A 72,089-nucleotide genomic window follows, 5' to 3' on the forward strand; every position below is an offset into this window, starting at 1 on the left:
GACAGACAACCGCCACCGAGGCATCCGCCTCTGCTATCGCCAGTGGAACAAGCCCAACCAACTGTGGGTCAGCATATGGAGTCCACTCAACCTGTTCACAGAACACAGATGCACGACGAAATTCAGATAATCATATGCAATAGGTACAACAGTTAACTAAACATTAATTTCTTAAAATTAAACATTAAACAGTTACATTCAGCATCCCAACTCCGTTCAGCATAGGCTTGTACTACCTCAGCCTGCTCTCACCTGTGGCATTGTCTGGCCAGTACTGAACCCACCTACACAACCAACAACTATAATATTTTAGCCTTTATTATTAATAAACAACTTAATAATGAGTTAACTAACTTTGGTAAGTGTTTATAATACCTCTCGACCAGGGAAAAGCGACGAGCATCAAACCTATCGGGCCTTACTAACGAAATACGGTGGTAGGCCCAAGAAAGCATCAAGCTGACGCATCCTCCCAAGTTGCACTAACCATGCTCCGTGGCCCAGCACATCTGGCGGTACAGCCATGCCAGCACAGCCGAACCCCATGTCAACCGGCCACATGCATCAAGGTCTTCCAGTAGGGGAAGCCACCTGATATACACCCGAGAGTCAGATGCATCGGGGAAGAGGATATCGCCTATCAACTGCATGATGTATCATCTTGTATATCTCATTAGCCGCTCCTCTGTGGCATCCTGCTCTAGCTCTCCACAAACCGTGTTGTGGAACAAAGTGAGCTTGACAGTCCACTTCGTCTATGACTGTCTGTCCATTGGGCTAGGAACAACACCTAGTGTCTACTCACATAACTCCTCAATGGTCCGTTCCTGGTGGTGCTGCTCCCACCCACCTATGCATCCGTTCACAGGATCACCATCAATCCTGAGTCCCAACTGATATGTCACGTCCTGCAGGGTGATAGTCATCTCCCCGCATGGTAAATGAAAAGTATGAGACTCAGGACGCCACCTCTCTATCAACGCCGAGGCAAGCGACCAATCATGCTCGAACTCGACCATGTATGCGACGTACTCAAACCCGACTCGTCTCAGATATGGCCTAATCTGCTCCGACGGCCGTGTCATCAAATTCCATCTGGTGCGCAAGATCTGAGGCGCCTACCAAACGAAAAAAATTTTAATGAAAAAGGTTACCGTGAATAAATACAATAGCAACTTCACTTTTTCTTCAATACAATAAAATAAAAAAAGGTTAATAATCATACCACTCGATCAAGCCTCCCAGCGAGGTGCTCAACCTGATCCAATCTATACATCTCATGCTCATACCTCAATAACTGCTGCTCCATCGAAACACAATCTAATAAAATAAAATCACATACTAGATTATTAAAAAATAAACTAAATGAAAAATGGCTTATAAAGCTACTAATTATAACCTTACCTTATTTAGCTGACCTCGTCATGTAAGTAATTAATTTATAACTAACTCAACCCTAAATTTTATTGCTCACGTAATTACCTTCTAATTCACAACACAATGTTATACCTATAACTAAATTATCTAATAATATACTTTCTTATATTCTTTAATTTGTTGATAGGCAGCCACTATACTAAAAAACAGTGACATAAAATAATATACCTAACATAACAATACTAAAAAGTACGTCTAACTAACTAACACGTAAACAATAAATCTGTTATTCTAACTAATAAACGATCTATACCGAACAATTTTATCTAACATGTAAACAGTAAACCAAGTTAACATAAAAAAATAGACTATTATTTACTAACTTGGAACTGAGACAATCGTTGACACTAAACTTCATAGATGTCGAAAAGGCAGAAAAAAGTAACAAAAAATTTGGAAGAGATAATAAAAGAAGAAAGCGACAAACTAAAATGGTCCCCCACTATATATAGTGTGTTGAATTTATCATAGAATTCGCCGAAGGACGGTGAACGACAAACTCTATAATTTATATAGAGTTCACTGGAAGCGCAACAAACTTACTGTTTATAAAAAAAATTCGTATTTTCAAAGATAAACCTAAAAGTTAATTTTTAAAAAATATTTATTTATTTTATTTTATAAATGAAAAAAATCCTCATTTATTCTATTTTTTTAAAAAGAACTTAGGCTGTTTATCCAAAGTGACTGAACAAACAAAAGGTGTATAACCAAGAACCATCATTTCAAGTTTTGTGGGCGTTTTTGAAAACAAGTCCTTAAGTTCTTACCCCATTTCCCTTTCGCTCTTCCTCAGACCCAACAACTCAAACAACCACAACAACCACAAACTCGTCCTTTTTCAGATCCTTCACTGCATCATCGTGATCTTCACTCCCCAAATCACTAGATTCAACCTAAGTAAGTAATAGATTAATCAATCCAAACAAAAATTCCCACTAATTTGGTCTCTTCTATTCCCGATTTTCTTATTCTTTTCCACTTTCCCCCAATTTTATTGAAAGGTGATTTTTCTATTTGCGGTCTTGTCTCAACAACAAGACAGCATAAAGATGAGCGAGGTTTTTGAAGGGTACGAGCGCCAGTACTGCGAGCTCTCTGCAAATCTCTCTCGCAAATGCAGTTCAACCTCTCATCTTTCGGATCAAGGTTCTCTCTACTAACTCTCGTCAAATTAAAAATCTCAACTTTGTTGTCATTTACCACCTATTTTCTTTTCGTTTGTTCTGATGTCTTTAGTATGCATGTATCTTCGGTGTGTTGAGGATCTTTAGATTAGCTTAATTTGGGGCTTAAAATACAGATTTTTAATTTCTATGCAGTATGCACTGCACTGGCATCCAATCAAGTGCTATAGTGCATATGGAGGTTAACTATTTTTATCTATATGGCTGCATCTGAGTGGATTTTAGTCTATAGAGATTAAACTCTTGAAAGATATAAGAGATCGTTTCGCCCGAAGTTAATTATTTGTTATTACTAAAATACCGAAGTTGGATGCAGATTGCAGAGCTGCTTAATGTGATTTATATTTGCATGCGATCTTCCAAATTATCTAGTAGATTGGTTATGAGGAATGTTAGAATTGGTTATAACTGAGAAAATCGGGGAATTGAACAGAGTTTTGCAATACTGAATGAAAAATGGTGTCCTAAGCAAGTACAGTGCATACAATCTACTGTTGAGTGGAATGGAAAAATGTGTCCTTGAGATTGCTTCTGTGACATGAGCATGTCTTTTTTTTCTTTTGTTTTTTTATATCATTACTCTGTAAACCTGAGGATGTCTACAACTCATGTCTAAGTTGATATTAAGTTCTAGTAACTGATTTTTTTCTTTGTTCCGTAATCATCACTAATTTCAGATCAGAAGCAGCAAAGCCTTTCTGAGATTAAAGTTGGACTAGATGATGCCGATGTGCTGGTATAAAATTTTACATTCTCCTGGGTTTAGGGCCTTTTGCTAAGTATTATCTTCTATTTGTTTCTTTATTTCTCTTGTCAATCTAACTTTGTCTCCAGATACGGAAAATGGACCTTGAGGCTAGAAGTTTGCAGCCAAGTGTAAAAGCAAATCTGCTTGCAAAGTTGAGGGAATATAAATCTGATCTGACGAAGTTAAAAAAAGAATTTAAGAGGTTAACATCACCTACTGCTGATCAGGCTGCCCGTGAAGATTTGTTGGAGGCTGGAATGGCTGATGCACATGCAGTATGTCTTTAATTCTAGACTGTATTACTTAATTGTAGATTTATGTTTCAAGTGAAAAACCAAAGCTCGCAATTTTAAACTTGCATGGTTAGAGAATCCAAGTTGATAGAAAAAAGGTTTCTGTTTTAATTATGCTCACTTTACCCTATAATAGTTTATTATAATATTAGATATTTGTTTTTCCTTCTTTTCTATATCTCCTTAAGTTGGATCTTCTCTTCAATAAACCTTGATCGTCTGCCAAAGTAACTACCATAATGGATCTTCAGCTTTCAAAACGAGATCAGAGTTCTATTACTATTTTGTAAAATATTCTCTCAGCAGCAAAAAGAATGAGCTAAATATTATACAGATAAGGTTGTTGTGATAGATGAATCACACAACAAAACTTGGAATGAGTTCACTAGGGAATGATAGGATTCAGGTTGTAACAAAATCGGTAGGCTTTATTGATGAACTAGGGATTGTAAATCACAATCCCTTATTGGAATACACTGTTAGAACTACCAACTATGGAGGGAGTTCTTCCTCTCCTATATTAATAGATCTAATAGAAATTTCACAAAAAAACTAAAACTAACTAATTGACTAGTATTTATAGGCAGCAACTAGGACTAAGACTATTGCCCTTATGCCTGCCAGTGCAGCTGAAAGGGAACAAACAACAATTAGGAACTAAAACCCGCAAGTAGACTACTTACTTTTCTCTTGTAAACTAAACCAAACTGGTTTCTATCATTACTCCCCCCTTGGACAACTACCTTGTCCTCAAGGTGGATCTCTGGAAAGGAGCTCCAATTGCTCCACTGCCTCCGGGACTGCTTCGTGCTCCAACCAATCCCCCTCTTAAGCCTCAGGTTCCATAATCAGCAATTTGAATTCCTTGTTTTTGCACCCATGCTTTGCTGAGTATGGTTTGTCGTAGAAAAGGCATTCACCTTGTGCACGTTTAGAAACTAAACAGATAGCCAATTAACAGCAATTAGGAACTAAAACAAACTAAAACCAGCAAGTAGACTACTTACCACTCCTCTTGTAAACTAAACCAGACCTGTTTCTATCAGAGAAAGTTGAGGTAATGCCTATTGGGGCTTTGGTGGTAAAGTCCTGTCGTAACTAGCTTAGTCATGTGATGAGAAGACTTGTAGGAATTTCAGTTTGAATAATAGATCAAACGGAGGCTATCAATGGGGCAGAGGAAGACCCCACAAAAAAGAACATGGGAGAAAAAGGGGGGGGGGGGGGGACTTTAGACAAAGTCACTAAAAAATATTTTAACTTTAATGGCTGCCTATATTTTATAGATGTGGTTTATGATGGGATGCAATAGCATAATTTCGTCCATGTAGTTGACTGCACCTAATGGGAAAATGATCAATTGTTGTTGTATAACTGTTCATCTAATAAGTAATAATATTAAGGTACTTAGTGTTTGATATATTTAGCCTTTCTTTGTCTTCAATTCTGGAATACCTGTTTATAGCTCCTGGACATTACTGAAATTCAAGGAAATATCTCAACTGTGATTGAATGTGGGTTTACTCATAATAATGCCTAATTTGTATAATGATATAGATATGATGCTGTTAGCCTATCTGGGATGCATTAAATGTATAGTGACTACATTTTCCATTCTTTATGTAGCTTTTGATCTATGACCTTTTCTCGTGGCATGCATATTTGATCACTTATGTTAGAGATCATTATGCCTGTGATGAGAAGTGGACTGATTCAAATAGCATTGATGATGTTTGCGCATGCATATTGGCCTCATTTCTGTCTTATCATAGTACTTTGTGTTTAAAAATTTGAAATTAATAGGTTTTGAAGTTGATTGCATTTATTAAGAAAGTTTAGTTGCAAATGCATATCCGGAATTCTCTTCAGCCTGTGCCATATTTTATTTTTATGAATTTTAAAATTATCACTTGGATTTGGTTGAAATTGAACACAAGTAGTGCAGCATGTTGTTACTATTTGGTGGAATTTTCTTATTTATTTATTTATTTATTTTCATATATGGATTATATTTCAGGTATCTGCTGATCAGAGAGAAAGATTAACTATGTCAGTGGAGAGATTACATGACTCGAGTGATAGAATCAGGGAAAGCCGAAGAACCATGCTTGAGACGGAAGAACTTGGTGTGTCAATCCTCCAAGATCTACACCAGCAGCGGGAGACTCTCTTGAGCTCCCATAAAAAAGTAGGTTGTTATGATAATGCTATTCTTTTGAGATTATTTCAATATACCTTAAAGTTAAGTTTTTGTCGTGGTATGTTAAATGCTTTTAGTGATGTGCTTATACATGATTGAATAATCTACACTGTCGAGGCATGACAGGCATCAATTTATTATACTTTTTTAACGGTGTTCTCTTTAGGTTCTACTTTGATTTATTAGGAAAAATATAATGAGATGCTCATAGTTTTCTAAGGAGAATGATCCTTGAAAAGTTGATTCAAAGCCCTGAATATGATTTAGAAGTTTAGTAAAAATTGTTGATTAATGGTCACTTATTTTCTTATGCCTTGCAGCTTCATGGGGTAGATGATGCCATTGACAAGAGTAAGAAGGTCTTAACTACCATGTCAAGAAGAATAACTAGAAACAAATGGGTTGTTGCATCTCTGATTGGAGCTCTTGTTTTAGCCATAGTAATTATTCTACTTTACAAATTATCTCATTAGCTATTAATATGCTCAAGTTACGTCTGGAGGGAAGTGATTCTTCTCTGCTTTCTGTTCTTGGTTGTAAATAGGAACCCCTACCCTATTATCTTTACATTTATTTCTGCATTGTGACTTCATGCTATGCTATGTTTTCAATGATAATTTGCTTTTATGCTCTAAATAGGAACCACCATCATACCTTCATGAAAGTAATATTGTTTCATTAAGAAACTTTCGTGTTTCTTGAAGTAATATATTTCTCCTACTAATGTATGTGACTATTTTTGATATCAAGTTATATCGAATAGTGATCGATTATGAATTCAATAACATAAATGACTTTTTCATTATTATATGTAAATATTTTTCTATCCGGCTCGCGACATATGACGGTAATCTTTCTCTATCTGTTAACTGTTTACGTTCAGCACGACAGGTTCATATTACACAGATACTATATAAATATTTACTGAGTCCCATAAGTTGATCGATTGGAAACTCCTGATGATTAGTACTATTATGGCTGTAGCATGACCTACTTAGAGTTGAGATGTTACAATATTAATAATGAACTCTTGGAAAATTTCCATTATACTAAACCTCTAATTTTTTTTTTCACATGATATATAATCTGGAAAGTAAAAATAATTAAAAAGCAATTGGAAAGGCTAGTTTGCTAATTAAATGAGAATAACAAAAAAGAATGAAATAGTTAAAATAATAACAGCAACTTTACCTTTTCACAAAGTAATGGACAAATTTGGGTGATAAGAAAAAAAAAAACCCATGAGCAAAAGACACTGCTTAGGTAACTTTGGTCTCTAGAAAGATAGTTGGATAGATAGTTTTTTAATACATCTCTAAAAAATTTGTTCTCGATAACTTAGGTCATCGAAATAATCTTTTTTATTAGACCTTTAAAGAATCTGTTCTTGACAAACTAGATCATAGGGATGAAATTAAAATAACAAACACTAGAAGTTAGTTTAGGCTGAATCTTTTAATTTATTAATGATATAAGTAAAACAAATCACTCAATTCACTTGAATACACATAGAAATTAGTGCATTATATGCACAATAAATTTTATTCATAAAAAACTCCATAAAATATTTTACAAATGTGCTTAAATAGAACTAATTGATTAGCCTAAAGTGGGTCAGATTTTCTTAGAATAAAGCTATAAAATTTGAAATTTAACTAAAAATATAACTCCAAAAATAATCCTAACTAATTTAAATTATATTCGATCTGATTAGATTTGATCAGATTTGATTTAAATATTAAACACCTAAAGATATGATAATTAATTTAAATTTAAATACATAAAAGTACTACTCAACGGATTAAAATTAAATTAAATCTTTTGATAAATCCTGACAATAAATCAGATTTAAATTTAAGCTATCCTATTTAAAATTTGAACTAGTAAAGACAATAAGTCCAAAACTGCTGGCACCTTATGTAATTTCTGAATCTGAATTAAATTCAACTTAGTTAGATGTGGTCTAAATTTAGTAAACTCCTCATGGTTACTTGCATTCCACGTAACTTGAGTAAACTCATATTCTTTGTGCCCTAAGTCAATACATTTGTTCTTGAGATGAATTCTTGGTCTACTTGATCTCCAAGGCTCGTATTGTAATGATTCGTAATCTTTTTTTTTTTTTTTGAAAATTTAAGGGTTAAGTTCGATTTTAGTCCCCAACGTAGAGGTCAAAAATTGATTTCGTCCCCTACTTTTTTTTTGCTACAAATTGGTACCCAAAGTTTCAGTTTGTTTTAAAATCGTCCTTTTTACCAATTTTATTTTTTTATTACCAAACTACCCCTCATTAAAAAAATTATAAAATAAAATAAATATAAAAAAATAAAAAAGAAAGCAAAGAAAGGGATACAGATTACAGAGAAAGAAGGGGAGTTGGGGCGCGAGAAAGGGGGGTGGGGGTGGGGGAGGGGGAGGGGGCAGGGAAGGGAAGCCGCACCGCTGCACCGCCGCACCGCTGCACCGCCGCACCACCGCACCGTCGCACCGCTGCCCTGCCGCCTATGATCCGCCGCTGCTCCTCCTCCTCACCCTCACCGGCCGCTTCTTATTCTTCTTCTTCTTCTTCTCCGCCACTGCTCTTCCTCCTCGCCCTCACCGCCACCGCTTCTTCTTCTTCTTTTGTGAACTGAATTTTTTTGTAGAATTTCTGAATCTTTTGTGAAATATTGTTGTTACTGAATTTGGCTTGAATTTGGAATATTGTTGGATCGGGGGAGAGAAAGAAGGGTGCAGGGGTTATGCGAAGAGAAACGGGGGAGGGGGGAGGAAAGGGAAGAAGGGGGAGGGAGGGGTGTTGAGGAAGAAGAGGGGAAGGGTTTTATGCGTAAAGTAAAGGGAAAAGGGAGAAGGGGTTATGCGAAGGGAGAAGGGAGAAGGGGGGAGGGGGAGGGGGGTTCGGGAAGAAGAGGGGAAGGGTCTTCGCCGTCGCCACCGCCGTTCTTCGCCGCCGCCACCACTGCTCTTCTTTACTCGATGGCCGTTGCTCGTCGTCGTTCGGGTGGCTCATCGGATTCTGCTTCTGCTTCCATCATTCTTCTTCTTATTCTTTCATTCTGCTTCTATTATATTTGTTGATTTTTTATTGTTGTTGTTTCTGGTTGATTCTGATTCTGATTGATTATATTGTTTCATTATTATTGTTATTGTTGTTCTGTTTCTGTTTCTGCTCCTGCTTCTTCTATTTCTACTTGATTCCATTGTTGATTCATTGGTGATTTATTGTTGTTGTTGTTGTTGTCCTACTACTGCTTCTGTTTGATTAATTGATGTTGTTGCTTTTGGTTCTGCTTGTGCGTGCTTCTGCATAATTTTGGGGAAGAAGGGGAAGAAGAGGGGAGGGAGGGAGGGAAGGATATTTTCATCCGAAGGACGATTTTAAAACAAACTAAAACCTTGGGGACCATTTTGTAGCAAAAAAAAAGTTGGGGACGAAATCGATTTTTGATCTCTACGTTGGGGACCAAAATCGAACTTAACCCAAAATTTAAATATAGATAAGTTAGGGTTTATTTTAAGTTTGAGCTTTTTATTTTTAAAAAAATTTATTTTAAATAATTAAATTGATTATATAACAAGTTGATTCTAAATCAATTAAGATTCTTATATAATTTTATTGTAATTGTATATCTTGTATAATTAAAATATGGGTATTTGATAAATGATAAAAATGGCATAATTTAATTTGAGTAATTAATATTTTAGGTTTAAATTGTATTTATAGAAGATGATTTATTTGTTTATTTTATAATTTAAATTAAGAATAATGATTTAAATTTATTGGTATGTTGATAAATAAAATTTTATATGTTTTTAAAGTAATTTTACTGTAATATATTTTAATATTAAATTATTATATTATCTCAAAAATTTTGTAAAATTCATATATTACTCATATATATTTTACTCTAACTCTAATCCTGAATTTCTTAAATTTACCACACTATATGCTTCTGATATCACTCTTTTACTCACACGTATTCTCACAATCGTCAACTTCACCAGCTTAACAAAAAATATGCGTATATTTAAGAGTGCTTAAATTTAAATCAATATAAATTAAACTGCTCATTCAATTCAATCCAAACTGAAAACGATTAAAATTGTAACATGTTGCATAAAATACGGAAGCACTTATCCTCGTGGAAAGGAAGATTGTTTTTAATAGAGCGGGGTGACTTTATCGAAAAAAGTGTACAAAATGCAAGTAAGTCTTTTTCCTCCTTCCACTTGCAATGATATTGATAAATTTGTGAGGCAATTTGTTTGGAGTGCTAACACTAGCAAAAGGGGGTTCCATTTAACCTCTTGGTCGATTTTATTAAGTCCTAAGAAGTATGGAGGCCTGGCTTTAAGATATTCACGCTTAACTAATTTAACTCTTCTTGGCAAGCTGGTCTGGCAAATCCTACACTGTCCAAAGAAGACATGAGTTCATGCCATGAGAAATAAATATCTAAAGGTAAGGACATTTTCAACTTTTAAAGCATCTAGTCATTCTTCGGTGCTTTGAAAATCTATTGTCAAAGTTGCAGCTATTCTTAGGGATGGTTATGAATGGAAAATTGGCTCTATGACTGATACTTTTTTTTTATTTTATCCATGGATAAAAATTGGTACTGTCGGGGAGAGGATGAACATTATTGAGATTGATGAAACTAATTTCTGCACTGAAGATGTCCTAATGCATAACAATTGGCAACTTAATCGTATTTACTCACGTATTCCAGATGAGCTTGCAATAGAAATTATGAGTTACACCAGAAACCAAGGTACAGATTCTGAAGCGGGTTGGCTATGAAAAGACAAGGAATACTTTGCAAAATTAGGGTACCACTGGCTACTAGAGTGAACTGTATCATGGGATAATGGATCAAATTGGATGTGGCTTTGGAAGCTTAAAATTCCAAAGAAAGTTAAGATCTTGATTTGGTTGAATATGCACAATACTCCACCAACTGCTTCTATGCGACATCGTCTTCATATGTCAATATATGATATTTGTTAACATTCACTACAAGAAAAAAATCTATGGCTACGTTTTTTTTTGATACGCTTTAAAAGCATGGCCAAAAGTGATTAATGACCACACTTTTATGAGGGGTGGCGACTCAATAGAGATTTGATCACATTTTTTCTTTTTATGCTTCAAAAGCGTGGCAAAAATAGTCAATGACCACGCTTTTTTGAGGGTGACAATTGATTCGAGATATGAACATGCTTTTTTTTTTGCCACGTTTAAACAGTGTTGTCATAGAGAGAAACAGGCACGCTTTTAAAGTCTAGCAACAGAATTTTGTTATAGGGTCATTTTAAAAGTGTGGTCGTTTCCTATAACTCTTTTGCCACGCTTTAAAAGCGTGGCCAAAAGGTTCCAACAAAAATTTCAGAGAACCCCTTCGAAATTACGAAGATACAATTGCAATACACCATCTACTCTTCCAAACTTTAGCCTTTTCCTTCTTACAATTGCCCTAACTCGTTCACATAATCCTAAGCCCACCATGAAGCGATGATTGCTCCTAACCCCAACATTGTGCCTTATCCTAACCCTCTCTTCATTGTGCCTCACGAAGAACCCCTAACCGTGACGAAGAACATCATATCGAAAAACCCCTAACACTCTCTTCATTATGCACTCCACGAAGTAACAACAGTCTGTGAAGAACATCGCCAGCGTGCGCAATGCCACTCTCTCCCTCAAGCTCACTGTGTCTCACCTCTCTCACGGCTGGTCTCACTGTCGACCTCTCTCTCCAGTTTCTCGCTTCTCTCGTGGTCGTTTCGGAGTCAAGCTCATCGCGCTCTATCACCATCGCAAGCTCTATCATGCTCTGTCACCATTGCAAGCTCGTCTTCTTGCTTCGGTCGTCAATACTTCCTTTGCCGTGAGTTGCTCTCTGGGCATGTGAGTTTCAGCTTCCTTTGGCCCTGTTATTTCTTTTTCAATTTCATTGCTGTAAGTCATTAGTATATGTTTAAAAGCGTGACAATAGAGCTATTTTCTTGTAGTGATTGTTCGTCTCACCAAGAGAGCATTCTTGACTACCTCAGAGATTGTCTTACAGTTGAGAAAGTCTAGTAGAGATTGGGTTTTATTGACGTACCCTTCTATATTATTGAGCAGAATTTTCTTGCTTGGATCAAGAAAAATTTAAAAGTGACAGGTCCATGACTTCCGCAGCCAGGTTGTGGTATGTGTGGGTAGATAAAAATGACAACCTCATGCATGTCTCTAACAATTCGGCACTACCTATTGCCTTTAAAGCTCGATCCACGGTGGAATTGTTTAAGAATGAAGCCATCAAAGCATGTCATAGCTGGTTCCAATTGCCATCGAGTTCATGGTATCGCCCTGAACCTGGTTTCTTGAAAGTTCATTGTGATGGAAATGTATATCATGATCAAGACCTCTTTGGATTTGGATGCGTGCTTCATAACGAGGTGGGTGAGTGAATGGGTTCATGGGTTTGCTGTTAAGGTTCTTGGAGCAAGGTTCTTGGAGCAAGTATCTTGAGAGTTGATCTGGGCAATTTGGCGTGGTTTTCTCATGGCGAGGGAATTAGAAGTGAGACTCTTGATCTATGAGACGTATTCTATTGAAGCTTTCTCACTTGTGAACAATTGGAGGGTTCCAGATGAGCCTCAAGAGAAGGAGCGTCCTCAAAGGATCTTCCAACTCAAGCAAAACATGACTTCGGAAGTGAGATTTATTTTGAATCAGAGAGAATCCAACTCTATCACAGATTGGATGGCGAAGTATGGAGCACATGGAAACATGGATGCAGTTGACTAGATCGTCCCTCCGACATCTCTACAACATCTTCTTCAAGAGGATATATCTATGATTTTCTGAGTCTTTTGTCATTTCTTCTATTTGTTTTCTTTTATTTGTTATGTATACCAAAACACAAAAAAAAAAAAAAAAACAAGATGAATTTAATTATAATTTAACAAAAGAGTTAACTACCAATTCAATCCTTGAAAGATTTAACCGTTGACAAAAAGGCCTCTAAAAGATATTATTGACAAAACAACTCCTAAATAAGTTGAAAATACGACAAAAGAATCATTTAATATTATTTTTTTCTAAATAATAAAAAAATCATATTTAGCAAACAAATTATCTATTTCATCTTTGTGGCAACACTTGAATAAATATTTAGAAGATGCACAAAAAAAAATTCGAAGCAAAATTTGAACTCTAATTTTTTTTATTTTCCAAAAAAGTGGCCATTCACAACAAATTCTTTTCTAAAAAAATATTCACTTGACAAAAAATTACTAAATTTTAAAGATGAAAAAGTTTATTTTTATAATAATAATTATAAAAGTTTGCATTAAAATTTGATCTCTAAAGTCGTCTTTTAATATATATATATATATATATTGTACTGTATCCCTAATACATCGAATGAACCGAGTTATATCTCGGCATGTTTTCCTACACTAAAAAGTTAACGGCTTTATCCTAATGAACCTCTCCCCATAATTTTGCCCGAAAGTCGGTCACGAAGATCTTGACTCAAGCCGATGACTCATTCAGTTCCAACCAGTCTATAAATTACGAACAAGGCCGACGATGGGCATTAGAAGCATTCAACACCATTTCACTGATTATATACTCATTTTCTTTAGTGATTCTTCACTGATTTGAGTTTCGGAGTCCTTTTTGCAGGTACCACGCTTGGGTCCGAGTTCACGAGGATACTCCGAGTCCAGATTGAGCTGTCAAACTCTTTGGATTAACGCAAGACCAACATATAGCTCAGAAAGAGTATCATTCCAAAATATTTGGCGCCCACCGTGGGCCCCGTCTCGCTTTTTAGTTTTAACCTAACACTATTAGATTCGACCTGTATCTTCTTTTCTTTGTAAAAGCCGAACTATGACGAATCATTCAATAATTCCTCAAGCCAACCCAACTAATGCCGAATTCTCGGCTGCCAATGCTGCTTTACAAGCGGACAACCAACGAATGGCCGAACTGTTAGTAACAATGCAGAACAATGGGGAGGAAAAGAACAATAATAAGAAGGTTAATAACAACCTCCATAAGGAACCCCAGTCAGTGTCAAACGTGAAGACAGGAGAAACACCTCCCAAGACAAAAAGACGACAGACTGGCCCTTTTCTCGAAGAAATAATGAATTTCAAAATGCCTAAAAATTTTACACTCCGAATGACTTTGATGCCATACAAGGGGATCAGAGATCCAAAAGTTCATGTCACAAAATTTGAATCTATGATGTTTCTCAATAGTGACTCCGATCCCATCTTGTGTGGATCTTTTCCAACTTTCCTAGATGGAGCTGCTTTATTATGGTTTTCTAACTTACCTGCAGGTTTAATATCTTACTTCGATGAATTTTCCAAGTTGTTCATAAACGACTTTGCGGCATCCAAAATTATGTACGAGATTCAGACTATATCAGTACGATTAAGCAAGGACAACACGAGAGTTTAAAAGACTACATAATGCGTTTCACAACAACAGCCATGGAAATCTCAGACCTCAATCTAGAGGTACAACTACATGCAATAAAAAGTGGCCTCCAACCTGGGAAATTCCAGGAAGCAATAGTAGTTGCAAAGGCGAAGACATTGGAAGAATTTAGGGACAAAGAAACTGTACAAATTGAAATCGAAGAATTATGTGAAGCTTAGAGAAATAAAAGAACATCATCTCAAAAGGAAGAGGAGAAACCTCCCAGGTCTCAAAGCAAAGATGCCAAAAAATCTTTCAAATTAACACCGAAGTTTAATTCGTACACCAAGTTCAATACGAAAAGAGAGGACATCATCAAAGAAATACTACACAACAAACTAATAAAACCGCCGAGCAAAGCAGACACATATCTGGATCAGAAGTATGTAGATAGAAGTAAACATTACGCATTTCACCAGAAGTATGACCATACCACTGACGAATGCATAGTAACCAAAGACTTATTGGAGAGGATAGCAAGACAAGGCTTACTGGACAAATATGTCACTTCCAGAAACCAGAAAGAAGCAACCAGGGACACTGACAAACCGAGCTATAGCTCTGACCACAAAGAAAAAGGAACTTGGTATGGATCAGTCAAAACTCCTGCCTCTAAAAGAGTAATAAACTATATTTCAGGTGGCTTCATAGGAGGAGGAGCAACTAATACAGCTAGGAAAAGAAGTTATAGAGTCATGATGACAATGGAAAGATCTCGGCAAAGAACACAAACCTCAGCCTCAACTGCCCAAATCACTTTCGGTGCGTCTGACTTCAAGTCATAGTGTTCGAACTTAGATGATCTAGTGGTGATCTCGATCAACATGGGAGAGCTAACAGTAAAAAAGGTTTTACTTGATCCCGGGAGTAACACCGACGTATAATTCTACTCGACATTTAAGAAGATGCAAGTCAGCGACAAAGGATTGCAACCATCACCCAGAGAATTGGTAGGGTTCTCCGGAGAAAGAGTCCCTGTATCAAGTTCTGTATGGTTGAGAATGAAGCTAGGGGAGTTTCCAAACTCAAAAACCCAAAATATTCAATTTTTAGTAGTTGATTGTGCAAGCCCTTATAATGTTATTTTGGAGTCTTAACTCTTTTGGAGCCATTATCTCTATAGTTCACCTTTGTATCAAGTTTCCTGTGCAGGAGAATATAGTGGCAACAGTGCATGCCAACCACAAAGAGGCTAGACAATGCTACAATGCAGGTTTAAAAGACACCCTAAAGGAGACTATCACAAGAGTCCATTCTGTCTACAACTCAGTGAACATTCCAACCTTGACTGAGCTTGATCCAAGGAGCAACAACAGTCATCCCACCCCAACAGACGACCTAGAAAAGATACAACTTGGAAAAGCAGACCAGTTTACTAACATCAGTTTTATTTTCTCTGCAGGAACAAACAAAATCTGATTGAAACATTAAAGTCCAATTCTGACTTATTTGCATGGACACCTGCTGACATGCCAGGAATTGATCCGAACTTTATATACAACAAGTTAGCAGTCAACCCTAATGCCCGACCTGTAAGGCAAAAGAAACGAAACTTGGGTACAGAAAGAAGACATGCAGCAACCACAGAAACACAGAAATTGCTTGATGCATATTTCATTTGGAAACTTCATTTCTCATCATGGCTAGCAAATGTGGGATGGTTAAGAAGACCTCGGGAAAATGGTGCATATGCGTGGACTTTACAGGTTTGAACAAAGCCTGTTCAAAGGACCGTTACCCACTGCCGAATATTGATAGACTGGTGGACGACACCTCAGGGTATCAAGTGATAAGTTCCATGGATGCCTATTCCAGTTATAATCAAATACAAATGCACTCTGATGACGAAGATAAAACAACATTGTAACTGACCAAGGTAATTTTTGTTATAAAGTCATGCCTTTCGGACTAAAAAATACAAGAGCAACTTATCAGAGACTAATGGACAAGGTTTTCAAAGATCAAATTGGCCGAAACTTTGAAATATATGTCGACGACATGGTGGCCAAGTCAAGCTCGAAACAAAAACATGAGGCCGATCTTAATGAAATTTTTCAGCAACTCTGAAAGTAAAATATGAGACTAAACCCAAAGAAATGTGCATTTGGAGTACATGGAGGTAAATTCCTCGGATTCCTACTAACAAATAGGGGATAGAAGCCAACCCTAATAAGTGTCAGGCCTTGATAAACATGCAATCACCTCAGTCAATCAAAGAAGTGCAGTAACTCACAGGTCGCCTAGCAGCCCTATCCCGATTCTTGCCTGCAGCAGCTGCTGAGTCATATCACTTCTTCAATACCCTGAAAAAGGCCAAGAAGTTCGTTTGGATAGACAAATGCGAAAAAGCCTTTGTCGAATTTAAAAACCTCCTAGGTTCACCACCTATACTCAAGAAGCCACAATAAGGTAAACCCCTTTTTCTATTTCTTTCAATTTCAACTAACACGGTTAGCTCCGTGCTTGTAACAGAAACAGGAAAAGAGCAACACCTAGTATATTTTGTGAGCAAAGTACTACAAAATGCCAAAATAAGGTACTCGACAATAGAAAAATTAGCAATTGGCTTAGTCATCACAGCACGGCGTCTGCAACATTATTTTCAGACACATCAGATAATAGTTTGAATTGGCCAACCCCTACGTCAAATATTATCAAAACCAGACCTAGCAAGTTGACCTACGAAATGGGCAATAGAGCTCTCGGAATTCGATATCTCTTATCAATCACGAGGATCTCCTAAAGCCCAAGCACTGGCCGACTTTATTTCAGAATTCACCAATACAGAAGAAACGGTCAAGACATGGGAACTATATATAGATGGTGCATCAAATGAGAGCGGATGTGGAGCAGGGATCCTACTAAAAGATGACACTGGAGTGCAAGCCGAACAGTCAATCAAATTCCTTTTTCAAGCCACGAATAACCAAGCTGAATATGAGGCACTCTTAGCAAGCCTAAGGTTAGCAAAGGAAATAGAAGTAAAAAACCTAAAGGTATGTTATGACTTTCTCATCGTAGTGCAACAGGTAACCGGTCACTTTCAGGTATGAGATCCGCTCTTGGAAAAGTACTTAGCTTCGGCAAAAAACATGATACAACATTTTCAAAATTTTGAAATATCACATGTACCTAGAGAACAAAACTGTATGGCCGATATTTTATAAAAATTAGCCACATATAGGGTAACGATTCATCAGACAAATTATATCATCTTACACTAACAGAACCAAGTTTAGATATCAAATCTATTATAAGTGTGTCACAGGAAGAAGATTGGTGGAGCCCATTCATTCTCTATTTGAGAACTGGAGCAATACCAGAGAACGAAAACCTAAGGTCATTGAGACATAAAGCGAGCCATTACACCATGATGGGAGCCGATCTATACAAACGGGGTATCTCTAGACCATTACTAAAATGCATCGGCCGCGAAGTTGCAGCAAACGCCATTGCCGAAGTCCATGATGGTATCTGTGGACACTACACTGGAAGCAGAAGCTTAGCCAAGAGTATTTTACGAGCTGGATACTACTAACCAACATTACAAGAAGACTGTAGAAACAAAGTACAGAGGTGCGACGCATGCCAAATGTAAGCACCACTCATCCATAGCCCGGCCGAGCAGCTGAATGACGACAAGTCATCTTAGGCTAGTTTCACAAGCATTTTTCACTTATTTTCATTAGGTTTCATGCACTTTCTTGAGCAATAAGTGAGTAATTGGATTGGAATTTCATGCATCCCCTGATTCAATTAAACATGGTTGTTTATGTGCTTTTTCATAAGATTTTACGCAAATTTTACTTCATGATATGAATGATGTAAAAACCTTGTGATTATAGCAAACTTTGATGCAATTGTTTAATTGATATTAGGTGGAAAAGAAGCAGGGGAGAAGAGCACCTTAGCGCTACGCTTGTTTAAAGAACGTTACGTTCCCCTGCAGCACAACCCTTGGCGACGCGTACGTGTAGAAATGGCATTTTTGAAAGGCCACGCGTACGCGTGGATGACGCATACGAGTGGGAGGGATCTACGCTCTACACCCAAGAGCGCTGCGTTCTTCACCAAAGAGCGCCTGCGAAGACCTTCAAAGTTGGATTTTAAATTTGGCTAGCGACGCGTGCGCATCACCGCATCAGTGATGCGTACGCGTGGAAGTGGCATTTGTGAAGGGTCATGCAAACGCGTGGATGGAGCAGCAGCGTGGAAGTGACATTTTGAAATCTACACGTACGCGTGAATGACGCGTACGCGTGGGAAAGCGCTCTTGGCGTGACTGCTACGCTCTCATGGAGAGCGCTGCAAAGGATGCGTAGGCGTATGTGACGCGTACGCGTGACAAGTACTATAGATAGAGAGGATGCATACGCGTGGATGCACCAACGCAACGCTCTCCTCAAGAACGCTACGTTCTCCTGGGGGTATCCACACGGCACCAACTAAGATCCATTCTAGCTTGCTTCAACAGAGGCCAAAAAGCCCAATCCAAGGACTTGAAGACTGAATTGGAAAGTGTATAAATAGAGGAGAATTTGATTTAGAAAAGGGGATCTAGAAGGCTAGGGATTCAGAGACCCTAATTGGAAAACTCTGCACTCATTTTCACTTGTATTTCCTTTTCTACATTTTTCTACACTTTCTCTGCTTTCTGTTTTTACTTGAGCAATGATGAACTAAACCCCAAATTCATTATGGGAAGGAGCTCTATTGTAATCATAATGGATCAATGAAATTCTTCTTCTTCTCAATTCATTTGTGTAGCTATAGGATATCTTCTGTTTTGATTGTGAATTATTCACTCCGAAAGGGAGTTTAATTCAGCTGAATGCTTGTCTGAGCCTCAGAAAGGGAATTACTTGCATTAGAATTGGAGCTCTATCATTCACAGTTCTCCTAATTAACACCATTCGGGAGGAATTGAGGTTTTGAGAATTTGTGTGGCTTATGGATAAGAGAATGTGCTCTAACTCTTCTCATGACAATTAGATCAAGGAATTGGCAAGATTGATTGTGATTAGAGAGATTGGATTGCCAAGGAATTGGGATCCAATCAATTTCAATCCGCCATAGATCTACTCATATGATTGAGAAAGGAGTTGAGACCCATTTGATTCATGATGGATTATGATATCTCCAATCCCTGATGAATTATTTTCTTTGAATTTCCTCAATTTAGATCTCTCTGATTTCACTTCAATTTAAATTTTTTATTGCTGTTTTGATTCTCTGCACCCATTTCCCTTTATAATTCATGCAATTTAAGTTGCACTGCAATTTATATTCTGCAATTTTACTTTCTTGCACTCTAAGATTCAGGGCCCGTTTGGGAAGCTTTAAAAGTAACTTTTTTTTAACTTTTGACTTATGAAAAGTAGTAGTATTAATGTCTGGTGCAATTTTAAAAACCAAATAACAACTTTCTAAGAAGCTATTTAGGAGCTTATAGAGAAGTTAAAAAATGACTTCTCTCATAATACTTCTACTTTTCATCACATTTCTATAAAATAAGCATTTTTAGAGTTAAAAATCCAAACACAAAATAACTTATTTATAAGTTACTTTTAACAGAGTCATTTATTGTTTAAGTTATTTTATCAAAAGGAGCTTAATTAAGTTGGTTAACCAAACTGGGCCTCAGTCATTTATATTTCTTGCAATTTAAGATTCAGCTCTTTTAGTTTCTTGCTCTTTATGTTTCTGTCATTTAAGTTTCTTGCCATTTAAGTTTCTGCCAATTTACTTTCAGCAATCTATATTCTCTGTAATTTACATTCTGTCAAGTTAATTTCACCAAAAATCTCTCAATATTTCACTTAACTAGATTAATCCTCTAACTAAAGTTGCTTGATCCATCAATCACTATGGGATTGACCTCACTTTTGTGAGTTTTACTACTTGATGTGACCTGGTACACTTGCTAGTTAGTTTGTGCAGAATCAATTTTTTGCCATCACTGCACGCATCAGACGTTAGTTGGCTTTTTCATAAATGGGGGATGGATATACTCGGCCCATTCCCGGTAGCACTAGGACAGGTAAAATTCCTATTAGTAACAATTGATTACTTCACAAGGTGGATAAAAGCACAACAAGTTGCGAAAATAACCTCAGACAAGGTAGAGGGAGAAGAGGTGCATCCACCTCCTTTGATTCTGAACTAGAGAGAACCTTCTTGATATTAAGAAGTGAAGCAAGAGGGAATGGAGTGTTTGGAAAAGAAGAGTCAGAAGAGGGAGATCAAGAGATGGATGATAACCTCCCTAATCCTCTAGAGGATGTGGCCAACAATGGCCAGCCTTTAAGGAGAGTTCTAGCCTCTTACACCATCCCCAACCTGATGAATTGTGGGAGCAGTATCTTAACCCCTAATGTCCATGCTAATAATTTTGAACTCAATCCCCAACTAATCACTCTAGTTCAAAATAATTGCCAATATAGAGGAAGTCCTGCTGAAGATCCAAACCAACATCTCTCTGTTTTCTTGAGAATTTGTGATACTGTCAAAACTAATGGAGTCCACCCTGACATCTATAAGCTATTGTTGTTCCCATTTTCACTAAGGGACAAGGCCACTCATTGGCTAGAAACCTTACCAAAGGAAAGTATCACCAATTGGGATGATTTGGTTAACAAGTTCCTAGCCAAATTCTACCCTCCTCAAAGAGTCATTAAGCTGAAAACTGATGTGAAAATCTTCAGACAGCTAGAGGGAGAGTCATTATATGAAGCTTGGGAGAGGTATAAAGCATTGATTAGAAGATGTCTAGAAAGAATGTTCAGTGAGTGGGTTGAGCTCCAAAATTTCTATGAGGGTCTATCCATGAGTTCAAGGAAAGCTTTAGATTACTCTTTAGGAGGATCATTGCAAATGATGAAGACTGCATAAAAAGCACACGACCTCATAGACATGGTTGCCAACAATGAGTATTTCTACTCATCTAAAAGACAAGCAACTCCCAAGAAAGGCGTATTCGAGCTTGAAGGTGTTGATACAATATTAGCTCAAAACAAGATTATGCATCAGCAACTTCAACAGCAAATAGAGATGATGTCAAAAAGGATGGATGGACTGCAACTTGTAGCAGTGAGCACAACTAACCAACGACCAGTTGTGTGGGGAAAAAATGAAGTGAGTTATGAAGAACAGCAGCTTGAACAAGTTCAGTATATGCACAACCAAGGTTCTGGACCAAATGACTTCTATGGGGACATTTACAACTCCTCTTGAAGGAACCACCCCAATCAAAAGTGAGGAGAGAACAAGAACTCATGGCAAAGAAATTCCAACCCAAGCAATTCACGTAACACAAACCATCAAAACTATCAAGCTACTAACCAAAATTCATACAGAAAACCACAAAATAATCATCCCACTTTCACTCACTATCCACCAAATAACCCCTCAGCTAACCATAATAACTTTCATCCACCATCAACATCCCACACTCAATCACAATTACCACAAGAATCCCAAAGAATCTCCAATTTGGAGATGATGATGGAGAAAATAATAAAGCATCAAGAATTGACCAACAAGAATCATGAAGCCTCATTGAGGAATCTGGAAAGACAAATTGGGCAATTGTCCAAGCAGCCAGCTGAAAGACCAACCAATGCATTTCCAAGTGACACCATTCCCAACCCCAAGGAAAAATGCAAGGCAATTCAACTAAGGAGTGGAAGGACATTAGAAAATGACAAGGTTGACAGCAAGAAAGAAGTAATAGCTGAAGAGAAGGACCAGGAGAAACCCAAGAAGAAGGAGGAGGAACCACAAGCTTCAAGGAAGGGAAAGCAAGTTGATAGGAAATGACTATTGCCGGTTTGGAATCAATCAAAAACAAGCATCAATCCGTCGGTAGAATAGTCTAAACCAACAACAACTCTCACAATCAAATGTGAACTCAAAACAATGTCACAATTCAAAACCAATTCAAAATCGAGAGTATTTGACTCTCAGATCGTCTCCCAAGGACACTTGAGATCAATGAGTACACAATTCCGGTTGTAGTGATCAAGGGGTTTTCAATAAAGAAATAAACACATAAAGCAATAAAAGAACATGTAAAATTGTAATGATTAAACTAATGAAGAAATTAAAGAACCGACTATGAACTATAAACAAGTAAAGTATAAAAGAGATCAACATATATATGTATGAAGGATTGAAAACATAAAAAGAGTCTTGGCTTAGGGTGAGCTAAGCGTCCTTTCCTTGTTAGAACCACAACTATGACAATTATAATAGATTAATCTCACTTGATCAACCCTCACATCGGAAAGTAAGTTAAATGAGCATCAGTGTTCTTAACCCACAATTCCTAAATTGCTTGCTAATTGCCTTAGCAACAAATTAGCGTTAGTGGGAACAAGAACAATTAACAATCCAAGAATTGACACTAAATGTTGGACATTCCAACTCTAGGAACCCAATTTCTCACTTTTCCCAAGCCAAGAGCAAAAAATTTAGCCTAAAACCATGGTTGACATTTTGTCAAACACTTGGTGGGCAAAAGCATTAAACATGGAAAAAATGAGAAAAAGCATGAAACTAAAAGCAACAAATGATCTCAATCAACAAGAATAACATAAGAAAGAATGAAACAAACATTAAACATCAAATTCATCAACAAGAAATTGAAATTGCAAAAAAAAAGAGAAATAAATTTGAACTATAACTTGAATTATAAGAAAGAGTAAGAACAATGTAACTATAAAAAGTAATAACAAAGAGATACTTACAATGGAAGCTAGCAAAATCCAGGATCAAAAATGAAATGGCACTTGAATGTAAAACGCTAATATAAACCCTAATAGAGAAGATGAAAAACTTAGAGAAAAACTAAACTAAAAGCTTCCTACTCTACTCCTAAGCTATACTAATGATATGATATGATCTTCATTTCCCCTTCAATATGAGCTAAATGGCTTCAGAAATGGGCCTCCAAAACTCCAAAATCGTGAGTCACGTGCCATTTTAATAAAGGCATGTGTGGACAGCTGTGTGTACGCACAGACTTGTGCGTTCGCACGCTATGTGAAAATCTCTTCCTATGCGTACGCACAAGTAGCTGTGCGCACGCACACTAGGCGATACTCTGATTGACCGTGCGACGCACTTGAAACAATCCACACACTCTGATTGGGCGGCTGTGCGTACGCACGCATGTCTGTGCATACGCACACGTCTCGGTGCTCATCTCCTTTGATTCTTCATGCTTCCTCTACTTGCACGCTCTTCTTCCATTTTCTCCAAGCCATTCCTACCTTTTACACCTGAAATCACTCACAAACAATATCAAGGCATCGAATAGATGGCAAATGGAATAAAATAGATTAAATTAGGTGCAAAAGAGCATATTTTCATAATTAAGCACAAATTGGGAGGAAAGTTCAAAAGCATGCTATTCAAGGGAATAAGTGCAAGTTTATATGATAAAATCCATTCAATTCCAACCAAAAATCATCATCAAATATGGATTCATCACAAGTCATGGAAGAGCATCCGCAAGAACAGAGGAAGGAGGTGAAGCCTTACATCCCTCCTCTGCCACACCCTCAAAGGCTGCAAAGAGAGCTCGAAGATCAACAATTCCCCAAGTTCCTAGAGATTTTTAAGAAGCTGGAAATTAACCTCCCCCTTGCTAAAGCATTGGAATAAATGCCATTATATGCAAAATTCCTCAAGGAACTCATCAACAAAAAGAAAAACTGGAATGAAAAGGAGATTGTGATCTTAACCCAAGAGTGTAGTGCAGTAATTCGAAGAGGCATTCTACCAAAACTCAAGGACCCAGGGAGCTTTATCATATCATGCACCATAGGCAACATGACATTGGAAAGAGCTCTCTGTGATTTAGGTGCCAGCATCAACCTGATGCCTCTCTCAATGATGAAAAAGCTTGTAATAGAGGAAGTTAAACCAACTAGAACGTCACTTCAAATGGCTGATAGATCACTCAAGATACCTAATGGAATTGTAGAGAACTTGCTGGGAAAGGTTAGAGAATTCATCTTCCCTGCTTATTTTGTCATTTTAGACATGGAAGAAGAGGGACACAACTCAATAATCTCGGGGTGACCTTTCTTAGCCACGGCAAGAGCTATCATTGATGTAGAGAAAGGTGAAATGATCCTCAGGGTGGATGATGACCAAATGATCATCAATGTCTTTAAAGCAATGCAATATCCCATTTAGAAAGAAAAGCATATGAGAGTGGAAATGATAGAAGACTTGGTAGAAGAAGTGCTTGAAACCAATGGTCAGGAGGAACAAGAAAAAGAAACAGAAGCAGATCAAGATGTCATAGAAGGACAAGTATCTGAAATCTCTTTTGAAGGCAAGGCAGAGGAAGTGCCAAAGCAAAAGTTGAAGCCCATCCCTCCTCATCTCAAGTATGCATTCCTTGGAGGAAAAGAGACGGTGCCAGTAATCATCAATTCCTCCTTAAGCATGAAAGATGAAGTGAAACTGATTGAAGTGTTGAAAATTCACAAAATAGCTTTAGGATGGACAATTGATGACATCAAGGGTATAAGCCCTGCTATTTTCATGCATAAGATTCTGCTAGAGGAGGACTCAAGACCTGTGGTGCAACCTCAAAGAAGGCTTAACCCAACCATGAAGGAAGTGGTTCAAAAGGAGATGATGAAGCTGTGGAATGCTGTAATCATATACCCAATTTCTGACAGCCCTTGGGTGAGTCAAGTCCAAGTGGTGCCAAAGAAGGGAGGCATGACTGTCATCTTCAATGAGAAGAATGAATTAATCCCTACAAGGACAGTGACGGGGTGGAGAATGTGTATTGATTATAGAAGATTGAATGAGGCTACAAGGAAAGATCACTTCCTTTTCCCTTTCATTGATCAAATGTTAGAAAGACTGGCTGGCCATGCCTACTATTGCTTCTTGGATGGATACTCTGGATACAATCAGATAGTGGTAGATCCCAAAGACCAAGAAAAGACCTCCTTCACCTGTCTATTCGAAGTCTTTGCTAACAGGAGGATGCCCTTTGGGCTATGCAATGCTCCAGCAACCTTTTAAAGGTATATGCTTTCCATATTCTCTGACATGGTAGAAATATTTTTAGAGGTCTTTATGGATGATTTTTCTATCTTTGGTAACTCTTTTGATACTTGTCTGCATCATCTAACCTTTGTCTTGAAAAGATGCCAAGAAAAAAATTTAGTTTTAAATTGGAAAAAATGTCATTTTATGGTACCAGAGGGTATTGTTCTTTGGCATAAGGTTTCAAGCAAGGGTATAGAAGTTGACAGAGCTAAGATAGAGATCATAGAAAAGCTTCCTATACCAGTCAATGTGAAAGCAGTGAGAAGTTTTCGCTAGTGGCTGACAATCTTTTTGTCTTTGATGATAATTGCAAGCATGCCTTTGAAACCTTGAAAAATAAACTTACTACAGCACCAATCATCACACCCACAGAATGGGGACTTCCCTTTGAACTCATGTGTGATGCAAGTGATGTTGCAATTGGTGCTGTATTGGGACAAAAGAAAGATAAGCTACATCATGTTATATACTATGCAAGTAAAGTGTTAAATGGGGCACAAAAAAATTACACCACCACAGGAAAAGAACTCTTGGCAATTGTATATGCATTTGACAAATTTAGACAAAACTTGATTGGTTCAAAAGTTATAGTATGTACTGACCATATTTCTCTCAAGTATCTCACGTTTAAATAGGATGCCAAGCCAAGAGTTATCAGATGGCTGTTGTTACTACAAGATTTTGACATTAAAGTGAGGGATAGGAAAGGAAGTGAGAATCAAGTTGCAGACCATCTGTCAAGACTGCCACAGGAAATCAACCAAGATGCACCACAACCAGTGAATGAGAAGTTTCCAGATGAACATCTTCTTCAAGTCCAACAAGCACCTTGGTTTGCTGATATTGCAAACTACAAGGTGGGAAGAAGGATTCCCCAAGAGTTCACAAGGCAACAAGTGAAGAAGTTGCTCAATGAAGCCAAGAAATTCTTGTGGGACGAGCCCTTCTTGTTCAAGAGATGTCCAGATGGAATGATCAGAAGGTGTATTCCTGAAAATGAGATGAGAGACATACTGTGGCACTATCATAATTTAGCTTATGGTGGACACTTTGGGCCAGAAAGAATAGCTGCTAAAGTGCTTCAAAGTGGATTTTATTGCCCAACCATATTCAAAGATGCTAGAAAATTTGTGCACCAATGCAATGAATGCCAAAGAGCTAGAGGATTAACAAGGAGAAATAAAATGCCTCAAAACTTCATTCTGGAAGTGGAACTATTTGATCTATGGGGCATAGACTTCATGGGACCATTTCCCTCATTCTATTCCTTCAAATACATATTGGTAGCAGTGGAATATGTCTCTAAATGGGTAGAGGCCATAGCAACAACTACATGTGATGCACCAATTGTACTTCAATTTCTTAAGAGACACATCTTTACCAGATATGGGGTGCCAAAAGGCTTTATTAGTGATGGTGGCAGCCACTTTTGTAATAGACAAATAGAAAAACTGCTCCACAAATATGGAGTAATTCACAAATTGGCCATACCATACCAACCTCAAACTAATGGCCAGGCTGAATTAGCAAACAGGGAGCTGAAAAGAATCTTAGAAAGGACAGTTGGAGTCACAAGAAAAGACTGGGCGAGAAAATTGGATGACGCTATATGGGCATATAGAACCACATTCAAATCCCCAACTGTGAAGTCACCTTTTCAGCTAATTTATGGCAAATTCTGTCACCTTCCTATGGAACTCGAACATAAAGCCTTCTTGGCCACTAAGGTCCTCAATCTTGACTCTCAAGCAGTAGGAGAGAAAAGGCTATTCCAACTCAATGAGTTGGATGAATTCAGATTGGAAGCCTATGAGAATGCTAAGATATATAAGGAGAAAGCTAAAAGATGACATGACAAGAAAATTTCAAGAAGAAAGTTTAAGCCAGGGCAACAAGTGCTGTTATACAACTCTAGGCTCAAGATTTTTCCTGGAAAACTCAAGTCTAAATGGACAGGCCCTTATCTGGTGACTAAGGTTTTCCCATATGAAAGCCTTGAAATTCTGAATAAAGCTACAAAGGACACATTCACAGCAAATGGTCACAGAGCTAAGCATTACCTGGGAGGGCCTTGGAACAAGGAAGAGAGCATTCATGAACTGAGATAAACAAGAATGGAGGACGTCAAGCTAATGACGATAAAGAAGCACTTGTTGAGAGGCAACATAACCAGAGGTAACTCTCTTTTCATAGTTGTTTCAATAAAAAGTCAAGATTTTCCTGTATTGCTAGGAGTTAAGTTTGGTGTTGCACACCAAAATGAATATAACAAGGGTGAATGTGTGATTTTAAGTTTAGTGTTCTACCTTAGATCTCATGAAACACACAATAACCCTCCAAAGAGCATCATGAGTTATAAAGTCTAAAACAATCAGGAAAATTTCTTGATAGTTGCTTAATTTTTAGTTATAGCCAATTTACTTAATAAAAGCACAAGGTTTCATGTGTGTAATCAATTTATTGTATAATAGACAGTGGCAATGAACTAAGTTTGGTGTTCACACACCAAAGTAAGTTCAAAAGCCTAGAACCAATCATGCATGCTAACCATCTTTCAAGTGCTTGGAGAACAAGCAACTTCCACTATCATTGCAGAAAGTCATTCAATTTCTTGGAAGGACTATGCATCATCACTAAGAAGAATACAAAAGCAAAAGGGGATGATGAAAGACTAAGCAAGAAAAACACCAAGAGGTTGTATTGTTATTCAATTGTTTCTGCTTTAAAGTACTCTAAATTGGAAGTCTAAATGAACCCCTGCTGATTAGTTTAAATTGTTTACATTTTGACTGTCTTTAATTGCCATTGCCAATTAAGTGTTCTAGTCTGAGTGTCTGCTTCATTTTCATCTGCTTGAATGTATGTCTTGTTCCCCTTTGCATGAATAAAAGAAAAGGTTGAAACAAAAAGTGAAATTGTCTAATTTGGTAGGAATTAGAATAAGGATCAGTGGTGGTATATGTTTGATTGTTTAGCAAGCTCACTAATAAAGATGAAGGGTAGAATGTCTCTTGAGTATGAACTTAGCTACTGTCTGTGAAACCTTTAGTGAATAAATCTCCCTGAAAGAGAGAAAGAACAAGAAAGAAGGAAAGAAACAAAGAATAAGCTAGACACTAATAGCTCAACCCTTAAGACACATGCCTATGGTGTTTTTGTACTAGGATCTGCTTGGATAATTAGGTTCTAAGGAGTGTTTCAACACTTGGTAACTTGGGTTAACTAATTCAGGATTATCAACCAAAAATCCACTATCAAGAGTAACCTAGTTACAAGGCATTTAGTGACCCAAAGAGGTGTTGGGCATCAATGTCTCTAGAATTGAATTGTGACCCAAGTGTCTGTGGTGTGTATGTGTTGAGGAAGGGCTTGAGTTAGTAGGTCTGAAGGGTGCTTCATCACCCAACACCTTGAGCCAACTGGATCGAGAGTGTTGACTGAAAACTTACTTAAAAAGCTGCCTTAAATATAGAACACTTAGCTGCAAATAAAGTATAAGTTCTCAGCAAAAGAAAAACAAAAATAAAATATCAAGGATCAGTAAATAACAAGGTTTCATAGCAGCACATTAGTTAACACTTAAAGGGACATCTCAAACCTGGAAACCAATAAAAGTAGAGCTTCAAATATATCCTGCATGAAACCCTATGAACCTAGACTGAGTGCTTTCAAATAAGGACATATTTTCCTCTCTGTTTTCATTAATTTTTTTTATGTTTTACTGCTTGCTTGGGAATAAGCAAGATTTAAGTTTGGTGTTGTGATGATAAGTCATCTTAGGCTAGTTTCACAAGCATTTTCACTTATTTTCATTAGGTTTCATGCACTTTCTTGAGCAATAGGTGAGTAATTGGATTGAAATTTCATGCATCCCCTGATTCAATTAAACATGATTGTTTATGTGTTTTTTCATAAGATTTTTATGAAAATTTTACTTGATGATATGAATGATGCAAAAACCTTGTGATTATAGCAAACTTTGACGCAATTGTTTGATTGATATTAGGTGGAAAAGAAGCAGGGGAGAAGAGCACCTTAGCACTATGCTTATTTGAAGAATGCTACGTTCCCCTGCAGCATAACCCTTGGCGCTACGCTCTATTTCAAAGAGCGCTACGTTCTTCACCCAAGAAAATTTAACTGGCGACGCGTACGCGTGGGTGATGCGTACGCGTGGGTGATGCGTACGCGTAGAAATGACATTTTTGAAAGGCCACGCGTGGGAGGGATCTACGCTCTTTGGTGCACGAAATTGTGATCACACTTTTCACAACTCCGCACAACTAACCAGCAAGTGCACTGGGTCGTCCAAGTAATACCTTATGTGAGTAAAGGTCGTTCCCACGGAGATTGTCGGCTTGAAGCAAGCTATAATTATCTTGTAAATCTTAGTCAGGAGATTAATGATAAAAATGATTTTGTTTATGAAATGTAAATAACATGAAATAAATGATACTTGTGATTCAATAATGAGGAACAGGTTGATGTTCCGGAGATGCTCTGTCGTCTGAATTTCTGCTTTCCTACTGTCTTCTTCTCCAAACATGCATGGCTTCCTTCAATGGCAAGCTGTATGTTGGTGGATCACCATTGTCAATGGCTACCACCCGTCCTTTCGGATGAAAAATACCAGGCACGGTTTCTGTACGGGTAATCAACTATCGAATCTCTTGTCTCGGATGAAAAATACCAAGTACAGCTACCGCACGGCTAATCATCTGTCGGTTCTCACTTGTGTCAGAATAGGATCTCTCTATCCTTTTGCACACTGTCACTGTGCCCAACATTCGTGAGTTTGAAGCTCGTCACAGTCATCCCTTTCCAGATCCTACTCGGAATACCACAGACAAGGTTTAAACTTTCTGGATCTCAGGAATGCTGCCAATTGGTTCTAGCCTCTACCACGAAGGTTCTAATCTCACGGACTCGGTCCGTGGATCAGAGACCCAAGAGATACGCACTCAAGCTGTTGCCCAATGACTATGTTGAGCTCAGATAGAACGGGAGTGCTTGTCAGGCACGCGTTAATAAAGTTGAGAATGATGATGAGTGTCACGGATCATCATATTCTTCATATTGAAGTACGAGTGAGTATCTTAAAACAGAATCAAGCGTGATTGAATAGAAAACACTAGTAATTGCATTAATCCATTGAGACACAGTAGAGCTCCTCACCCCAACCTATGGGGTTTAGAGACTCATGCTGTAGAAGATACAATATGAGATGTAAAATATCATGAGTTACAAAATGAATCCCTAAAAGTAGTTTTTATACAAAACTAGTAACTTAGGTTTACAGAAAATGAGTAACTAAGTGCAGATAGTGCAGAAATCCACTTTTGGGGCTCACTTGGTGAGTGTTTGGGCTGAGCTTTCAAGCTTTCACGTGCATATGCCTTAAATTGGAGTTAAACACCACCTTGGGTGCCAAAATGGGCATTTAACGCCAAGAAGTGTGCCAGTTCTGGCGTTTTACGCCAGAAAAGGGTCTCTGGCTGGCGTTTAACGCCTGTTTGGGCCATCAAACCTCGGGAAAAGTATGAACTATTATTTATTGCTGGAAAGCCCAAGATGTCTACTTTCTAACGCAATTGAGAGTGCACCAATTGGGCTTCTTTAGCTCCAGAGAATCCACTTCGAGTGCAGGAGGGTCAGAATCCAACAACATATGCAGTCCTTTCTCAGCTTCCGAATCAGATTTTTGCTCAGGTCCCTCAATTTCAGCTAGAAAATACCTGAAATTACAGAAAAATACACAAACTCATAGTAAATTCTAGAAATATGATTTTTTCATAAAAACTAATAAAAATATAATAAAAAGTAACCAAAATATACTAAAAACTACCTAAAAATAATGCCAAAAAGCGTATAAATTATCCGCTCATCACACACCAAACTTAAATTGTTGCTTGTCCCCAAGCAATCAAAAACAAAATAGGATAAAAAGGGGAGAATATACAATAAATTTCAAAATATCAATGAAGCTTAGTTCCAATTAGATGAGCGGGACTAGTAGCTTTTTGCTTATGAACAGTTTTGGCATCTCACTTTATCCTTTGAAGTTCAGAATGATTGGCATCCATAGGAACTCAGAATTCAGATAGTGTTATTGATTCTCCTAGTTTAATATGTTGATTCTTGAACACAAATACTTTATGAGTCTTGGCCGTGACCCTAAGCATTTTGTTTTTCAGTATTACCACCGGATACATAAATGCTACGGACACATAACTGGGTAAACCTTTTCAGATTGTGACTCAGCTTTGCTAGAGTCTCCAGTTAGAGGTGCCCAGAGTTCTTAAGCACACTCTTTTTGCTTTGGATCACGAATTTAACCACTCAGTCTTAAGCTTTTCACTTGGACCTTCATGACACAAGCACATGGTTAGGGACAGCTTGATCTAGCCGCTTAGGCCAGAATTTTATTCCTTTGGGCCCTCCTATCCATTAATGCTCAAAGCCTTGGATCCTTTTTACCCTTACCTTTTAGTTTAAAGGGTTATTGGCTTTTTACTCTTGCCTTTTGGTTTAAAGAGCTATTGGCTTTTTCTGCTTGCTTTTTCTTTTTATTTCTTTTTCTTTATTTTTCACAAATTTTTTTTCCACAAGCTTTGTGTTTTTCACTGCTTTTTATTGCTTCAAGAATCAATTTTATGATTTTTCAGATTATCAATAACATTTTTCTTTTTTCATTATTCTTTCAAGAGCCAACAATTTTAATATTAATAAACTTCATTATAAAAAATATGCATTGTTCAAGCATTCATTCAGAAAACAAAAAGTATTGCCACCACATCAAAATAATTAGACTATTTTCAAGATGGAATTCGAAATTCATGTACTTCTTTTTCTTTTTCCGAAAATATTTTTCATTTAAGAAAGGTGAAAGATTTATGGAACATTCATAGCTTTAAGACATAGACACTAAAAACTAATGATCATGTAATGAAGACACAAACATAGTCAAAACATAAAGCATAAAACCGAAAACAGAAAAGAAAATAAACAAGGAGATTAAAGAACGGGTTCACCTTAGTGACGGTGGTGATAAACCACTATTTTATGGTTTATATTGTGTTTAATTGAGTGGTTTTTATCAAGCCTTTGCACACTTATTCATACTATTTGCATGGTTTTACAATTCCTTCCCAGAATTTGTTCTATGATTGAAAACTTGCTTCCTAGAGTCTTTAATTTGTGTATTTTAATCATCTCTTATTACCATTCGATGCCTTGATATGTGTGTTAAGTGATTTCAGAGTTTATAGGGCAGGAATGGCTCAGAGGATGGAAAGGAAGCACGCAAAAATGGAAGGAATACAAGAAACTGAAGGAATTGCCAAAGCTGTCAGCCTGACCTCTTCGCACTCAAACGGTCATAACCTGAGCTATAGAGATCCAAATGATGCGGTTCCAGTTGCGTTGGAAAGCTAACGTCCGGGGCTTCGATTTGATATATAATTTGCCATAGTGGCCTGATAAACCCCATTTTTAGGGTTTATCTTGTGTTGAATTTAGAGTATTTTGCTAACCTTTTCTCACATTTAGCCAATGAATTAGCATGATTTTGTGATCTCTCCCTTATTTGTGCTTAATTGTAAAAACATGCTTTTTAGGCCTCTAATTTGATAATTTTAATTCTCTCTTGATTCCATAAGGTGCCTTGATGTGTTTGCTAGTAATCTCAGGATGAAATAGGCTTGGAATGGTGTTATGTTATTGGTTACCGTACATATGTGAATATTGTGAATAGGTTGCTTTTGTTTGATTACTAGTTTTGTTAGTTTTATTTTGTCCTTCCATAATGAATTCTAACTTTGGCTATGAGTTTGGTTCCAATTGTGTTGTAGAAAATATGAACTTCGATGACAACATGTACCAAAGATGGAACACTCCAAGATGGGAGGAGCCTCAAGGAATTGATCACTCTTATTGGCAACAACCTTCGGATACTTATAGGTATAATTCTCATTATAATGCATGCTAATTCAATGGCTATGGTGACTCCTTGTGTGACACTCAACAACTATCATCATATGCCTACGAATCCTATCCTCAACATGTACATCAACCATTCTCACAAGCCTTTCATTATCAAGCACCTTCCTATGACCCTTATCCATCATATAACCAATCACCCATACCACATCCTTGTGATCATTATGAGCAAGAACCTTTAGAACCACCACGACCCTATCATAATTACTATGAAGAACCACCTCAATGCACACTATCTCCACAATTTCATCAAGCGGAACCACCTTTCTACCATGAACCCTCTCTCCAAAATAATGAACCTTCCTATTCACCCAAGCCCCAATAGACGATCCTCTCACTTTATTACTTCAAGGACAAGAAGCCATGAAGCGGGATACACTTGAGTTTGTGACCAACTTGACTAAGGTGGTGCACGCTTTAGCCCACCAATGTTTGAATACTCAAGTTGTTTCCGTAGCCCCATGTGAAAAGCCAAAGGAATAGCAAAGCATGGAGAAGATATCGGAAAATTCGGTGAAAAAGGAATAATCGGTAGTAGTAGTAGAGCAATTGAAGAAGCCTACGGTTATTGAAACAAAGGAGGAAGTGGTCTAAGATTTAAGAGATATGGAACCGCCATGTGAATCTCAACAACCTCCGGAGCGTATCAAGATTGAAGAATATGAGAAGGTTGATCAAGAGATAGATTCAATCATGGATGAATTTCTATCCACAATTGAATCCTCTCCCATTGGACATGGAGTTGAAAATATAAAAGAGTGTGCACAACCTCCCATACCCTTGGTGAACAATGAAGAAAAGAATGAATCGAAAGAGAGCTACCAAGGAGAAAAAGTTGGCATGGTGTATATCGAAATTGAAGAATACGAAGAGATTGATCAAGAGATGGATTTATTCATCAATGAATTCCTAGCCAAAATGGAATCACCTCCCATTGGGTAAGAAAGTGAAGTTCTTGAGGACAACACTAAGCCAAGTGATAAAAGGGAAAAGGTTGAAAATGAAGAAATTTGTCAAGATGTGGAAGCAACAAAAGAAGAGCATAAGAAAATAGATCTTGCCTTGTCTAAGTGTGGGGAGAATCCCCCCTAGATTACCATCTTCCACAACATTCAAATGGGTAAAATTTGTATCTCTAAGCTTCACTTTCTCACTTGAATATGGTTTGATTGAAACAGATGGACAATTTAGAGCTTTTTGTGCAATTAAAAGTAAGAACGAGTTGTGTAGTGGTTGGAAATTTGGTATTAGGCTCGTTAAGGTCAAAGCTTCAAGGTATAGGAACCATGATTGGAGGAATGCCACTTTATATGGTCTAGAAGGAAAGCATGGAGTGTTAACGAGAATTCTATTGTCAACCACCCGGAAAGAAAAAGTATGAAGATCAAATTGAAGATGGGTGCGAAAATAAGATATGGGATCTCAGATCGAAGAATGAAGACCAATTAGGGGAACTCATATCTTGGGTTGAACTTTGCCCAAGCGTGGCAAAGGTGGTTGGAAATTCTATTAACCAATTGAGAAGTAAAGATCCTTGGAGATTTAAGGATGAGTACAAGCATAAACCGCCATGACAATGAGCTTACCAAATTTGCAGCTTAAGGACTTAAACTAAAAGTGCTAGGTGGGAGACACCCCACCATGGTATACTCTTTTCACTCTCCTGTAGATTTCATTAATAAGTGATTTGAGCTACCATTGTAGGTAGTTTTCCATTTCATTTTTAGTCGCCTTAATAAATTGATTGTTAGCATTTTAACATGTATGTTGTGCTTACTAGTAGATGAATAAATCCTAAAATCAAATTGCATTTTTGTGAATTGTATGATTTTTTATTGAATAAGGAGTTGTAGGCATTGTAGGGAGTTTTTGGGCAATTAAAAAAAAAGGGTCGGACGCATGCGCACGCAGTATGCACACGCGTCCATGAACGGATGCATCACCATACTAAATTCCAGAGAGTTGGGCCACTCTTACGCGAGCGTTAGGCTTTTAGCCCAACTCACCTCACGCGAGCGCGCACATCACGCATGCGCGCCAATAAACAAAAGTGTCAACGCACGCGGACGCATACCTGCCGCGTACGCATCTCCTGGCTGATGCCACCATTCTATACATGCCTCCCGAGAGTTAGGCGAGCGCTGGGCCAGCACTATGCCTCCAGCCCAACTCCTAGTACGCGTGCGCGCACCATATGCGCACGCATTCTTACCAATTCTCACCACCCACGCGTAAGCACACAAGGCGCGCACACGTCGATCCCCAAATTCATCAATGCATGCGGACGCCCATCGTGCGCGCCCACGTCGATTTAAAAATAGAACAACCCTAGCTACGCAAGGCCAACTACGCAGACGTACCCACTCACCTTTTCCAACCCTCTTGCACTCTCTAATCTTCGCCAATCCCCAACCACCATCGCTGCTGGCGTCCGGCCGTCGCAGCCGCCGCCTCACCCTCTCTCTCTCTCTCTCTTGCCATACTCACCTCATCGCTCTCATCCCTACTCTCTCCCTCTCTACCCACTCACACACCCCCTTCCTCTCTCACTGTCGTGCTGCGGCTAAAGTCTAGCGCCGCCGCAGCCACTTGCGACCCCAGTGCCACCCATCTATTGTACCCTTCTTCCACTCACCACACCTCACTCTCCACTCCTTATAATCCTCGCCCTGCTCTGTCCGTGCACTATCCTTCACCGCTCCCTGCTTCGCCACCATCTGCGGCGGTGCTCTGCTCCTGGCTCACACCTCCACTGCCTACCCTCGCTCTTCCTCATTTTCCAATCTCCATTCCCATCTCTGCCCTGCCCCAGGTCACTGCCCCTACTCTAATTCTGTTTTCTTTATTTTCGTTTTAGTTATTTGTTAGGCTTTGTTAGTTGACTAGATTTTGATTTTGTTGTTAGGTTAGAATAGAGATATCTGTTGTTAGGTAGCTAGGTTCTGGATAGAGGATTCTAGGCCTGATAATTACGCCGTAATTGTTTACCTGTTTGTGTACATATTGCTTGCTGCTGATTGGTTTGACTATGTTTTGCTATGATGTACTCCTACTCTGGTGCCATGCTTGCTTGATTATGTGATTAATTCTTGACTGGTATTTTGGAATCATTTCTTGTTCATTTGGCTATCCGAAAATGTCCATATTATAGCCGGAATGCTGCTCGATTCTTCCCAAACTATTTTAACTCAAATTCTTGCTCAGGGGATTGAACTTGGCATTTCTACCTCAACCTTTGCATAACTTACCAAGTTCAATACCCGGGACTTTTGGGCCAATCTTTCCGTTCTTATTTTGATTCCCGCGATTGGCATTAACCAAGTGAACTTAAGGAGTTGCCTACATTTTTGTTAAAATCATGATATGCAACCTCCTTACATTATGTTCATTCTCTTACAATATTTGGTATGCTTTGATGGTGCAACTCCTTTTCACTCAACTTAGTTTTCAGCCTCTCATAGTTGCACAATTGCACTTTATTGCTTGTAATGCCAACTATTACGAGTCCATTTTCATGCATTCTTGGCATTTCTATATTTTCATGCTTGTGAACATGATTGTTGCGCACAATTTGCAAACTTCTTTTCATGAAGCTATTTTCCATCATACCACCAATCACCAACTTCATTTTCCTAACCCACTAATCTCTTTAACCCACTAACCTCAGTTTTAATTACCCCTAACTCTTCAACCAATTCTTTTAAGGTATGATGTTGAATATCCCTAATCTTCAAAGACTTGTGTCACATGATTGAAACATTGAATTCTTGGTTTATACTTCCATTTCCTATGCTTACTTGCAATCCAAGTTTTCAATTGTAGTCCACATCATGATTGCTTGCTTTCCATCTTACATCCTAAACATGCTCCTACTTGCTATTTGCCTACTTGCTTAATTGCTTATTCTAATTTTCAGGATGTCAGACAAACGAAAGAGGAAAGCATCATCTTCCAAAAAGAGGAAGAGAACACCAGACCCCACTCTCTCCTCACTTCAAGCTTATGCTCAAAACCCTCTAAATGACATAGAAAAGGCAAACCAATTACTACTGGCTCAGGATATGGTCAAGTTCCCAAATCTTTACTATGAACTCAGATTCCCAACCTACAATTCAAAGAATCTGAATATTGAGAAGAAGCTACTTATCCCATCGGATTTGACCGACATCATCCACCAACGCATTGACCGGATGGGTTTAGCTTTTGTGGATAGAGAGTTGAGCCGGGTAAACCGGTCTTGGGTGCAAGAATTTTACTGCAACTTTTTCCGCCACACCCTTGACTCGGTATTGGTTAGAGGAGTCAAGATACCTATCACCGAGGAGGCCATTGAGGATGCCCTTACCTGCCGGCCTAAGACCGGTGACACTGATGCCTTCCTACAGGCTGAGATAGAGCTTTACTGCATAACCTTCAATTTTGATGCACTGAGAGTAGTGGTAGCTACTCTGGAAACCCCTTGTGTTATGGATGCTGAGAACAAGGCACCCAAGGGGATTCACTTCAGTTATCTGAGCCGAGAGGCCAAGACTTGGCAGCAGATCTTCGCTCACTACCTCATGCCTACCACTCATTTTTCTGAGATACCTGTTGCGATGCTGATCCTGATCAGCTGTATCATAGAGGGGAAGGAGGTTTATTACCCCCAGTAGATCAGGCGATTTTTGTGGAAAGCCCATATTAGAGGCACCTTTCCTTTCCCAGTTATGATAACTCAGATGATTCAGAGGGCCGGAGTTCTGTGGCACCAGGATGATGTATCACCACCCCCACCGCTCCCTGCGAAGGAGCCAGTTACTATTCCATGGGGATCCTGGGTGCACGAGAAGCCTGCCTCCTGACGCTGATCTCGGGCTAGAGTAGCAGTTGAAGGAGCTGGACCCTCTTCATCATCAGCCCCAGCAAGAGCATCTACATCAGCAGCTACAGCAGCACTTCCTTTACCACCACCACCAGCACCTTAGCCGACCTACTTACTGGTTCAGCGTCTTTTTCGGTTCATGGAGCGCAGCAAGCGCCAGCTCATGCGTCGTCTGGATTGGATTGACCAGATGTTTGTGGCCCAGGGTCTTGAGCTGCCCCCTCTTCCAGAGTCCTCCGGATCAGATGAGGAGATCCACGAGGAGGAGCATGCCGATTTACATGATGAGGGTACTCATGAGGAGGAGCCGGTTCAGATGGAGGCACCGCCTCAGACTCAGGAGACTCAGACTCAGCCGGACCTTCAGTCGATACTAGAGCCTACCGGTGTACCTCTCCCTGATCCTCAGGATTAGCATCGGGGACGATGCTTGATCTTAAGTGTGAGGAGGTTGCCGTTGGCACCATTAGAGGACCGGTGAACATTTTGGCGTATTTTCTAGTTATATCTTCCTAGTTATTTTATTTTGCACCCTATTGTATATATTGCTTAATGTTAGATACTTTAGACACTTTTGCCTTAGTTGCTGCATACTCTTTCATTTTGGATGTTAGATAGTTGGATGTTAGCTATTTCATACTTTTAGTTGGATCTTTCTTTATATAGTTAGTTTTTTTAGCTTATGGTTGTGATTAGAAACTATTTTGGAATTGTCAAGACCTAGTTAACCCTTTTTTGCATATGCACTTGTTTTGATTGAGAAAGAAAAGGGTGAATGATGAGCGGATAATTTATACGCTTTTTGGCATTGTTTTTAGGTAGTTTTTAGTAGGATCTAGCTACTTTTAGGGATGTTTTCATTAGTTTTTATGCTAAATTCACATTTCTGGACTTTACTACGAGTTTGTGTGTTTTTCTGTGATTTTAGGTATTTTCTGGCTGAAATTGAGGGACCTGAGCAAAACTCTGATAAAAGCCTGACAAAGGACTGCTGATGCTGTTGGATTCTAACCTCCCTGCACTCAAAATAGTTTTTCTGGAGCTATAGAACTCCAAATAGCGCGCTCTTAATGGCGTTGGAAAGTAGACATCCAAAGCTTTCCAGCAATATATAATAGTCTATACTTTATTCGTGATTAGACGACGTAAACTGGCGCTCAACGCCAGTTCCATGCTGCATTCTGGAGTCAAACGCCAGAAACACGTCACGAACCAGAGTTGAACGCCAAAAATACATTACAACTTGGCATTCAACTCCAAAAGAAGTCTCTACATGTGTAAAGCTCAAGCTCAGCCCAAGCACACACCAAGTGGGCCCTGAAAGTGGATTTCTGCATCAATTACTTACTTCTGTAAACCCTAGTAGCTAGTCTAGTATAAATAGGACATTTTACTATTGTATTAGATATCTTTGGTCTCAGTTTTATTCTATTGCTCATCTTAGGAGACAATTGATCACGTTTTGGGGGCTGGCCATTCGGCTATTCCTGGACCACCATCACTTATGTATTTTCAACGGTGGAGTTTCTACACACCATAGATTAAGGGTGTGGAGCTCTGCTGTACCTCGAGTTTTAATGCAATTGCTACTATTTCCTATTCAATTCAGTTTATTCCTGTTCTAAGATATTCGTTTCACTTTAACATGATGAATGTGATGATCCGTGACACTCATCATTATTCTCACCTATGAACGCGTGACTGACAACCACTTCCGTTCTACCTTAGACCGGGCGCATATCTCTTGGATTCCTTGACCAGAATCTTCGTGGTATAAGCTAGATTGATGGCGGCATTCATGAGAATCCGGAAAGTCTAAACATTGTCTGTGGTATTCTGAGTAGGATTCAGGGATTGAATGACTGTGACGAGCTTCAAACTCGCGATTGTTGGGCATGATGACAAACGCAAAAGAATCAATGAATTCTATTCCGACATGATCGAGAACTGACAGATGATTAGCCGTGCTGTGACAGAGCATTTGGACCATTTTTACTGAAAGGATGGGATGTAGCCATTGACAACGGTGATGCCCTACATACAGCTTGCCATGGAAAGGAGTAAGAAGGATTGGATGAAGGCAGTAGGAAAGCAGAGATTCAGAAGGAGCACAGCATCTTCATACGCCTGTCTGAAATTCCCACCAATGATTTACATAAGTATTTTTATCTTTATTTTCTGTTTATTTATTATTATTATTTGAAAACTCCATAACCATATATTATCCGCCTAACTGAGAATTTCAAGATGACCATAGCTTGCTTCATACCAACAATCTCCGTGGGATCGACCCTTACTCACGTAAGGTTTATTACTTGGACGACCCAGTGCACTTGCTGGTTAGTTGTGCAAGGTTGTGAAGAAAGTGCTAAGTTATAAACGTGCATACCAAGTTGAAGCCATTATTGGGGATCACAATTTCACCCACCAAGTTTTTGGCGCCATTACCGGGGATTGTTCAAGTTTGGACAATTGACGGTTCATCTTGTTGCTCAGATTAGGTAATGTTTTTGTTTTATTTTCAAAAAAAAAATCAAAAAAAATTTATCCCTATTTTCGAAAAAGATATTTTAATTAAAAATAAATTATTCTATGGCTTCAGAATTTTTAAGAATGGATTCTAGAGTTTCATGAAGCATGTTGAATTCTAGCTGGCTATAAAGCCATATCCAAATCCTTTTGGAATGAGACTTCAACTAATCACCTCAATGCATGTAATGCCATCCTAAAGCTGGCTGGCTATTAAGCCATGTCCAACCCTTGGATTGGAACTTTAGGCTAACATTGAAAGATTCCTGGAATTCTTCTTAAAAATTTTGAATTTCTTATTTTCTTTTTCCTATATGTTTTTCGAAAAAAATAAAAGAAAATACAAAAAAAATCATAAAATCATAAAAAACCAAAAATATTTTGTGATTCTTGTTTGAGTCTTGTGTCATGTTTTAAGTTTGGTGTCAATTGCATTGTTCTTGCATTTTTCAAAAATTCATGCATTCATAGTGTTCTTCATGATCTTCAAGTTGTTCTTGGTAAGTCTTCTTGTTTGATCTTTAAATTTTCTTGTTTTGTGTTGTATGATGTTTTTCATGTGCATTTTTGCATTCATAGTGTCTAAACATGAAAGATTTCTAAATTTGGTGCCTTGCATGTTTTCTTTGCATCAAAAATTTTTCAAAAATATGTTCTTGATGTTCATCATGATCTTCAAAGTGTTCTTGTGTTCATCTTGACATTCATAGTGTTCTTGCATGCATCACGTGTTTTGATCCAAAATTTCCATGTTTTGGGTCATATTTGTGTTTTTCTCTCTCATCATTAAAAATTCAAAAAAATAAAAAAAATATATTTTCCTTATTTCTCTCAAAATTTTGAAAATTTGAGTAGACTTAGTCAAAAATTTTTAAAATTAGTTGTTTGTTGTAAGTCAAGTCAAATTTTCAATTTTAAAAATCTTATCTTTTCAAAACTTTTTCAAAAATCAAATCTTTTTCATTTTTCTTATTAATTTTCGAAAATTTTTAAAATATTTTTCAAAATCTTTTTCTTAATTACATTTCAAAATTTTGAAACTTAACTAACAAGTAATGTGATTGATTCAAAAATTTGAAGTTTGTTACTTTCTTGTTAAGAAAGGTTCAATCTTTAAATTCTAGAATCATATCTTTTAGTTTCTTGTTAGTCAAGTAATTAATTTTAATTTTAAAAATTAAATCTTTTCCAACCATATCTTTTTAATCATATCTTTTTATCATATCTTTTTCAAAATTTTATCTTTTTCAAAAATTTGATTTCAAAATATCTTCTTATCTTCTTATCTTTTCAAATTTGATTTTCAAATCTTTTTCAACTAACTAATTGACTTTTTGTTTGTTTCTTATCTTTTTCAAAACCACCTAACTACTTTTTCCTCTCTAATTTTCGAAAATTTCTCCTTCCTTTTTAAAATTCTTTTAATTAACTAATTGTTTTAAATTTTAATTTTAATTTTATTCCCCCTTTAATTTTCGAAAATCATTAACTCCTTTTCAAAAATTATTTTCGAAAACTTCTCTCTCTCATGTTATTCTATTTATTTATTCATTTACTAACACTTCTCTTCATCACAAATCTCTGCTCTTATCCTCACCCTTGTGTTTGGATTATTCATTCTTCTTCATTCTTATTCCCTTTCTTCTTCTGCTAATATAAAGGAATATCTATAATGTGACATAGAGGATTCCTCTTCTGTTTCTGTTCTCTTCTTTCTCATATGAGCAGGAACAAGGAAAAAGGCATTCTTGTTGAAGCTGATCCAAAACCTGAAAGGACTCTGAAGAGGAAACTAAGAGAAGCTAAATTACAACAATCCAGAGACAACCTTGCTGAAATTTTCGAACAAGAAAAGGAGATGGCAGCCGAACCCAACAAAAATAATGTAAGAAGGATGCTTGGGGATTATACTGCACCTACGTCCAAGTTTGATGGAAGAAGCATCTCAATTCCTGCCATTGGAGCAAACAATTTTGAGTTGAAACCTCAATTAGTTGCTCTAATGCAACAGAACTGCAAGTTTCATGGACTTCCATCAGAAGATCCCTACCAGTTCTTAACTGAGTTCTTGCAGATCTGTGAGACTGTTAAGACTAATGGAGTAGATCCTGAAGTCTACAGGCTCATGCTTTTCCCTTTTGCTGTAAGAGACAAAGCTAGAACATGGTTGGACTCTCAACCTAAAGATAGCCTGGACTCTTGTGATAAGCTAGTCACGCCCTTCTTGGCTAAGTTCTTTCCTCCTCAAAAACTGAGCAAGCTTAGAGTGGATGTTCAGACCTTCAAATAAAAAGATGGTGAATCCCTCTATGAAGCTTGGGAAAGATACAAGCAGATGACCAAAAGATGTCCTTCTGACATGTTTTCAGAATGGACCATGATAGATATATTCTATTATGGTCTATTTGAGTTCTCTAAGATGTCACTGGACCATTCTGCAGGTGGATCTATTCACCTAAAGAAAACTCCTGCAGAAGCTCAGGAACTTATTGAAATGGTTGCAAATAACCAATTCATGTACACTTCTGAGAGGAATTCCGTGAATAATGGGATGCCTCAGAGGAAGGGAGTTCTTGAAATTGATGCTTTGAATGCCATATTGGCTCAGAACAAAATGTTGACTCAATAAGTCAACATGATTTCTCAAAGTCTGAATGGATGGCAAAATGCATCCAACAGTACTAAAGAGGCATCTTTTGAAGAAGAAGCTTATGATCCTGAAAACCCTGCAATGGCAGAGGTAAATTACATGGGTGAACCTTATGGAAACACCTATAATTCTTCATGGAAAAATCATCCAAATTTCTCATGGAGGGATCCACAAAAGCCTCAACAAGGCTTTAATAATGGTGGAAGAAATAGGTTTAGCAATGGCAAGCCTTTTCCATCATCTTCTCAGCAACAGACAGAGAATTCTGAGCAAAGCACCTCTAACTTAGCAAATATAGTCTCTAATTTATCTAAGGCCACTTTAAGCTTCATGAGTGAAACAAGGTCCTCCATTAGAAATTCGGAGGCACAAGTGGGCCAGCTGAGTAAGAAAGTCACTGAAACTCCTCCTAGTACTCTCCCAAGCAATACTGAAGAAAATCCAAAAAGAGAGTGCAAGGCCATTGATATAATCAATATGGCCGAACCTAGAGAGGAAGGAGAGGACGTGAATTCCAATGAGGAAGACTTCATGGGACGTCTCTCAAGCAAGAAGGAGTTCCCTATTGAGGACCCAAGGGAATCTGAGGCTCATATAGAGACCATAGAGATCACATTAAACCTCCTTCTGCTATTCATGAGCTCTGAAGACTATTCTTCCTCTGAAGAGGAAGAAGATGTAACTGGAGAGCAAGTTGCTCAATATCTAGGAGCCATCATGAAGCTAAATGCCAAGTTATTTGGTAATGAGACTTGGAAAGGTGAACCTCCCTTACTCATTAGTGAACTAGATACATGGGTTCAGCAAACTCTACCTCAAAAGAGACAAGATCCTGGTAAATTCTCAATACCCTGCACCATAGGCACCATGACCTTTGAGAAAGCTTTGTGCGACCTAGGGTCAGGTATAAATCTTATGCCACTCTCTGTAATAGAAAAGCTGGGGATCATTGAGGTACAACCTGCCATATTCTCATTACAATTGGCAGACAAGTCAGTAAGACAAGCCTATGGATTGGTAGAGGGCGTGTTAGTAAAGGTTGAAGGCATTTACATCCCTGCTGATTTCATAATCTTAGACACTAGGAAGGAGGAGGATGAATGCATCATCCTTGGAAGACCTTTCCTAGCCACAGCAGGAGCTGTGATTGATGTTAACAGAGGAGAATTAGTCCTTCAATTGAATGGGGACTACCTTGTGTTTAAGACTCAAGGGTGTTCTTCTGTATACATGGAGAGGAAGCATGAAATACTTCTCTCAGTACAGAGTCAAACAAAGCCCCCACAATAAAGCTTTAAGTTTGGTGTTGGGAGGCCACAACCAAACTCTAAGTTTGGTGTTGAATCTCCCACATCCAAACTCTAAGTTTGGTGTTGGGAGTCTACAACATTGACCTGATCACATGTGTGGCTCCACGAGAGCCCACTGTCAAGCTATTGACATTAAAGAAGCGCTTATTGGGAGGCAACCCAATTTTTATTTATATAATTTTATTTTTCTTTTATTGTTCTTTAATGTTTTACTAGCTTCATGATCATGTGGAGTGATGAGCGGATAATTTATACGCTTTTTGGCATTGTTTTCATATAGTTTTTAGTAAGTTTAAGCTACTTTTAGGGATGTTTTCACTAGTTTTGATGTTAAATTCACATTTCTGGACTTTACTATGAGTTTGTGTGTTTTTCTGTGATTTCAGGTAAATTCTGACTGAAATTGAGGGATTTGAGCAAAACTCTGAAGAAGGCTGACAAAAGGACTGCTGATGCTGTTGGAATCTGACCTTCCTGCACTCGAAATGGATTTTCTGGAGCTACAGAAATCCAATTGGCGCGCTCTCAACGGCGTTGGAAAGTAGACATCCAGGGCTTTCCAGCAATATATAATAGTCCATACTTTATTCGAAGAATGACGACGTAACTTGGCGTTAAACGCCAAGTACACGCTTCTGTCTGGAGTTAAACGCCAGAAAAACGTCATGATCCGGAGTTGAACGCCCAAAACACGTCATAACTCAGAGTTCAACGCCAAGATATGCCTTAGCACGTGAATTCATCAAGCTCAGCCCAAGCACACACCAAGTGGGCCCCGGAAGTGGATTTATGCATCAATTACTTACTCATGTAAACCCTAGCAGCTAGTCTAGTATATATAGGACATTTATCTATTGTATTAGACATCTTTTGACCATCTTTTGACCACTTTAAGTCTTTCATTATTCGGTCACTTGATCATGGAGAGGGCTGGCCATTCGGCCATGCCTGAACCCTTTGCTTATGTATTTTCAACGGTGGAGTTTCTGCACACCATAGATTAAGGGTGTGGAGCTCTGCTGTACCTCAAGTATTAATGAAATTCTATCTTCTTTTATTCAAATCTCTCTTATTCTTATTCCAAGATATTCATTCGTACCCAAGAACATGATGAATGTGATGAGTCAGATTACCCTCATTATCATTCTCACTTATGAATGCGCGTGATTGACAACCATGTCCGTTCTACATGCAACAGAGCTTGAATGCGTATCTCTTAGATTCCCCAACAGAATCTTCATGGTATAAGTTAGATAGTTGGCGACATTCATCTGGATCCGGAAAGTCCAACCTTGTCTGTGGTGTTCCGAGTAGGATCCTGGGAGTCCGGAAAGTCCAACCTTGTCTGTGGTGTTCCGAGTAGGATTCCGATCATGAGTGACCGTGACGTGCTTCAAACTTTAACCTGCTGGGCGTTGGTGACAGACGCAAAAGAGGGATTCTATTCCAGTAGGAGCGGGAACCAACCGGTGATTAGCCGTACTGTGACAGAGTGCGTTTGCATAGTTTTCACTGCGAGGATGGGATGTAGCCATCAGCCATGGGTGATGCCTCCAGACTGGTTAGCTGTGCGAGTGACAGCCGCACAGGTTATTTCCCCGTGAGGAATGAAAGTAGCCACAGTTGATGGTGAACCCCTATACAAAGCTTGCCATGGAAAGGAGTAAGAAGAATTGAGTAGAAGCAGTAGGAGAGCAGGCGTGCTTGAGCCATGCAGCAGCTGTATATACTTAAAAGATACCTCTACCAATGAATCTGCATAAGTGTTCTATCCCTTTTATTATTTCTTCTTTTTATTATTAATTATTCGAAAACCCATAAACTATTTTAATCTGCCTAACTGAGATTTGCAAGGTGACCATAGCTTGCTTCATACCAACAATCTCTGTGGATTCGACCCTTACTCACGTAAGGTTATTACTTGGACGACCCAGTACACTTGCTGGTTAGTTGAACGAGATTGTGAAGAAAATAAACAATGCCCTCAGAGTATACATCCTTTATAAATACATAACAAGTGATCACAATTTCGTCCACCAAGTTTTTGGCGCCGTTGCCGGGGATTGTTCGAGTATGGACAACTGACGGTTCATCTTGTTGCTCAGATTAGGTAATTTTCTTTTCAAAAATCTTTTTCAAAATTTTTCTTTTATTTTTCGTTTTTCCAAAAATGTTTTTCGAAAAAAATCAATAAAAATACAAAAAAAAATTAGAAAATCATAAAAATCAAAAATATTTTGTGTTTCTTGTTTGAGTCTTGTGTTAATTTTTAAGTTTGGTGTCAAGTGCATGCTTTTAAAATTTTTCTTGCATTGTTTTCGAAAATTCATGCATTCATAGTGTTCTTCATGATCTTCAAGTTGTTCTTGACAAGTCCTCTTGTTTGATCTTGATGATTTCTTGTTTTGTGTCTTTTGTTGTTTTTCATGTGCATTTTTGCATTCATAATTTTCATGCATTAAAGATTTCTAAGTTTGGTGTCTTGCATGTTTTCTTTGCATCAAAAATTTTTCAAAATTATGTTCTTGATGTTCATCATGATCTTCATAGTGTTCTTGGTGTTCATCTTGACATTCATAGCATTCTTGCATGCATCTTGTGTCTTGATCCAAAATTTTCACGTTTTGGGTCATTTTTGTGTTTTTCATTCAAAATTTGATTTCAAAAATATCTTTTCCTTATTTCCCTCCAAAATTTCGAAATTTTGGGATTGACTTGGTCAAAAATTTTCAAAATTAGTTGTTTCTTACAAGTCAAGTCAAAATTTCAATTTTAAAAATCTTATCTTTTCAAAATCTTTTTCAAAAATCATATCTTTTTCATTTTTTTTATTATTTTCGAAAATTTCAAAAATATTTTTCAAAATATTTTCAAAATCTTTTTCTTATCTTTTTATCCAATTTTCGAAAAATTAGCTAACAATTAATGTGATTGGTTCAAAAATTTGAAGTTTGTTACTTTCTTGTTAAGAAAGGTTCAATCTTTAAGTTCTAGAATCTTATCTTGTAGTTTCTTGTTAGTTAAGTAATTTTTAAAATTAAATCTTTTTTTTTAAATATCTTTTTCAAATATATCTTTTTATCTTTTATCTTATCTTTTTCAAAAAATTTTATCTTTTTCAAAATTTGATTTCAAAATATCTTATCTAACCTCTTATCTTCTTATCTTTTTCAAAACTTGATTTCAAATCTTTTTCAATCAACTAACTAACTCCTTGTTTGTTTCTTATCTTTTTCAAAACCACCTAACTACTTTTCCCTCTCTAAATTTTCGAAAATTCTCCCTCTCTTTTTCAAAAAAAATTCTTTTTGTTTTAAATTTTAATTTTAATCTCATCTTATCTTTAATTTTCGAAAATTACTAACCTCTTTTTCAAAATTATTTTCAAAAATCTTCTTTTCTTTTTCTATTTTAATTATTTAATTACTAACACTTCTCCTCACCTCTCTTCATTCATATCCTAACATCTCATCTCACATCTCTGCCATCCTCACAGTTGTGTTTCTTTTCCACTCTTCTTCTACCCCTTTCTTCTTCTACTAACATAAAGGAATCTCTATACTGTGACATAGAGTATTCCTCTTTCTTTTCTTGTTTTCTTCTCTTTCTTATGAGCAGGAACAAGGATAAAGGCACTCTTGTTGAAGCTGATCCAGAACCTGAAAGGACTCTGAAGAGAAAATTAAGAGAAGCTAAATTACAACAATCCAGAAACAACCTTTTAGAAATTTTCGAACAAGAGAAGGACATGGCAGCCGAAAATAATAATAATAATAATGCAAGGAGAATGCTTGGTGACTTCACAAAGCCAACATCCAAGTTTGATGGAAGAAGCATCTCCATTCCTGCCATTGGAGCCAATAACTTTGAGCTTAAGCCTCAACTAGTTGCATTAATGCAACAAAACTGCAAGTTTTATGGACTTCCATCTGAAGATCCTTATCAGTTTTTAACTGAATTCTTGCAAGTCTGTGATACTGTAAAGACGAATGGAGTTAATCCTGAAGTCTACAGACTCATGCTTTTCCCTTTTGCTGTAAGAGACAGAGCTAGAATATGGTTGGATTCACAACCTAAGGATAGCCTGGACTCCTGGGATAAGCTGGTCACTGCCTTCTTAGATAAGTTCTTTCCTCCTCAAAAGCTGAGCAAGCTGAGAGTGGATGTTCAAACCTTCAAACAAAAAGATGGTGAATCCCTCTATGAAGCTTGGGAAAGATACAAGCAGCTGACCAAGAGATGTCCATCTGACATGTTTTCTGAATGGACCCTACTAGATATATTCTATTATGGTCTCTCTGAATTTTCGAAAATGTCACTGGACCATTCTGCAGGTGGATCTATTCACCTGAAGAAAACGCCTGAAGAGGCTCAAGAACTCATTGACATGGTTGCAAACAACCAGTTCATGTATACCTCTGAGAGGAATTCCGTGAATAATGGGGTCCCTCAGAAGAAGGGAGTTCTTGAAATTGATGCTCTGAATGCCATACTGGCTCAGAACAAAGTGTTGACTCAACAGGTCAACATGATCTCTCAAAATCTGAATGGATTGCAACATGCATCCAACAGTACTAGAGAGGCAGCTTCTGAAGAAGCTTATGATCCTGAGAACCCTGCCATGGCAGAGGTTAATTACATGGGTGAACCATATGGAAATACCTATAACCCATCATGGAGAAATCATCCAAATTTCTCCTGGAAGGATCAACAAAAACCTCAACAAGGTTTTAACAATGGTGGACGCAATAGGCTGAATAATAGTAAGCCATATCCATCATCTTCTCAGCAACAGACAGAGAACTCTGAACAAAATAATTCTAAATTAGCCAATATAGTCTCTGATCTGTCAAAGGCCACTTTCAGTTTCATGAATGAAACCAGATCTTCCATTAGAAATCTGGAAGCACAAGTGGGTCAGCTGAGTAAGAAAGTTATTGAAACTCCTCCCAGTACTCTCCCAAGCAATACAGAAGAGAATCCAAAAGGAGAGTGCAAAGCCATTGACTTAGTCAACATGGCCGAATGCACTAGGGAGGAGGAGGACGAAAATCCCAGTGAGGAAGATCTCCTGGGATGTCCTCCAAGCAAGAAGGAGCTTCCTAATAAGGATCCTGAGGAATCTGAGGCTCACACAGAGACCATAGAGATTCCATTAAATCTCCTTCTGCCATTCATGAGCTCTAACTATTATTCATCCTCTGAAGAGGATGAAGATGTGACTGGTGAGCAAGTTGCTCAATATCTAGGAGCTATCATGAAACTGAATGCCAAGCTATTTGGTAATGAGACTTGGGAAAGTGAACCTCCCTTGTTCATTGGTGATTTGGATACTTGGATTCAGGAAACTCTACCTCAAAAGAGACAAGATCCTGGCAAGTTCTTAATACCTTGCACCATTGGCACCATGAGCTTTGAAAAAGCTCTGTGTGATCTTGGGTCAGGGATAAACCTTATGCCACTCTCTGTAATGGAGAAGCTAGGAATCATTGAGGCACAACCTGCCTTGTTCTCATTACAATTGGCAGATAAGTCAGTGAGACAAGCTCATGGGATAGTAGAGGACGTGCTTATAAAAGTTGAAGACTTTTACATCCCTGCTGATTTCATAATCCTAGATACTAGGAAGGAAGATGATGAATGCATCATCCTAGGAAGACCTTTCCTAGCCACAGCAGAAGCTGTGATAGATGTCAACAGAGGAGAGTTAGTCCTTCAATTAAATGGAGAATACCTTGTGTTTCAAGCACATGGCAATCCCTCTGTGACAAAAGAGAGTAAGCATGAAGAGCTTCTCTCAGTTCAAGGTCAAGAAGAGCCCACACAGTCAAACTCTAAGTTTGGTGTTGTGAAGCCACAACCAAACTCTAAGTTTGGTGTTCAAACCCCATATCCAAACTCTAAGTTTGGTGTTGGGACTAGACAACATTGACTTGATTGCTCTGTGGCTCCATGAGAGCCACTGTCAAGCTATTGACATTAAAGAAGCGCTTGTTGGGAGGCAACCCAATTTTATTTATCTAATTTTATTTTATTTTGTTTCTTTGTTATTTTTGTGTTTAATTAGGTACATGATCATGAGGAGTCACGAAAAAAATCAAAAAAATTAAAAACAGAGTCAAAAACAGAAGAAAAAATTTTTCACCCTGGAGGACGCACGGGCCGGCGTTCAGCGCCCAGAAGATGCATCTGGTGGGCGTTCAACGCCAGAACAGAGCATCTTCCTGGCGCTGAACGCCCAAAACAAGCAACATCCTGGCGTTTAACGCCAGGATGCGCACGCAGAGGACAATCTGGCGCTGAACGCCAGAAAGAAGCTTGAAACTGGCGTTCAACGCCAGAATCAAGCATCACATGGGCGTTTAACGCCCAGAACATGCACCAATGGGCGTTTGAACGCCAGAATGGTGCATGAAGGCAATTTACACGCCTATAGGGTGAAGGAATGGTATTTCTTTTCACCTCAGGACCTGTGGACCCCACAGGATCCCCACCTCAGGACCTGTGGACCCCACAGGATCCCCACCTACCTTTTCTTTTAATCCTATTCACACTCTCCTAATCCAAATCTCATTTTCAATGTCACCCTTCCCAAAAACCTTCACCATTCACATCAACCTCCTCTTCCCCATAAACCCCACCTACCCCCATTACATTCAAATTCAATTTCCCACCCATTCCCACCCAAAATGGCCGAAACCTAACCCTCCCCCCTCCCTATAAATACCTCCCTTTTCTTCTTCATTTTCACACAACATAACCCCTTCTTCTCTACATAGCCGAACCCACTTCTCTCCCTCTCTTCCAAATTCTCTTCTTCTTCTTCTTCTACTCTTCTTTTCTTTTTGCTCGAGGACGAGCAAATTTTAAGTTTGGTGTGGTAAAAAGCCTAGCTTTTTATTTTTCATTCACCATCAATGGCACCCAAGACCGGAGTTTCCTCAAGAAAAGGAAAAGGGAAGGCAAAAGCTTCCACTTCCGAATCATGGGAAAAGGAGAGATTCATCTCCAAGAGCCACCAAGACCACTTCTATGATGTTGTGGCAAAGAAGAGGGTGATCCCTGAGGTCCCCTTCAAGCTCAAAAAGAATGAGTATCCGGAAATCCGACATGAGATCCAAAGAAGAGGGTGGGAAGTCATAACCAACCCCATGCAACAAGTCGGATTACTGATGGTTCAAGAGTTCTATGCTAATGCATGGATCACAAGGAACCATGATCAAAGTATGAACCCGAATCCAAAGAACTATCTCACAATGGTTCGGGGGAAATACTTAGATTTCAGTCGGAAAATGTGAGGTTGGCGTTTCATCTACCCATGATGCAAGGTGATGAACGCCCCTACACAAGGAGGGTCAACTTCAATCAAAGGTTGGACCAAGTCCTAATGGACATTTGTGTGGAAGGCGCCCAATGGAGAGTAGACTCCAAAGGCAAACCGGTCCAACTAAGAAGACTGGACCTCAAGCCTGTAGCTAGAGGATGGCTGGAGTTCATCCAAAGATCCATCATCCCTACAAGCAACCGATCTGAAGTTACTGTGGATCGGGCAATCATGATTCATAGCATCATGATTGGAGAGGAAGTAGAGGTCCATGAAGTCATAGCCAATGAACTCTACAAAATAGCTGACAAGCCTTCATACATGGCACGGCTAGCCTTCCCCCACCTCATATGCCATCTATGTTATTCAGCTGGAGTTATCATAGATGGAGATGTCTCCATTGAAGAAGACAAGCCCATCACAAAGAAGAGGATGGAGCAAACAAGGGAAGTTCCTCACGGCCCTCAAGAAGAACATGAGGAAGTTCATCAACAAATGCCTCATGGAATGCACTTTCCTCCTAACAACTATTGGGAGCAACTCAGTACCTCCTTAGAAGACTTGAGCCATAATGTGGAACAACTAAGGGTGGAACACCATGAACACGCCCTCACTCTCCAAGAAATAAGAGAAGATCAAAGAGCTATGAGAGAGGAGCAACAAAGGCAAGGAAGGGACATAGAAGAGTTGAAGAACATCATTGGTACTTCAAGAAGAAGACGCCACTAAGAGGTGGATTCATTCCTTGTTCTTTATTTTCTTTCTGTTTTCGGTTTTTAAGTATTATGTTTGTCTATGTTTTTGTGTCTTTACTTCATGATCATTAGTATGTAACCATGCCTTAAAGATTATGAATAATTCCATGAATCCTTCACCTCTCTTAAAAGAAAAATGTTTTAATTCAAAAGAACAAGAAGTACATAATTTTCGAAATTATTAGTGAATTTAATTTAATTATATTGATGTGGTGGCAATAATTTTTGTTTTCTGAATGAATGCTTGAACAGTGCATATTTTTGATCTTGTTGTTTATGAGTGTTAAAATTGTTGGCTCTTGAAAGAATGATGAACAAAGAGAAATGTTATTGATGAACTGAAAAATTCATGAATTGATTCTTGAAGCAAGAAAAAGCAGTGAAAAAAAAAGTGGAGAAAAAAAAAAATAAATAAATAGAAAGAAAAAGCAAGCAGAAAAAGCCAATAGCCCTTAAAACCAAAAGGCAAGGGTAGCAAGGATCCAAGGCTTTGAGCATTAATGGATAGGAGGGCCCAAGGAAATTAAAAATCCAGGCCTAAGCGGCTAAAACAAGCTGTCCCTAACCATGTGCTTGTGTCATGAAGGTCCAAGTGAAAAGCTTGAGACTGAGTGGTTAAAGTCGTGATCCAAAGCTAAAGAGTGTGCTTAAGAGCTCTGGACACCACTAACTGGGGACTTTAGCAAAGCTGAGTCACAATCTGAAAAGGTTCACCCAGTTATGTGTCTGTGGCATTTGTGTATCCGGTGGTAATACTGGAAGACAAAGTGCTTAGGGCCAAGGCCAAGACTCATAAAGTAGCTGTGTTCAAGAATCAACATGCCTAACTAGGAAAGTCAATAACACTATCTGAAATTCTAAGTTCCTAGAGAAGCCAATCACTCTAAACTTCAAAGGAAAAAGTGAGATGCCAAAACTGTTCAGAAGCAAAAAGCTACAAGTCCCGCTCATCTAATTAAATTAATATTCATTGATATTTTGGACTTTTCTCTTCTTTTTATCCTATTTGATTTTCAGTTGCTTGGGGACAAGCAACAATTTAAGTTTGGTGTTGTGATGAGCGGATAATTTATACGCTTTTTGGCATTGTTTTCATATAGTTTTTAGTAAGTTTAAGCTACTTTTAGGGATGTTTTCACTAGTTTTGATGTTAAATTCACATTTCTGGACTTTACTATGAGTTTGTGTGTTTTTCTGTGATTTCAGGTAAATTCTGACGGAAATTGAGGGATTTGAGCAAAACTCTGAAGAAGGCTGACAAAAGGACTGCTGATGCTGTTGGAATCTGACCTCCCTGCACTCGAAATGGATTTTCTGGAGCTACAGAAATCCAATTGGCGCGCTCTCAACGGCGTTGGAAAGTAGACATCCAGGGCTTTCCAGCAATATATAATAGTCCATACTTTATTCGAAGAATGACGACGTAACTTGGCGTTAAACGCCAAGTACACGCTTCTGTCTGGAGTTAAACGCCAGAAAAACGTCATGATCCGGAGTTGAACGCCCAAAACACGTCATAACTCAGAGTTCAACGCCAAGATATGCCTTAGCACGTGAATTCATCAAGCTCAGCCCAAGCACACACCAAGTGGGCCCCGGAAGTGGATTTATGCATCAATTACTTACTCATGTAAACCCTAGCAGCTAGTCTAGTATATATAGGACATTTATCTATTGTATTAGACATCTTTTGACCATCTTTTGACCACTTTAAGTCTTTCATTATTCGGTCACTTGATCATGGAGAGGGCTGGCCATTCGGCCATGCCTGAACCCTTTGCTTATGTATTTTCAACGGTGGAGTTTCTGCACACCATAGATTAAGGGTGTGGAGCTCTGCTGTACCTCAAGTATTAATGAAATTCTATCTTCTTTTATTCAAATCTCTCTTATTCTTATTCCAAGATATTCATTCGTACCCAAGAACATGATGAATGTGATGAGTCAGATTACCCTCATTATCATTCTCACTTATGAATGCGCGTGATTGACAACCATGTCCGTTCTACATGCAACAGAGCTTGAATGCGTATCTCTTAGATTCCCCAACAGAATCTTCGTGGTATAAGTTAGATAGTTGGCGGCATTCATCTGGATCCGGAAAGTCCAACCTTGTCTGTGGTGTTCCGAGTAGGATCCTGGGAGTCCGGAAAGTCCAACCTTGTCTGTGGTGTTCCGAGTAGGATTCCGATCATGAGTGACCGTGACGTGCTTCAAACTTTAACCTGCTGGGCGTTGGTGACAGACGCAAAAGAGGGATTCTATTCCAGTAGGAGCGGGAACCAACCGGTGATTAGCCGTACTGTGACAGAGTGCGTTTGCATAGTTTTCACTGCGAGGATGGGATGTAGCCATCAGCCATGGGTGATGCCTCCAGACTGGTTAGCTGTGCGAGTGACAGCCGCACAGGTTATTTCCCCGTGAGGAATGAAAGTAGCCACAGTTGATGGTGAACCCCTATACAAAGCTTGCCATGGAAAGGAGTAAGAAGAATTGAGTAGAAGCAGTAGGAGAGCAGGCGTGCTTGAGCCATGCAGCAGCTGTATATACTTAAAAGATACCTCTACCAATGAATCTGCATAAGTGTTCTATCCCTTTTATTATTTCTTCTTTTTATTATTAATTATTCGAAAACCCATAAACTATTTTAATCTGCCTAACTGAGATTTGCAAGGTGACCATAGCTTGCTTCATACCAACAATCTCTGTGGATTCGACCCTTACTCACGTAAGGTTATTACTTGGACGACCCAGTACACTTGCTGGTTAGTTGAACGAGATTGTGAAGAAAATAAACAATGCCCTCAGAGTATACATCCTTTATAAATACATAACAAGTGATCACAATTTCGTCCACCATGGAGTCACGAAAAAAATACTAAAATTAAAAACAGAATAAAAAACAGCAGAAAAAAAATCACACCTTGGAGGAAGGACTTACTGGCGTTCAAACGCCAGTAAGGAGCATCTGGCTGGCGTTCAATGCCAGAACAGAGCATGGATCTGGTGTTGAATGCCAGAAACAAGCAGCATCCTGGCATTTGAACGCCAGGAATATACCTTGAGGAGAGCTGGCGCTGAACGCCAGAAACAAGCATGGAACTGGCGATCAACGCCAGAAACATGCTGCAATTGGGCGTTGAACGCCCAAAATAAGCATCACTTCGGCGTTTAAACGCCAGAATTGTGTGCAAAGGCGTTTTACATGCCTAATTGGTGCAAAGATGTAAATCCTTGACACCTCAGGATCTGTAGACCCCACAGAATCATCCCAGGATCTGTGGACCCCACAGGATCCCCACCTACCTCAACTCACCTTCTCTTCTCTTTTTCACATTCATCCTTTCTTCCCCATAAACACTCTTCCCCAAAAACCCTTCACCAATCACCTCAATCTCTCTTTCCAATTACCCCCTTCACCACTCACATCCATCCACTCTTTCCCATAAACCCCATCTACCTTCAAAATTCAAAATTTCTTTCCAACCCAAACCCACCCTAAATAGCCGAACCTACTCCCTCTCCCCTCACTATATAAACCCCTCCATCCTTCTTCATTTTCACCCAACACAACCCCCTCTTCTACACCTTGGCCAAATACACCTCCCCCCCCACTTTCCTCCATATTTTCTCTTCCTCTTCTTCTTTTCTTTCTTCTTTTGCTCGAGGGTGAGCAATATTCTAAGTTTGGTGTGGTAAAAGCATAGCTTTTTGTTTTTCCATAACCACCTATGGCACCTAAGACCGGAGAAACCTCTAGAAAAGGGAAAGGGAAGACAAAAGCTTCCACCTCCGAGTCGTGAAAGATGGAGAGAGTCATCTCCAAAGCCCATCAAGACCACTTCTATGATATTGTGGCCAAGAAGAAGGTGATCCCTGAGGTCCCTTTCAAGCTCAAGAAAAATGAGTATCCAGAGATCCGACATGAGATCCAAAGAAGAGGTTGGGAATTTCTGACCAACCCCATTCAACAAGTTAGAATCTTAATGGTTCAAGAGTTCTATGCCAATGCATATCACTAGGAACCATGACCAATGTATGAACCCGAATCCATAGAATTATCTTACAATGGTTCGGGAGAAATACTTAGATTTTAGTCCAGAAAATGTGAGGTTGGCGTTTAACTTGCCTACAATACAAGAAAATGCACGCCCCTACACTAGAAGGGTCAACTTTAATCAAAGGTTGGACCAAGTCCTTATGGACATATGTGTGGAAGGAGCTCAATGGAAAAGAGTCTCCAAAGGCAAGCCGATTCAATTAAGGACGAGAGGACGAGACTGTAGCCACTGACAACGGTGATGCCCAACATACAGCTTGCCATGGAAAGGAGTAAGAAGGATTGGATGAAGACAGTAGGAAAGCAGAGAGACGGAAGGGACAAAGCATCTCCATGCGCTTATCTGAAATTCTCACCAATGAATTACATAAGTATCTCTATCTTTATTTTATGCTTTATCCATAAATCATTCATAACCATTTGAATCTGCCTGACTGAGATTTACAAGATGACCATAGCTTGCTTCATACCAACAAACTCCGTGGGATCGACCCTTACTCGCGTAAGGTTTATTACTTGGACGACCCAGTGCACTTGCTGGTTAGTTGTGCGAAGTTGTGATAAAGAATTGAGATTACAATTGAGCGTAGCATGTTGATGGCGCAATTGATGATCACAATTTTGTGCACCAAGTTTTTGGCGCCGTTGCCGGGGATTGTTTGAGTTTGGACAACTGACGGTTCATCTTGTTGCTTAGATTAGGTGTTTTTCAGAATTTTTAAGAATGAATTCTAGTGTTTCAAGGTGATGTTCTTATCATCACCAAAGCTGATTGATCTTCATCAATTTAGCTCTTGAATGCAATGTCCTGCTGAAGCTTGGCTAGCCATGTCTAATTCCTTTAGACTAAAGCTTTAGACTAACATTGCATGACTCCTGGAATTCTCATTAAAAATTTTGAATCTCTTTATTTTCTTTTCCATATAATTTTCGAAAAAATCCAAAAAAATTATAAAACCAAAAATATTTTTATGTTTCTTGTTTGAGTCTAGTGTCTAATTTTAAGTTTGGTGTCAATTGCATGTCTTTATTCTTCTAATTTTCGAAAATTACATGCATTATGTTCTTCATTGATCTTCAAGATGTTCTTGATGATTTCCTTGCTCTGATCTTTAAATTCTCTTGTTTTGTGTGTTTTGTTGTTTCTCATATGTATTCTCAATTTGTTAGTGTCAGTAGTATACAAACGTCTAAGTTTGGTGTCTTGCATGCATTGTTTATTTGATCTTAGTTTCATTTTGATTATTCCTCATTACTAAAAATCCAAAAAATTTGTAATTTGTGTCTTTTTAAGTCAATAATACAGAGAATTGAAGATTCAGAACATACAGCAGAGGAATTACACAGAAAAAGCTGGGCATTCAAAACGCCCAGTGAGGAAGGAAAACTGGCGTTTAAACGCCAGCCAGGGTGCCTAGCTGGGCGTTTAACGCCCAAAAGGGTAGCATTTTGGGCGTTAAACGCCAGAATGGATACCATTCTGGGCGTTTAACGCCAGGATGGCACAAGAGGGAAGATTTTGTTTTTAATGCAAATTTTTTTCAAGTTTTCATAATTTTTCAAAATCAAATCTTTTTCAAATCATATCTTTTCAATCATATCTTTTCAAAATTGATTTCTTTCCATTTTCAAAAAGACTTGCTAACAATTAATGATTTGATTCAACATTTCAAGTATGTTGCCTTTTCTGTTGAGAAAGGTTTAATGTTTGAATCATATCTTTTCTTGTTAGCCAAGTCATTAATTTTAAAAAAATCAAATCTTTTTTTTTGTTTTTCACTCATATCTTTTCAAAATCATAACTTTTCAATCATATCTTTTTAATCACATATTTTTCAAAATAGTTTTCAATTATATCTTTTTATTTCTAATTTCAAAATCTTTTTCAAAAATCACTTTATTTCTTTCCCAACCATATTTTTCGAAAATCATTCTTCAATTTTTCAAAATGTTTTTAAAATCTTTTTAATTTATTTTCGAAAATTTTTTTCCCTCTTCTCACATCCTTCTATTTATGGACTAACACTCCTCCTCAATGCACAATTCGAACTCTATCTTTCTAAGTTTGAATTCTTCTTCCTCTTCCTTCTATTTTTATTTTCCTCTGACACCTCAAGGAATCTCTATACTATGACATAGAGGATTCCATATTTTCTTGTTCTCTTCTCTTTCATATGAGCAGGAGCAAAGATAAAAGCATTCTTGTTGAGGCTGACCCTGAACCTGAAAAGACATTGAAGCGAAAGCTAAGAGAAGCTAAAGCACAACTCTCTGTAGAGGACCTAACAGAATTCTTCAAAGAAGAAGACATGGCAGCCGAAAACAACAACAATGCCAACAATGCAAGGAAGGTGCTGGGTGACTTTACTGCACCTACTCCCGACTTCTATGGGAGAAGCATCTCTATCCCTGCCATTGGAGATAACAACTTTGAGCTTAAGCCTCAATTAGTTTCTCTAATGCAACAGAATTGCAAGTTCCATGGACTTCCATTGGAAGATCCTCATCAGTTTTTAGCTGAATTCTTGCAAATCTTTGACACTGTCAAGACCAATGGGGTTGACCTTGAGGTATACAGACTTATGCTATTCCCTTTTGCTGTAAGAGACAGAGCTAGGATATGGTTGGATTCTCAACCTAAAGAAAGCCTGAACTCTTGGGAAAAGCTAGTCAATGCCTTCTTGGCAAAGTTCTTTCCACCTCAAAAATTGAGTAAGCTTAGAGTGGAAGTCCAAACTTTCAGACAGAAGGAAGGTGAATCCCTCTATGAAGCTTGGGAAAGATACAAACAATTGATCAAAAAGTGTCCGTCTGACATGCTTTCTGAATGGAGCATCATAGGTATCTTCTATGATGGTCTGTCTGAACTGTCTAAGATGTCATTGGATAGCTCTGCTGGAGGATCTCTTCATCTGAAGAAGACACCTGCAGAAGCTCAAGAACTCATTGAAATGGTTGCAAATAATCAATTCATGTACACTTCTGAAAGGAATCCTATGAACAATGGGACAAATCAAAAGAAAGGAGTTCTTGAGATTGATACTCTGAATGCCATATTGGCTCAGAACAAAATATTGACTCAGCAAGTCAATATGATTTCTCAAAGTCTGTCTAGAATGCAAGCTGCACCAGGCAGTACTAAGGATGCTTCATCTGAAGAAGAAACTTATGATCCTGAGAACCCTTCAATGGAAGAGGTGAATTATATGGGAGAACCCTATGGAAACACCTATAATCCTTCATGGAGAAATCATCCAAATCTTTCATGGAAGGATCAACAGAGACCTCAACAAGGTTTCAATAACAATAATGGTGGAAGAAACAGGTTTAGCAATGCAAAGCCTTCTCCATCATCTTCTCAGCAACAGACAGAGAATTTTAAGCAGAGCCACTCTGACTTAGCAACCATGGTCTCTGATCTAATCAAAACCACTCAAAGTTTCATGACTGAAACAAGGTCCTCCATTAGAAACTTGGAAGCACAAGTTGGTCAGCTGAGTAAGAAAGTTACTGAACTCCCTCCTAGCACTCTTCCAAGCAATATAGAAGAGAATCCAAAAGGAGAGTGCAAGGCCATCAACATGGCCGAATTTGGAGAGAAGGAAGAGGCAGTGAGTGCCACTGAGGAAGACCTCAATGGACGTCCACTGGCCTCCAATGAGTTCCCTAATGAGGAACCATGGGAATCTGAGGCTGATAAACCACTATTTTATGGTTTATCTTGTGCTCAATTGAGTGGTTTTTATCAACTCTTTTCTCACTTATTCATACAATTTGCATGTTTTACATTTTCCTTCCTGATTTTATGCTATGATTGAAAACATGCTTCTTTGATCTTATATTTGCTTATTATTAATCCTCTCTTATTACCATTAGATGCCTTGATATGTGTGTTAAGTGTTTTCAGATATTATAAAGGCAGGAATGGCTCAGAGGATGGAAAGGAAGCATGCAAAAGTGAAAGGAATGCAAGAAATTGGAGAAACTGGCTAAGCTGTCCAGCCTGACCTCTTCGTACTCAAACGGCTATAACTTTAGCTACAGAGGTCCAAACGATGCGGTTTCAGTTGCGTTGGAAAGCTAACATCCGGTGCTTCGATTTGATGTATAATTTTCCATAGTTGCCTCGACGCCAGGTGACGCGAACGCATGGGTCACCCGGACGCGTGACCTGGCCAACACCCAATCCGCGCGGTCGCGTGGACGACGCGGCCGCGTCACTTTTCTGCGACCTGTACGGACCAGAAAGCGCTGGAAGTGATTTCTGGGCTGTTTCTGACCCAGTTTTCGGCCCAGAGAATGCAGATTAGAGGCTATAAAGTGGGGGAATGCATCCATTCATGAGGAGGCTTCTCATAATTTACTTTTCCATGATTTAGATTTAGTCTAGAGAGAGATTCTCTCTCTCTCTTTTTAGGATTTAGGATTTCTTCTTGTTTTAAGAGTAACTCTGGATCCAGGTTTTAATGTTCTTCTATTTTAGTTCCATAATTATTTATTCCGGCATTTTAATTGATCATTTACTTTTATAATTTAATTTATGAATTATTCCATGTTCCAGATTATTATTTGAATTAATGATATTGAGGTATTTTCAGTTTATTATTGCTCTTGTTAATTTATGATTATCATTGTTTACGAATTGAAGATATTTTATTCCAGCAATTTTACTTTTTCCCCTTTTGGTTCTGATTAAGAATTTAGTAACTCAACAGTTATTAGACTCAACATAATTAATAACCGTTATCTTGCTAATTGAGCTGAACCTGAATAATCCCAACCTTTGCTTCGGAAATAATTAAGATTCAAAGGTCAGTTTAATTAGTCCCTTGACTTTCCTTTGCCCTGGCAAAGGTTGACCAAGTGGAGTTTAGATTCAACTTTTATTATAGTTGAGAGAGATAACTAAGTTAGACCTCTAAATTCCCTTATCTTGCCAAAAGTTGTTTTACAATTATTATTTATTTTTAATTGCCATTTAATTTACTCATCATTTAAATTACTTGCTTCTCACCTTCTAAACCCCGATTACAACCTTCATAACCAATAATAAGAACATACTTCCTCGCAGTTCCTTGAGAAGACGACCCGAGGTTTGAATACTCAGTTAACAATTTCTAAAGGGGTTTGTTACTTGTGACACCCAAAACGTTTGTACGAAGGGATTTTTGTCGGTTTAGAGACTATATCTACAACGCGACTGTTTTTATGAAATTCTTTACTGGCAAAAATCCTAACGTCAGAGGCTCACACTGAGACCATAGAGATTCCATTGGATTTACTTCTGCCATTCATGAGCTCTGATAAGTATTCTTCCTCTGAAGAGGATGAAGATGTCACTGAAGAGCAAGTTGCTAAATACCTTGGAGCAATCATGAAACTAAATGACAAGTTATTTGGTAATGAGACTTGGGAGGATGAACCCCCTTTGCTCACCAAAGAACTGGATGACTTGTCTAGGCAGAAATTACCTCAAAAGAGACAGGACCCTGGGAAGTTCTTAATACCTTGTACCATAGGCACCATGACCTTTGAGAAGGCTCTGTGTGACCTAGGGTCAAGCATAAACCTCATGCCTCTCTCTGTAATGGAGAAGCTAGGAATCTTTGAGGTGCAAGCTGCAAGAATCTCACTAGAGATGGCAGATAATTCAAGAAAACAAGCTTATGGACTTGTAGAGGATGTTCTGGTAAAAGTTAAAAACCATTACATCCATGCTGATTTCATAGTCCTAAAGACTGGGAAGTGCATGGATGAATCCATCATCCTTGGCAGACCCTTCCTAGCCACAGCAAAGGCTGTGATTGATGATGACAGAGGAGAATTGATTATTCAAGTGAATGAAGAATCCCTTGTGTTTAAGGCTCAAGGATATCCCTCTGTAACTATGGAAAGGAAGCATGAAGAGCTTCTCTCAAAACAGAGTCAAACAGAGCCCCCACAGTCAAACTCTAAGTTTGGTGTTGGGAGGCCACAACCAAACTCTAAGTTTGGTGTTGAACCCCCACATTCAAACTCTAAGTTTGGTGTTGGGAGGTTCCAACATTGCTCTGAGTATCTGTGAGGCTCCATGAGAGCCCAATGTCAACCTACTGACATTAAAGAAGCGCTTGTTGGGAGGCAACCCAATGTTATATTTATCTATTTTCCTTTGTTATTTTATGTTTTCTATAGGTTGATGATCATGGGAAGTCACAAAATCAATTGAAAAAGAAAAAACAGAATGAAAAACAGAAAGAAAAACAGCACACCCTGGAGAAAAACTTGCTGGCGTTTAAATGCCTGTAAGGGCAGCAAATGGGCGTTTAACGCCAGAAAGGGGCACCAGACTGGCGTTAAACGCCAGGAAAGGACAAGAAGTTGGCGTTAAACGCCAGAAATGGGCACCAGCCCGGCGTTTAACGCCAGAATTGGCATAAAGAGCATTTTTGCTCACCACTTGGTGCAGGGATGAATTTTCCTTGACACCTCAGGATCTGTGGACCCCACAGGATCCCCACCTACCCCACCACTCTCTCTCTTCTTCACCCATTCACCAATCACCTCAACACCTCTTCCCCAAAAACCCCTCACCTATCAAATCCCACTATTCTCTTCACCACTCACATCCATCCTTCATAAAACCCCACATACCTCACCATTCAAATTCAAACCACTTTCCCTCCCAAACCCACCCATAATGGCCGAACCATACACCCCCTCTCCACTCCTATATAAACCCATCTTCACTCCTTCATTTTCAAACAACCTAAACACCACTTCTCCCCCTTGGTCGAACCATAAAGCCATCTCTATCTCCTCTATTTCTTCTTCTACTCTCTTCTTTCTTCTTTTGCTCGAGGACGAGCAAACCTTCTAAGTTTGGTGTGGTAAAAACATTGCTTTTTGTTTTTCCATAACCATTTATGGCATCTAAGGCCGGAGAAACCTCTAGAAAGAGGAAAGGGAAGGCAAAAGCTTCCACCTCCGAGTCATGGGAGATGGAGAGATTCATCTCAAGGGTGCATCAAGACCACTTCTATGAAGTTGTGGCCATGAAGAAAGTGATCCCCGAGGTCCCTTTCAAACTCAAAAAGAGTGAATATCCAGAGATCCAACATGAGATCCGAAGAAGAGGTTGGGAAGTTCTTACCAACCCCATTCAACAAGTCGGAGTCTTAATGGTTCAAGAGTTCTATGCTAATGCATGGATCACCAAGAACCATGATCAAAGTGTGAACCCAGACCCAACGAATTGGCTTACAATGGTTCGGGGGAAATGCTTAGATTTTAGTCCGGAAAATGTAAGGTTGGCATTTAACTTGCCCTTGATGCAAGGAGATGAACACCCTTACACTAGAAGGGTCAACTTTGATCAAAGGTTGGACCAAGTACTCATAGACATTTGTGAAGAGGGCGCTCAATGGAAGAGAGATTCAAGAGCGAAGCCGGTTCAACTGAGAAGGCATGACCTCAAACCCTTGGCTAGAGGATGGTTGGAGTTTATCCAATGCTCAATCATTCCCACTAGCAACCGGTCCGAAGTTACTATAGATCGGGCTATCATGATTCATAGTATCATGATTGGAGAAGAATTAGAAGTTCATGAGGTTATAGCCCAAGAATTTTATAAGGTGGCGAACAAGTCCTCTACCTTGGCAAGGTTAGCCTACCCTCATCTCATTTGTCACCTCTGTTATTCAGTCGGAATTGACATAGAGGGAGACACCCTCATTGATGAGGACAAGCCCATCACTAAGAAAAGGATGGAGCAAACAAGAGATCCCACTCATCATGAAATCCCTGAGATGCCTCAAGGGATGCACTTTCCTCCTCAAAACTATTGGGAGCAAATCAACACCTCCCTAGGAGAATTGAGTTCCAACATGGGACAACTAAGGGTGGAGCACCAAGAACATTCCATTCTCCTCCATGAAATTAGAGAAGATCAAAGACTCATGAGAGAGGAGCAACAAAGGCAAGGAAGAGACATTGAGGAGCTCAAGCACTCCATAAGATCTTCAAGAGGAAGAACAAGCTGCCATCACTAAGGTGGACCCGTTCTTTAATCTCCTTGTTCTATATTTTCCTGTTTTTCGAATTTTCATGCTTATGTTCATCTATGTTTGTGTCTTATGATCATTGGTGTCTTAGTGTCTATACCTTAAAGTTATGAATGTCCTATGAATCCATCACCTTTCTTAAATGAAAAATGTTCTTAATTGAAAAAGAGAAGAATTGCATGAATTTTGAATTTTATAACAGATTAATTATTTTGATGTGGTGGCAATACTTTTGACCTCTGAATGTATGCTTGAATAGTGCATATGTCTTTTGAATTTGTTGTTCGTGAATGTTGTCTTGAAAGAATGATGAAAAAGGAGACATGTTACTGAGGATCTGAAAAATCATAAAAATGATTCTTGAAGCAAGAAAAAGCAGTGAGTTTTCTAAAAAAAAACGAAAAAAAGGGAGGAAAAAGAAAAAGAAAAAAAATAATAAAGTTGTGATCCAAGGCAAAAAGAGTGTGCTTAAGAACCCTGGACACCTCTAATTGGGGACTCTAGCAAAGCTGAGTCACAATCTGAAAAGGTTCACCTAGTTATGTGTCTGTGGCATGTATGTATCCGATGGTAATACTGGAAGACAGAGTGCTTTGGGCCACGGCCAAGACTCATAAAATAGCTGTGTTCAAGAATCATCATACATAACTAGGAGAATCAATAACACTATCTGGATTCTGAGTTCCTAGAGAAGCCAATCATTCTAAATTTCAAAGGATAAAGTGAGATGCCAAAACTGTTCAGAGGCAAAAAGCTAAAGCCCCGCTCATCTGATTAATACTGATCTTCATAGATGTTTTTGGAATTCATTGCATATTCTCTTCTTTTTATCTTATTTGATTTTCAGTTGCTTGGGGACAAGCAACAATTTAAGTTTGGTGTTGTGATGAGCGGATAATTTGTACGCTTTTTGGCATTGTTTTTAGTATGTTTTTAGTTTGTTTTAGTTAGTTTTTAGCATATTTTTATTAGTTTTTAGTTAAAATTCACTTTTCTGGACTTTACTATGAGTTTGTGTGTTTTTCTGTGATTTCAGGTATTTTCTGGCTGAAATTGAAGGACCTGAGCAAAAATCTGATTCAGAGGCTGAAAAGGACTGCAGATGCTATTGGATTCTGACCTCCCTGCACTCGAAGTGGATTTTCTGGAGATAAAGAAACCTAATTGGCGCGCTCTCAATTGCTTTGGAAAGTAGACATTCTGGGCTTTCCAGCAATATATAATAGTCCATACTTTACCCGAGATTTGATGGCCCAAACCGGCGTTCCAAATCAGCTCAAAACTGCCCGGCGTTAAACGCCGGAACTGGCACAAGAATGGGAGTTAAACGCCCAAACTGGCACAAAAGCTGGCGTTTAACTCCAAGAGAAGTCTCTACACGAAAATGCTTCAATGCTCAGCCCAAGCACACACCAAGTGGGCCCGAAAGTGGATTTTTATGTAATTTACTCATCTTTGTAAACCCTAGGCTACTAGTTCTCTACAAATAGGACCTTTTACTATTGTATTCTCATCTTGGTAGCTATCTTTGAGTAGTCTTATGCTATCTTAGATCATGGGGCTGGCCTCTTGGCCATGCCTAGACCTTGTTCTTATGTATTTTCAACAGTGGAGTTTCTACACACCATAGATTAAGGTGTGGAGCTCTGCTGTACCTCGAGTATTAATGCAATTACTATTGTTCTTCTATTCAATTCAGCTTATTCTTGTTCTAAGATATCACTTGTTCCTCAACTTGATGAATGTGATGATCCGTGACACTCATCACCATTTTCACCTATGAACGTGTGCCTGACAACCACCTCCGTTCTACCTTAGATTTAGTGAATATCTCTTGGATCCCTTAATCAGAATATTCGTGGTATAAGCTAGAATTGATGGCGGCATTCAAGAGAATCCAGAAGGTCTAAACCTTGTCTGTGGTATTCTGAGTAGGATTCAATGATTGAATAACTGTGACGAGCTTCAAACTCGCGATTGTGGGGCGTTAGTGACAGACGCAAAAGAATCACTGGATTCTATTCCGACATGATCGAGAACCGGCAGCTGAATAGCCGTGCTGTGACAGAGCGCGTTGAACATTTTCACTGAGAGGACGGGACTGTAGCCACTGACAACGGTGATGCCCAACATACAGCTTGCCATGGAAAGGAGTAAGAAGGATTGGATGAAGACAGTAGGAAAGCAGAGAGACGGAAGGGACAAAGCATCTCCATGTGCTTATCTGAAATTCTCACCAATGAATTACATAAGTATCTCTATCTTTATTTTATGCTTTATTCATAAATCATTCATAACCATTTGAATCTGCCTGACTGAGATTTACAAGATGACCATAGCTTGCTTCATACCAACAAACTCCGTGGGATCGACCCTTACTTGCGTAAGGTTTATTACTTGGACGACCCAGTGCACTTGCTGGTTAGTTGTGCGAAGTTGTGATAAAGAATTGAGATTGCAATTGAGCGTACCATGTTGATGGCGCCATTGATGATCACAATTTTGTGCACCAAAAGCACAACCCAATTGATTGAAAATTTTCGAAACTTGCTTGAATTATCTATATTTTGTGAAGCATGCTTTGAGCTAAAGAACACAAGCTTGTGAGACTTGAGCCTATTGATGTGGTTACATCTTATAACCACTTATTTCTCTTCTTGTGTGCAATTGTTCTCTTTCTATGATTGTGATCCTTGATTTGTCCAATTCTATATGTCCAATTATTCCTTGTATTCATGCATTTATATGATTGAGGTCATTATTTCATTAGCTCACTTAACCAAATAGCCTACCTTTTACCATCCATTGCAACCAAATTTGAGCCTATGCTTAACTCAATTATTCTTCATTTTAGCACATTACAAGCCCTGAAGCGGAAAACAACAAAAGTCCCTTGTTTGGATCTTTGATTGGTTTAGGCTAGTGAGAGTGTCTATTATTCAAATTTGGGGAGATTTGGGAATATTGGTTGGGATAGAAGGGATGTTTTCTATTTTTATATTTGGAAATTGGGTGTATGCTCATGTATTGATTAAGTGCAAGACCTTATGCATTGATATTCTTGAAAGAAAAAAATGATGAGAAAAAAATAAAAGAAAAAGAAAAAATTTATTATATGGAAAAGAAAAGAAAAGCAAAATATAGGAAAAAAAAAATATATATATATATATATATATATATATATATATATATATATATATATATATAGAAAAAGAAAGAAAAGGAGGAAAATAATAAAAAGGGGGCAATTGTGAAGCTCAATAAAAGATTAATGCATAAGTGTTGTGAAATGAAAAGAAAATGCATGAGTATGTTGAAAAGTGAAAGATGGGTAGTTAGGTTAGAACTCAATTATATAGGCCATTATATAGGTTAGGTGGGAAAGTTTAAGCTCATCAAAGGTCCAAATTCTAGTCCACTTATCCATATATGATCCCACTTTGACCCTAGCCCCATTACAACCTTTGAGAAAGACCTCATGATATTTGTATGTATGCATTGAATATGTGTTGATTGTTAGAAGAAAATCAAATTTTGGAAAGCATGATTAGAAGAGAATTGAGTGAATTAACCCTTAAACACTTGAGTGAATAGAGTGGATACACATCCGGTGAGGGTTCAAAAGTTCAATTACATGTGTTCACCCATATTATCTATATTCTTGCAAGCTCGAATTTCTTTTGATAATTCAATACAATTGTGGCAAGCTCGAATAGAGTGCTCTAGCTCTCATGCTTATACATGTTCTCTTGGAAGTTGAATTATGTTGACCAAGCATTTGCATTCACTTTAGGTAGTTGCATTTAGATAGGACTCATATGGTTTAGTTGCATCAAATAAAGATCATACCCCTTGTTTCCTTCTTATTTTGGCATGAGGACATGCTAAGGCTTAAGTGTGGGGAGGTTGATAAACACCGTTTTTAGGGTTTATCTTGTGTTGAATTTAGAGTATTTTGCTAACCTTTTCTCACATTTAGCCAATGAATTAGCATGATTTTGTGATCTCTCCCTTATTTGTGCTTAATTGTAAAAACATGCTTTCTATGCCTCTAATTTGATAATTTTAATTCTCTCTTGATTCCATAAGGTGCCTTGATGTGTTTTCTAGTAATCTCAGGATGAAATAGGCTTGGAATGGATCAAAGGAGCAAGGAAGGAAGCATGCAAGTGGAGAGAAGCATCAAAAGCCTCAGAATTGATCCCGGCCAAGGACGCGCACGCGCACCAGGTGCTCGCGCGCACCTCGCGAAATTGGCCAGGGACGCGTACGCGTATCATGCGCGTCCGCGCTGAAGGCCGCATGTGATTTTTAAATAGAATACGTGCCCAGTGATTTCTGGGAAGCTGTGGGGCCAAGTTACAACCAATTTTGGCACCAAAGTGCTTTAAAGGACCAAGGATTGAAGGGGAAAGCATCATTCTACCATTCTAGCATTTTTAGTTCATTCATTCACATTAGGATTAGTTTAGAGTTAGTTTCTAGAGAGAGAAGCTCTCACTTCTCTCTAGAATTAGAATTAGGATTAGGTTTAGGTTAATCTCCCCTCTTAGATCTAGATTTAATTCATTATTTGATTTACTAGTCCTTTATCAATTCTTACTCCCCTCTTCTTCCTCTTTCTAATTTTGTACTTTAATCATTGTAATTCTTTACTTTGTTATGGATCTATTTTTGTTCTTTTGTTTTCTTTTAATAATGCAATTTGAGGTAATTCATGATAATTGTGATTTCCTTGATTGTTGTTGTTAATTCTTTGTATTCAATTGTCGTTAGAATTCATTCTTGTTGTAATCTACTATACTTTTCTTTTGTACCTTCCAAGTGTTTGATGAAATGCTTGGAATGATGTTAGAGTAGAATTTTATGTCCTTGGCTTGGGAAGGTAACTTAGGAACTCTTGAGTTACTAATATCCAAGTAATTGATAGTTGATAGCCATTGACTCTAGCCTTCATTAATTCAATTAGTGGAAACCTAGGATTTATGGATTTGGATTGATATAACTCACTTGACTTTCCTTTGCTACTTGTTAGAGGATGACTTAGTGGGATTGATCCTTGCAACTATCATAATTGTGGCTAGTGATAATGATAGAGATCCTTGACCACCAAACCTTGCCAAGACCATTTTCTTATTAGAATTTCATTACCATTTACTAATCATGTTTCTCACCTAAAACCCCAAAATAAACAAGTCCATAACCAATAAAAAGAATACTACCCTGCAAGTCATTTGAGAGACGACCCGAGGTTTAAATACTTCGGTTTATAGATTTTAGGGGTTTGTACTTGTGACAAACAAATTTTTGTATGAAAGGATTATTGTTGGTTTAGAGACTATATACTTTACAACGAGACTTCATTGGTGAAATTCTAAACCATCAAAAATCCAATCATCATGGCTGTACAGTTAGGCGACGCGTCACAGTGACGAAAATCAGCATGGTAGATTTCACCCTCAGCAATTTCTGGGCTATTTCCGGCCCAGTTTCAAGCCAGAAAACACAGATTAAAGGCTGCAAAGTGGAGGAATGAGGGGGGACTCATAATTCACTTTTCATAATTTAGATGTAGTTTTTAGAGAGAGAGGTTCTCTCCTCTCTCTTAGGATTTAGGATTTAGAATTTCTCTTAATTTTAGGATTATCTCATCTTCTTCATATCAGGTTCAATGTTCCTTTTATCTATTTTCTCAATTTAGTTTATGAACTCTTTATGTTTAGATTGATTTTCTATTTAATACAATTTGAGGTATTTCAGATTTATGATTGTTTTATTCTATTTATGATACTTTCAATTTAAATTAGATTTATTTTCCCTTTTGCTTTGGTTAAGTAATTGGTAACACTTGAGTTATCAAACTCAGCTGTTGATTGAAATTGGAATTACTGATTAATCTGGATCACTCTAAAGCTAGTCCTTCCATAGGGATTGACTAGGACTTGAGGATCAAGCTAATTAGTACACTTGACCTTCCTTTGTTTAGTAAAGGCTGACCAAGTAGGGTTGAAACCCAATTCTCATCACACCTGATAAGGATAACTAGGATAGGAATTCCAGTTCTCATACCTTGCTAAGAGTTTTTCAATTATTAATTTATTTCCCTTGCAATTTATTTTCCTTGCTCAATATTTCAAAAAAACCCAAAAATATACAATTTTCCATAACCAATAATAAACACACCTCCCTGCAATTCCTTGAGAAGACGACTCGAGGTTTGAATACTCGGTTATCAATTTTATTGGGTTTGCTTAAGCGACAACCTAACTTTTGTACGAAAGGATTCTCTATTGATTTAGAAACTATACTTACAACGCGATTATATTTGTGAATTTCTTTATCGAGAGAAAATCCAATTGTCAGGTGGCGTCTTCTTCCTCTTGAAGAACCAATGGAGTTTTTAAGCTCCTTTATGTCTCTTCCTTGCCTTTGTTGCTCCTCTTTCATGGCCTTTTGGTGGCATTAATGGTTATGGAAAAACAAAAAGCAGAGCTTTTTTCCACACCAAACTTAAAAGGTTTGCTCATCCTCGAGCAAAAGAAGAAAGAAAGTATTAGAGGAAGAAGAGATGGAGGAGATGGAGGTGTGTGAAAGGTTCGGCCAAGGGGGGTTTTGGGTGGTTATGAGGTGTGAAAAGGAAGGAGTGATGAAGGGCTTATATAGGAGTGGAGTGGAGAGGGAATTCTGGTAATAGGGGTGGGGTTTGGGAGGGAGATGGTATGAATTTGAATGGGTGGGGGTAGGTGGGTTGTATGATGGTTTTGGAGGAGAAATAGAGGTGATTGGTGGAGGTTATTTTAGGGAAGAGTGTTATGGAAAAGTGTGAAAAGGAGAGAGAGTGAGTTAGGGTAGGTGGGGATCTTGTGGGGTTCACAGATTTTGAGGTGTCAAGAAATTCTAGTCCCTGCACCTTTCTGGCGTTTAAACGCCCTCTGTGTGCCATTTCTGGAATTTAACACCAGCTCTGCTGCCTTTCCTGGCGTTAAACGCCAACCTGATGCCCCTTTCTGGCGTTTAACGCCAGCCAGACATCCTTTTCTTGTGTTAAACGCCAGTCTGTCTGCCAATTCTGGCATTTAACGCCCAGGATGCTGGCAGACTGGGCGTTAAATGCCCACTCTGCCATCC

General features: G+C 38.4%; 1 protein-coding gene and 2 non-coding genes across 3 annotated transcripts; 1 reads left to right on the forward strand and 2 right to left on the reverse strand.

The window, feature by feature from the left end:
* The first annotated feature begins 2,104 nt into the window (after positions 1 to 2,104).
* On the forward strand, positions 2,105 to 6,501 carry LOC112801595 (vesicle transport v-SNARE 12). Its single transcript, XM_025844412.2, has 6 exons — positions 2,105 to 2,337; positions 2,442 to 2,586; positions 3,302 to 3,360; positions 3,459 to 3,647; positions 5,683 to 5,853; positions 6,186 to 6,501. The coding sequence occupies exons 2-6, from the start codon at positions 2,490 to 2,492 to the stop codon at positions 6,336 to 6,338; spliced, it is 669 nt and encodes a 222-aa protein (XP_025700197.1). The 5' UTR covers positions 2,105 to 2,337; positions 2,442 to 2,489; the 3' UTR covers positions 6,339 to 6,501.
* Positions 6,502 to 43,077: 36,576 nt separating this feature from the next.
* LOC112804602 (small nucleolar RNA R71) lies at positions 43,078 to 43,181 on the reverse strand. The gene has a single exon (XR_003203215.1). It is a non-coding gene; the product is annotated as a small nucleolar RNA R71 (small nucleolar RNA).
* Positions 43,182 to 59,633: 16,452 nt separating this feature from the next.
* On the reverse strand, positions 59,634 to 59,741 carry LOC112804990 (small nucleolar RNA R71). Its single transcript, XR_003203606.1, has one exon. It is a non-coding gene; the product is annotated as a small nucleolar RNA R71 (small nucleolar RNA).
* Positions 59,742 to 72,089: the final 12,348 nt, after the last annotated feature.

This window comes from Arachis hypogaea, chromosome 5 (assembly GCF_003086295.3).
Source record: "Arachis hypogaea cultivar Tifrunner chromosome 5, arahy.Tifrunner.gnm2.J5K5, whole genome shotgun sequence".
Classification (NCBI taxonomy): Eukaryota; Viridiplantae; Streptophyta; class Magnoliopsida; order Fabales; family Fabaceae; genus Arachis; species Arachis hypogaea.

What these genes read in the sequence shown, in the direction of transcription:
- LOC112801595 (XM_025844412.2), top strand. Translation starts at nt 2,490, where the DNA reads ATGAGCGAGGTTTTTGAAGGGTACGAGCGCCAGTACTGCGAGCTCTCT. An exon ending in CTCTCATCTTTCGGATCAAG is followed by an intron (nt 2,587 to 3,301) that starts GTTCTCTCTACT and finishes CACTAATTTCAG; the next exon opens with ATCAGAAGCAGCAAAGCCTT. An exon ending in TCTTGAGCTCCCATAAAAAA is followed by an intron (nt 5,854 to 6,185) that starts GTAGGTTGTTAT and finishes TATGCCTTGCAG; the next exon opens with CTTCATGGGGTAGATGATGC.